Raw genomic sequence first — 72,089 nt, forward strand, 5'->3', positions numbered from 1 at the left:
CGAAATGTTACCATAAGCTAGTGCATGCGATCATGGAACTGCAGCTGCTGGCCAACGTTATGAGCCGGTGGCTTGCACCCTTAGGGAAAATAACTACTTGTAGCCATCCACGCCGGCGTGGACTGCTACAGGTAGTTTGCAAATCTATCAATATCACGCCGCCCTCAGTATCGAGGCCGGGCCGACTTCACCCACCCTGCAAGTCTAGTACCTAGATCCCATCCACCAAGAGGCCTACCCTTCAGCACTCATACAGCCATTCTATTTAGTATTGAAGCAGCCGTCTCTTGCTCGCCACCAGATCAAGTTCAAAACATGCATAAAATGTGTGCCAGGTGGGCGAATGAAGTGAAGGACTAGATGAAATCTTTGACAAGCTGACATCGCCATCGCTATCTCTACTGGGATCGCCACCAAGATATCTTAGCTCATAAACTCGTGGCCCCGCGAGAGCCTACAACGACTTTTGAATGACCTACAACTACTACAACACATTTCAATCAAACCCACCTTATTGAATAGTTGAAGCTGCAATAGGAAAATAGCCGTGCATAGTAACCTTAAAGCTATGTAAAACTGTTAGGAAATAAGACGTAGCTAAATAGATAATTGAGTAGATTACTTAATGGAGAGAGACAGATTTATATACACGAGATTATAGAGTAGAGAGAGAGAGAGAGAGTACACACGATATACGTGGTTCACCCAATGTGGGCTACGTCCACGGGAAAGCAGCCACTCAATGGCTTTAGTACTTCAAAACAAGAAGTAGTTTACAAAGGGATTATACCCTTAATGGAGCTCCCGCCTTGCTTCACTCTCACCACCTCACACTCACCTTGTTGCATCAACTTCACACTATGAAATGTGTGTAGAAATGGCCTCCTTTTATAGGCCAAAAGGGCTGCCCTCTCTTATGAGAGACAGCCATGTGTAGCCGCCCTTGTGCGAATAAGTCCAAATCGGACCTTCCAATCCGCCCATGTGTGGCCGCCCTTGAGAAGACAAGTCCGCTTTTGAATTCGGCCACCGGCCACCAGCCATTGACTTCCGACCACCGGCCACCGGCCATTGACTTCCGACCACCGGCCATCGGCCATTGACTACCGGCCACCGGCCAACCGACCGGTTGTTTTCCGACCACTTTCCGGCCGCCATCCGGCCATAATATTCCGACGAAAAAGAATATTCCGGCGAAAAAAAAAGTCTCGGGGGCGGGCCTTTAAAGTTGCCCCTGATTCTTGTCCGTGAAAATTTTGGTTTCCGGTGAGTGATTTTCCTTCACGCACGATGGCTTCTCCTCATAATGGGGGCCTTACAAATGTGCGCTTTTACCACAGAAAATTACAAGGGTAGATCAGGCTCCATACTTAACAAAAACAAACTGCTTGTAGCCATCCACGTTGGCGTGGATGACTACAGGTAGTTTTCAAAGGTACGTGGGAGGAGGTTTCCCCGCAGATGATGACTTATGCCTTCACATGAAGAAGCTTAAACGATGCCATTAGAGACAGTCGAGCTCTTGGTGGACTGCAAACCGCAGGAGCCTGTGAGTTTGAGACAAGGCAAGCATAAAAGGGTTGCACCAATACAATCGTCAAAGAACAAACACAGGGCTGAGAAGCAAGATGTTCCACGAATTGGGTAAATTGAAAGTTTCTTTTAGAGATTTGCACATCATGTCTTTGCTCCATACCACTCATATCTGAAGAATCACTAGCTAGTGGCAATTCGAACGCAATGTAGCCATCATATTTAGCTGGGAGTTCATCAGTCTAGGCCGGAGTAGGTGCTACTGGAATAGGTTGTACATACCTCTCCCCATCATATTCCATGCTATTGCAACACTCTTCCCTCGTGGTTTGTCCATTTCCTCTCAATTTTACACCATTTAAGCTCCCACGGATCAGACCTTACAAGAGGAGTTAATCTCTTGACCATTTTGTTGATAAAATTTTCTTGATCGATAGGTGTCGCTGGTTACTCAATGGACTCACTCATCTGTGAATCACTATGCTAAGAGGATATGTCGTCCTCTTGACTCTTATAATCCTTTTGTTTATATTCTTCACAATTATCCACCAAATAAAGAGCTTCTTTGATCACTTCATTTAGTGTCAAGCTCCTTATCATGTGCACATCCTTCTGAAGACTCGCATGTCTCATTCCTTGGATAAAGATCAACAAAACTTGATGTATCTCTTGAGCCGTAATGTCACTTTACGTAGTGATTCACCTTCTTTCTGCTTGAATCTGTGAATTTGCGAGACCGTATTGTGAGCTATGCCTTTCTACAAGAATTCTTCAATGAATTCCTCAAACAGCTTGTCTAGAGTCTCAAAATCACATCTTTCCATTGAGTCGAACCATATAGCCACATCATCTTCTCCAAATCTCATAAACTGTATTTCAAAATTTGAAACTTCTTCTGCTTTGATTATTCTTCTAAAAGCTGCTACATGATCTCTCAGATCTTTATCCTCAGAGTATTTCCTATTATGTTCTAGGACACTAGGGTATACTCAGATGTCTGATTCGACCCACATCTGGCCCCTAAAACATCATACGTGTATGATGTCTTTTGGCTTAGATTTCACTTATATTTCTACCCAAGGTACTCCTTGGTGCATACAACAAGAATATGTGATCACAACAAATTTTGGATGTCAAAATTGCTCAACATCACTACTTTTTTACCTTTACCTTCTTGCATCTGTGTACTTTAAATTCAAATATATGAGTCCAAATGAGATGAAATTTTTGAAACAAGCTTAACACATCATTCACAACCCCCTATGTGATCAAAATTGCAATTGGACTGTCAGATCTTGGCCTCAGACATCATACGCATATGTGCTCAGGATTGGATGAAATTTGGTCTATAAGCTTGTTTTGTGGTGCTAAACACCCTGGTATGCTCAGATTTCAACTTTGGTCCCTAAAATTTCTCTTTAGACATCATACCCATATGATGTCTAACTGGTCAGTTGTTTGAGGTGAAACTAACTCTAGAGGTCCCTCACACCACTGTCAATTCACATCAACTTTCAAAATTCAAATCCAACACTTTTTGTGCTAGATATGATCAATTCAATCATTCACTCTTCCTAGATGCGTCTTATGGCCTTTGCTTGCCCAAAATTGCTTCAAATTCAATGAAATTTGGCCTATATGATTCCTAAATGCTCTAGATCACAAGGGTGCACTCAATTGTAACTTTTAACTTCAAATTTAGCCTCTAGGACATTATATGTGTATGATGTCTAGGTGGTCAGAATGGACTTCTATATCTACCACAAGTGTCCCTTGATATGTATAACTTGAATATATGCTCACAGCAAATTTTGGGCCTCAAAATTGCACAAAATCATCACTTTTGACAAGGAAACCCCCTGAAAGAGTGAAATGCCCTCAAAACTTATTCTATATGCCCAAATGAAATAAAATTTGTTGCATGTGCTCAACACAACATGCAGAAGATGGGTATAATGTCAAAAGTTTATTTTTCATGCCAGAATTAGCCTTGAGACATCATACGAATATGATGTCTATTGATGAAATAATGGTCAAAATTTACCACAGGCATCTCCAAGTCTCTAGCACTAGTTTTCAAGCACTCCTACCCATTTTCATGTAGAAATGTACTCAGAATCACAAGTTTGTTTTCCCCCCCATTTCCGACGCTCCGTCTTTTGCCTTTTGGGTGTCAAGAGTTGGTCAAAACTCTAGTCTCAAGGTATACTCAGGGTAAAACCCCCTTCTAAACACTCTAGTGTAGTCAGATTTGTCAAATTTGGTCTCCAGATGCCAGTTGAGACACTTTACGTGTATGATGTCCAAGTTTTGAGAATTTTAGTTTTTCTTCACATGCTCTCTTATATGCACAACACCAACCAATCATGCAAAAATGTCAATAGAAACTTGTTTATTGCATTTTTTCCTCAAAAGGAGACTTTTAGTGATTTTAAATGCAGAGAAGCACTTCAACAAATAAATCAATGAGGAATAGCTCTAGATCAAAATCATATCACTTACCCAAAGCTACTCCTACACATCATATGGGGTTTTGCATTTATGAGTAGAAAATTGCTTCAATGCCACACACAGACCAACAAATGCTTTTATCCCTCCCAATCACTCGACAACCACCAACTACTCTAATCTAAAACTAATACTATAAATCCTAACTAAATCTACCTAGTCGCAGACCCTCAACAAGACACACGGTTCTTGGCTATCCACTTGATCTTGCAATAACCTCTTCCGGATCCACTTAAGAAAAATACTTTCTTTAGTCAAAATTAAAGCAAGCAACCATCACAAAGCGCTAGTAGGACTACCTACTCAAGTCCTTGTGTCCCCTGAAAGCGGCATCAATGTTACGGGAGCAAATCACACCACCTATAAAGTGCATGCAACACTACCTAGATCAACATAATGTCAATAGAGGACACAAATGATACCAGAGGTGTACGGAGGTAGTCTCTTTAGCTTGTGAGGCTGAGATCATCCCATGCGCCCATACAACACTTTGGAAGCCTAACTGAACCACAATCAAGAATGTCACTGCTCTCAACTACACCATACAACCCACATGCACACAAACGGAAGGAAATTTACCAAACCATGCTAGAATTGTATGAAACTTAAGAAACACCATCCCGTCACTAGGATACACTTGTTCCAAAGCCTCTACACTCAAAACTTTCAATCTAGACCCATCTACAAAAAACGGGTATGAAGACAGACCAAAATTTTGGAAGTGTCCAAAATTGAAGTCTATGAGTACCTATGCATAGCTTATGTCACTACGATTCTAATGACTACTTGTAGGGAAAAACTGACATTGTTTGATACACTTACGATTACAACAAGCTCGTAGATGCATGAGTGCATGTGCTCCATTCTGCAAGGAATGCTTGGTGTTGATGCATAGCTCTTGCCGAGCCTATCACGATGGTGCAGTCAGATCTCCAATGTGATGAACGAGTGGGGAGAAGGATGGTTCATGCTCTCTCTCTATCTCTCTCACAGACAGTTGCCGACAACTTAAAACTTAGATTATGATAAAGTCTTTTTACAAAATGACCTAGGTACCTTATATACTAAGGCTACCATAAATTAAACCTAAAATAGAGTTGAAGGGGTAAAATGGCTTTCTATGTACAATCTAGAAGTGCCATTGCACCTCGGATTCTGCAACTAGACTAACTACTCATTACAAATGATGTTTTTAACCATAATCCACAGCATTTCATAACTCTCAAGAAATAAGGCTTTGTTGAGTTATGTTGTATTGTTGACCCACGAGTGAACATAGGGCGTGCACTTGGAGAACACGTTAGGCAAAGGATAAAGTAGAAATGGTTGTGAGTGGAAAGAGCTTGGCACAGTAGCATAGATCAGTCCAAGACGAGGGAGTCATGTTTGAGGTGGGTTGTATGGGTAGTTCTTAGCATTGTTGAGGCAACTGGCAGGGTTGAGCAAATCTATCCATTCACAAGCACACATCTGATGAGGGATCCGAGGTTCTGCACACTTTGATGTAGATCCAAGTGCAGGCAACAAGAGGGAGAAAGGGAGGAGAGAGGAGAATATGAATATATATATATATATATATATATATATAGAGAGAGAGAGAGAGAGAGAGAGAGAGAGGTAGAGTGAGTGGGTGGCTTAGCCACCTCTTTGTATTTATTTCTTAAAACAAGCAAATGTTTGAGACTCCCAAAATAAAAAACAACCAACTATTTGAGGCTTCCCAAAATTTAACCTTGACTGCTTGTAAAAGCGACTGCCTCTTTTCCCACTTTGAGGCTACACTACCAACTGAAGGGACGTGGGAAAATTGGAGAAGGGAAGAGATCTCTTTGTTTCTTATGACCTATAAAGATGCAAGGGAGGCAGTGGGAATCTATAGGCAAGGGTGCCCCTCTCTAGTATGAAGCAAAAATTGGGGAATTCAATGTCCCCCTCACTGCTTTCTAGATCAAGTAGGTGTAGTCAAAAGGCAGATGGATGTATGTCTATTTTTGAGCCTATATATGCGCAGAAGGTGAAAAATTTCCAAAGAGAGAAGAAGAGCTAGAGACTTAAAGAGGGGCACAAGAGAGAGAGAGAGAGAGAGAGAGAGGAAGAAATGGATACAAAAAATACTATAAGCTTAGCTTGCATTAACAGGTCCCTCCTACCCTCAATACAAGGACCTCACCTCCAAATATTACCTGCACTCACCCTCAAAGCCTCGCAAATTACAGGCTTTCCACTACAATGAAATGTGAGAACACGTGCAACAAAAGGTGGATGGTACAAGTTGCATAGAAAAAGGAAAGGAAGGGGTAGGTGAAGAGAGAGAGAGAGAGAGAGAGAGAGAGAGAGAGAGAGAGAGAGAGAGAGAGAGAGAGAGAGATTCAGGGAAACCATCACTTTCCATCATAGAATCCTTTTTTTTTGCCAAACTCACAATAGTGAGTGAGTGTATTAAGATCTCAAAGAAATTATAGAACGACCTCAATCTCAGGCCGAGCCTTGAGGGAGTGAAGACTACAAATTGGGTGACCTCTCCCCAAGGCTAACAAGACCATAGAAAGTGTACTATACTAACAAGCTTCTACATATCATAGCTTGCCACCACGGCATGGGTAACCCTAGGCCAATCATCTGAGTCTTGTTTGTTTCCAAGCAACCAGATCGTCACTTTACTTTCTTGAATGATCTCCGAGATGCTCTCCATAGCAAGCTCTCTTTCAAACAATCGATGGTTCCTCGATTACCATACATGGTGGAAAAAGAAGTATCTGACAGTTTGGTAGAAAATAATAAGAGCAAGACTTCTCATATCTTTAGCCACCAAGTAACATATCAGTCTTGAAGAAACTAGTAGGCCATGTCTTTTGAACCCACTTGTAGATGTTCCTTGCTAGGCCCATAATCACCTGGCATTCCATGAATAGGTGGGGGGCTAGGGAATAGGATGTAGCTAAGTAGATAATAGAGTAGTTTACTTAATGGAGAGAGATAATTTTCACACACTAGAGATTATAGAGTAGAGAGAGAGAGAGAGAGCACAATATACATGGTTCACCCAATGTGGTCTACGTCCACGAGAAAGCAGCCACTCAATGGATTTAGTACTTCAAACTAGAAGTAGGTTACAAAGGGATTATACCCTTAATGGAGCTCCCACCTTGCTTCACTCTCACCACCTCACATGCACCTTGTTTCATCAACTTCACAATGCATTTTTTGTGTACAAGAGGCCTCCTTTTATAGGCCAAAAGTGTTGCCCTCTCTCATGAGAGGCAGCTGTGTGTAGTTTCCCTTGTGTAAACAAGTAGGAGTTGAATTCTCCCATGAGTCCATGTGTGGACGTACTTAAAAATACAAGTCCATCTAGAAATCGATCACCAGAAATTGAATTCGGCCACCTGCCAAGAACTTCTGCCCATCAGCCACCAGCCATTGACTACAGGCCAACCGACCAACCAAACAACCATTTTTTGATCACTTGTGATCATCGTACGACCATAATATTTTGTCAAAAAGAGAATGGGTGAGAATTTTTGGTTTTTCGATGAGTGATTTTTCCTATGCACAATGGCTTGTCCTCATAATGGGGGCCTTACAAATGCACGTTTGTGAGACTAAAAGTTACAAGCGGTAAATCAGGCTCCATCCTTAACATGGGCCCGGTCTTCTCTAGGCATCTTGCAACCTAAGCACCGATTGGACTCAGTACCTCTTTCTTGAATCTTTACACCTATTGGCAGAGCACCCTTCCACACGAATATCTTCATATTATGAGGCCACTTTGTCTTCTAGAAATTCTTCGTGACTTCTTCACTCTGTTTTTTTGGCCATTGTCTCTTCCATATTTTGTTAAGAGGCCTAAACCAATTATCCTCGTGCATTAATGCATGATAGATGCCTTTTGAATTAGGTTTTCCTAAAAGGATACTTTTAGGCCATCTCTAGGTGTTCCACTCAAAATTGGATTCCCAAACTGGCATTACAACCTGGTCAAGTTCTTTCAACACTCTATTGGGCAACAATATCTCAAAGGCATTTAGTTGATATTGGTTTGCCAGAACGTAATGGATTTCCATCTCTTACGATTACCATCCTAGGAATGATCCAGCCTCTTAAAACCCTTATTATTCACTTTCTTGGAAATTTCTATCCAATAGGGACTTTGAAGTGGCCTTACACTTTAGAAAGACAAGGGACCGGGCCAAGATGGAGTTCCTGAAGTACCTAGTTTCTTCCTCCCACTCCAATACCTCAGCTTCTCTTTTGCATTTCCTAGACACTTACCTTAGAGTACCACCAACGTAATCTGGACCAATTCGGGGCAAGAAGTTTTTTCTATCACTGAACCCCTTTCCATTGTCCACCTTTAGATCCAAATATTGCTCTATCTAACATTTTTTGGGCTATGATTGACCAGACTTGGTCCTGTTTAGCCATTGAGACCATAAATTTGGTTAACATGACCTTAGCATAGATAGCTGGGTTGAGAATTCCGAGACCTGCTTCATCAACTGGACGAGCGACTATCTCCCATTTGGGCCACTTCCATGGTCAGGAGGTTTTTGTGTTGTTTTTCCATAAGAAACCTTTTACTGGTTTTAGGAACTCTTTCCAATTACACTTAGCCATCTTGAGAAGGGGCTTGTGAACATAAAGTATGGAAGAATAAATGAATTCATCACTTATTCGGCTCAGGAAGGGGAGAAGAGCATACTCCCACCTTCTCATTTTTACTCTCTCAAGGATCTATTAAAATTTTTGTCTATGGGTAACATCAACACCCAAGGGGGCGGGGCTCCAAATGCCTGACAATATCCCCTTTTGAGACAATCTCACTTGTCCAAACAAAAGAGTCAAAGGAGTCATTTTTTGATAGGGAGATTAGCCTGGACTTCTCTATATTACACTCGGGGGGTGGGGGTGCATTATGTAGTCGTGTTAATGTATAACGTGAGTTCAAAAGGAGGGGTTTTAAAATGCAAAAATTTTAGGAAATTTAACAAAGATGCATTAAAATAAGGGGGTTTTTATATTCAATTTTTGAAAAAAATCCTAAAATAAGGGCTCATTCATTCAAACATGTTAAAGAAGGGTTTTTTTTATACCCCGCAAACGCACGTTATATAGGGGGTACAAAATGCTGAACCCCTTGAGATATTACACTTGAAAACTGAGGCCACGACAACATTTTCACAATCTCCAAAGCTTTTCTGACAACCTAGGGGCATGCCTTCAAGAAGAGAAGTGAGTCATCTGCAAACATTTTTTCCAAGAGCTGGTCGTTGCCAAGTAAAGAGAAGCCTTGTAACTCCCCTAGTGCAACACTGGCTTCAAGAATCGTGAGAAAAGGATACTACCCAATGGCAAAACGTAAGGGTCTAGGGGGCATCCTTGTTTAATAAACTTTTTGACCTCGAATGAACCCACAATTCTGTCATTGAACAGGAGTTTTGATTGGCTATCAGCACCCAGTACATGAATGAGGCGACGTAGGCGAGGCCCAAGCCTAGAGCTTCCATGATGACTTCTATATAGGACCATGTTATCCTATCATAGCCCTTGTCAAAGGTCAAGTTGCAGCAAAATGCACTCTTGTCTGGTGAAGGTTGCATGTTTGATGCCCACCATTGCAGCCAAGATATTTTCATATGTCATAATAACTAATATCTAATTCTCCTAAATGATTTTCTCATGTTTTACTGATCATTTAATATGGGGAATTACCAGGGGAGAAAAAGCTAGATTATTAGTAAAGCTAGCAGACTGGTCACAGTAGGGGGCCCACAGTAGGGATCCAAAGGGGTACCATCTGCACAAGAGCAATGTGCAATGTGCAATGTGCAATGAATGGGCTCCAAAGACCTTAGGGTTCAACCCATTAAGACTTCCAAAAGGTTAAGTTCCAAAATTTCAAAGTGTAAAGTCCAATGGTCAATTGTAAATGGAATTGGATGCTTTGTGTGTGTGCAAAAGGCCAATACGCTAGAGGACAAAAGCAAAAACGTTTTGGGAAGATGACAAAGCTTAATAAGTGACTAGACACACACACACACTATACACCTAAGCTTACCCTTTCCACAAAGTAAAGAGGACACATGTCAAGCATGCAAAGAAACCCCCAATTCTTGCCTAAATCCTATTGGATGGGCACAGAGGTGGACCAATGAGAAGTTAGCTAGTGTAAACTAAAATTTTATTTTTATAAATGCTCAAAAAAATAACCAATAAGAAATAGTCTCTCTAAAAGACTATTGGACAGTCAAAAGGTCCAATGATAATTAAGCAGTTCCTAAAATTGCTTAATTCCTATTGGCCAAAGGACTAAAAGGTCCAATAGCAAAGAAGATAATTAAATTAATTATTTGGAATTTACAAAATGGAAAAAAGGATGGACACTTGTCACAAGGCTCTTGACTGGACCTCTCAAAGGCTATTGGCCAAATTATTTACGGGCCAATAGGAAGCCAGCAAGAGTAAACCTCATACTCAAATACTATTGGCTAGGATTTTCAAGGGCCAATAGGAATGCATCATGAGTAATTGGCAAGAGGGGTCAACCAAGAGGAGAGAGGGGGCTGTTTTGAAGGGCATAATTCCATACACACTCACACAACTCATGTGTAGAGCAAGAAAATCATCTCCTTCTCCAAGCTTTAATGGAAAGCTCATCTTCTTCTCCAAGTTTGAGAATGGAGGCCTACACCAACAACTCTTGGATATGGAATGCAAATCCAACCAAGAGCTAAGCTTCAATGCCATGCTTCTCTCCTCTATTATCTAATTACTAAGCTAAGCAAAGCTACAAGAGTAATTAAGTGAGTAAATACTTCTTTCTCATAAGAATACTCCTTCTTCCTCTAGATCTACTCTCATACCCCGCTAACTCTCACCATCTTCGAAGGTGTGTGAGGTCTTGGGTCTGAGACCAACGAGTAATTGATGTTATGTGTTATCACGTGTAAGTTTGGTGCATGAAGCTTCCATCTTCATAGCACCGACGAGTTTTTACCAAGGAACACAAAGAATTGTATTGTACAAAGTCTCTCTTAATGGGAGAAGTTATAATACAAATGCCTAATGGAGGGGGGACTGGTCCATGTAAATCCGGTCCTCAATAGTTATCAATTGTTCTATTTCTCTCCCTCTTTCAAGTATTGTTATTCCAAACTAACTAGGTGCTATGCTAATTTTGTTATCTCCAACCAAGCACTCTTGTATGCTCATTAGGAATTTGCTCTTAATGAAATGCTCACTATGTTAAGTTATTTTCCGCTATTTACAAGCTTTATAGACCAATAATTGTTACATTGGTATCAGAGCTATCGGTTTCTCTTTTCTTGCTCAAGAAGAGAGGTCCTCAAGCTTGCTACAAACGGTTGGAATTATTAATTGCATGAGGGTAAGGAGAACAGGGATTTATTATCCTTGAGGTGCGCCTGCTTCGTGTAGTTAACGGGGTATCACCATCGAGAGCTATGGTCTTTATAATGGAGTCCCAAGGGGCTTGCCTACGGCTTAACCATTATTGAGCTATTAGAAGCTTGACAGGAACCGGTGCCAACTGGGCTATGATAAACCCTCTCTTCTATTCCTTGCAATTAATGATATTCCGAGCCACGGGTATAGATGCTTGAGTGCTTATCTTTGAAAGTAAACAGGAGTAGCAACTAGGGCTTGAAGTGCCAAAGTACAAGTAAAAATTTACACCTAAAACTTAGTTATAATGGCTGACAATAGTAGAGAAAGTGAAATTAATGTTGATGGCTTTGATTTTGCTAATGGTCAAGCTACTAATGATGCCCCTATGCTTGTGAACTATCTTGTTAATAGGCTTCAACAAGCCATGGGCAACCCATCCCTCCAAGGTGAAGTACAACAGCAATTACGCATCCATGGGATTCTCCAATCTCCTCACCTAGAAGAGGGAGTGCCTATGAAAGCTCCTAGTGAGATTTCTAAAAGAGGGCTCTCTACGGTGAGAGAAGAGGAGGACCCATACGAAGGACCCAAAAGCTTACAAGTTGATGGGGCAACTCCCTCACCAAGAAGAGCCCAAATCTCAATGGTAGAGCCCCCACCAAAAGAACGAGAAAGAAGTGAATCTCCCGCCACCTCGGCGGAGATGGCACCACGAAGAATGCGGGAAAAACACTCTCCAACACCCCCTAAATGGAGAAGACCATCGGATAGTCCTTCTCACCGTAATTCAACGAAGGAAGAAAGGAAGTATGAGAAGAAAAAGGCGAGAAAGAGGTCACCCTCTTCTCCATCTTCATCATCCTCCTCCTCTTCTAAAGGAAGTGATGGTGCGGCTCCCAAAGAATTCAAAAGGAGAGGCCATAGGAAATCCTATGCCGCTTGGAAGAGGTCGTCCAAGCTCAAACAGTTCAAGGAGGGAGGAAAGAGTATCTCTTTTCTTACCTACGATGGCACCTTTGGTGCTACGGACAAAGTCTTGGCCTTTATTCAACAATTTGATGCCGCATTTGGAGATGAGGCCCCTTGACGGAGTCCTCTAAGATACGTCATGTAGCCATGCATCTCCAAAAGTCTGCCAGGCAATGGTGGTCTAGCCTACGAGCAAATGGTGAAGCTCCACGAACATGGAAAGTTTTAAGAGCTTCCATTATGAAGCAGTTTTTGGCTAGCGATGCCAAAGACAAAGTGCTCACCGAATGGCGAAGCTTGAAGCTCTCTCCCTACGAATCTATTCACAAATACGTAGACAAGTTTTGGGATTTACATCTCAAAGCCACTGTCTACAAAAAGATAGATTTTGGAGAGCAAAAACAATAATTTTTTGCGGGTTTATCTGAAGATATGGCGGAGTATGTCAACTCCCAAAGGCCTCGCACTATTTCAGCGGTCATACACCATACTATGGTGGCTTCATGAATCCACTTCCAACAAGGGGCTAAGAAAAATCTTAAACCCATGGAAAGCAAAGACCGTAATGAGCCTAAGGGGAAGGACCATTTCCAAAAGTTTCCCAAGGGCAACTTCAACAACAACAAAGCTAAGGAGAAGGGAGTCTACAAAGGCAAAAATAAACTCTCTCCTGAAGAGCTAGAGCGTTATCGCAAGGATAACCGTTGTTTCAAATGTGGGGAGCAAGGGCATGCTTATCGTGCTTGCCCACAGAAGAACACACGCAATGAACCTCCTAGAGCTTCCATAATTGAAGTTAAAGAAGAAGATGCTCATCACAAAGGATCTCCTCTATGCCATGATTGGGGGAAGGTGAGAGAACATGATGCTTTCATTCTCTTCGACAATGGCTCTACTCACAATTTCATATCCACGGAGTTGGCCACTAAGCTAGGCATCCAAGCCTTTGAGATGGGAAATCCCCTACCAGCTGATAATGCTTTCAAGGGAGAAGAAGTCCCAGTTACTCCCTTGATTGGGAAATTGAGGCTTCATGTCCAAAGTTATGTGGACAAAGAGTATTTCTTCATCACTCCCCTTAAGCATGAGAATGTAATCCTAGGGGCACCATGGTTTGATCGCATGGCGGCCAACATCAAGTTTCCTGAAAGAAAAATTTACTTTAAATACAGGGACAAAGACATGTACATATATGCTAATGAGTCAGGTAACACTATACCTCTTGTACATAAGCAAGCTTTTGATAAGTCAATAAAGAGCTCTATTTCCGTGTACATGATATTTGTAAAAGACTCTCAAAATGAACCTAATGTTTTGTCAAATAAAAATAAAGTGAATCAAAAAGAATTAGGGTTATCTAATTTCCTTAATGAATTCCAAGATGTTTTTATTGACGACATTCCTAATGAATTGCCTCCAAAACGAGGGGATGATGACCATGCAAGCGAGCTTCTTCCAGGAAGCTCACCACCTAATAAACCTCCTAATCGAGTTTGTCAAGCTCAACAAGAGAAAATTATGCGGCAAGTGCATGAGTTGGTTGATAAAGGAATGGTTAGGCCTATTTCATCTCCATTTTGTTCACCAGTTTTATTAGTGCAAAAGAAAGATGGCACTTATCGTATGTGTGTCGACTACAGAGCACTAAATAGGATCACTATCAAAATAGGTTTCCCGTTTTGCGGGTAGAAGACCTATTTGATAAGCTACAAGGATCGACCTACTTCAGTAGGATTGACCTAAAAAGTGGCTATCACCAAATAAGGATTGTTGATAAAGACATTGTAAAGACCGCATTTCGCACTACGTTTGGTCTCTACGAATTCATTGTCATGCCTTTTGGCTTGACCAATGCACCAGCTACATTCAACCGCATGATGGAGAAGCTCTTTAGGCCTCACCGCAGTTACACTGGAGTGTTCTTTGATGATATAATCATCTACTCCAATTCCTTGGACGAACACAAACAGCACCTCCAGGTAATTTTTCAAGTTTTGCGAGAGAATAAGCTTTATATAAATCAAAAGAAAAGTGAATTTTTCTTACAAGAGATTTAGTATTTAGGTCATATTATCTCTAAAGATGGCATCCAAATGGATCCATCAAAGTTAGAAGTAGTAAAGCATGGCCTAACCCAAAGAATCTGCATGAATTAAGAAGCTTTATAGGTATGTGTGCATACTATAGACGCTTCATAGAAAAATTCTCTCTCATAGCAGGACCACTGCATGACCTAACAAAAAACAACATTAAGTATGCATGGACTACCAAGGAGAACACTGCTTTTGAAAAGCTTAAAAAGAAGCTTATCTCTCACCTGTGCTTACACTACCGGATCTCTCAAAGCCATTTGAGGTCCAATGCGATTCTTGTGGTGATTGTCTTAGAGCCGTGCTGCTCCAAGAAGGGCACGCCATAGCATATGAAAGTCGAAGGCTTGACCCAGTTGAGCAAGCTCTAGGCATATATGAAAAGGAACTCCTCGCAGTTCTACATGCCTTAGACACGTGGAAGCACTACTTATTGGGGACTCCTTTCATTCTGCGGACGGATCACCAAAGCCTCAAGTACTTCATGATGCAGAACAAGCTCTCCGACAAACAAATGAGGTGGGCAAATTTCCTTTCGCAATTTCATTTTCATATTGCTCACATTGCTGGCAAGCATAATCAAGTAGCTGATGCACTCTCAAGACGACCGAGAGTGAATGCGGTTTCCATAGCAACTCACAATGATCTATCTTCTATGATAGATGAGTACGCTATCGATTCCGATTTTCAAGATGTGATGTCAGCCCTTGCACTAGGGAAGAAAGAGGAACCATTTACCTTACAAGATGGTTATCTTCTCTATGGTAATAGGCTGTGTTACTAACTCACTACATGAGAAAGTAATGTATGAATCTCATGCTCCTCCATATGCGAGGCATAGAGGGATTCAAGCTACCCTAAGAGGGATAGAAATGTACTTCTATTGGCCTACCATGAAAGCGAACATACAAGAGTATGTTTCAAAATGTGTGGTTTGCCAAAAGACAAAGTTTGATAGAGGGAAGCAACCTGGTTTTCTTCAACCTTTGCCAATCCCTAATTCACCCTGGGAGAGCATATCCATGGATTTTATCTTTGGATTGCCTAAGTCTATCCATGGGAATACGGGAATATGGACAATAGTAGACAGGTTCAGCAAACAAGCCCATTTCATACCTGTCAAAAAGACTATTAAGGCCCATCAAATGGCAACTCTCTTTATATCACAAATCTTTAAGTACCACGGCTTGCCAATGTCAATAGTGTCGGATAGAGATCCTAGAATGACCAGCAATTTCTGGAAGGGTCTCTTTGAGAATTTAGGTACAAGGCTAAATTTCTCTTCGGCCTATCACCCGCAAACGGATGGTCAAAGTGAGATAGCTAACCTAACAATTCTTGATCTACTCAAAGCTTATGTCACTGAAGTAGATCAAAGATCCCAATGGGAGAAGTACTTACCTTTAGTGGAGTATGCTTACAATAACACAGTACATACATCCACGAGAAAAGCACCTTTTGAGGTAATTGAGGGAAGATCAAAAAGTCCCCTGCTACTTAAGGTACATGGGAAGATCTTCGCTGCAGATGAATATAGCCGCGACCTACAAGAATCTTTCCAAAAGATTAAAGATGCTATATCCATCTCACAGCAAAGGCAAAAGGCTGCTGCTAACAAGCACAGAAGAGCCCTGAACTTTAAAGAAAATGATTGGGTCTTGCTTAAATTTCCCAAGGCTCGATTAAGGCACACGACGGGCAAGAATCCTACGGGACACCAAAAATACTATGCTAAACTAGCAAAAAGGTACTATGGCCCCTTTCAGATTCTTAAGCCAATCAATGAGATGGCTTATCAGCTCAAGTTGCCCAACCACTGGCTCATACACAATGCTTTTCATGTGAGCCTGTTAAAGCCTTACCAAGGAGATCCACCCCAAGAAGCAACCATAGAAGACCCACCGGAGATTGAAGACAAGAAGAGGTACTACAGCCAGAGTCCATTCTCCGACACGAAGGCAAGGTATTGAGAGGTGGTAAGATTATCCGATGGTATCTTATTAAGTTTAAGAATTATCCTTTTGAAGATGCTAGATGGATGCAAGGCATACAATTAAAGGATAACCTAAACCTTGTCAATGCTTACAATGATTCCCTAGAGTAAGCAAATGTAAATATGTTTTAAATGATCAACGTTTTTGTCTTATAAGACTCTTTTTTTCATTATTGTGCACAAATGTTAAGAAGTATGCATGCTTAGGATCAAGTTTGCGGAGACGACCTCTCCCAAACACCAAGTAGAGCGACGTTTGGGAGACGACATCTCCCAAACTCCCAAACGTCTACTATGAAAGATTGATAGGACTAATGTGTAGACACGCTTGCAGCAGCTTCGGCTCTCAAGCGCCAAATAAATTAGTCATCCATTGTGGAACGGTGTCGTAGGGTAAAATAGGGATCCTATACCCGCTAAGAAAAGGACTAATGACTATGCTTTATCATCTCTACCTCATAGTCGAGGACGACTATGATTTCAAGAGAGAGGTAATGTCATAATAACTAATATTTAATTCTCCTAAATGATTTTCTTATGTTAAACTGATCATTTAATATGGGGAAGTATCAGGGGAGAAAAAGCTAGATTATTAGTAAAGCTAGCAGACTGGTCACAGTAGGGGGCCCACAGTAGGGATCCAAAGGGGTACCATCTACACAAGAGCAATGTGCAATGTGCAATGAATGGGCTCCAAAGACCTTAGGGTTCAACCCATTAAGACTTCCAAAAGGTTAAGTTCCAAAATTTCAAAGTGTAAAGTCCAATGGTCAATTGTAAATGGAATTGGATGCTTTGTGTGTGTGCAAAAGGCCAATAAGCTAGAGGACAAAAGCAAAAACATTTTGGGAAAATGACAAAGCTTAATAAGTGACTAGACACACACACACACTATACACCTAAGATTACCCTTTCCACAAAGTAAAGAGGACACATGCCAAGCATGCAAATAAACCCCCAATTCTTGCCTGAATCCTATTGGATGGGCACAGAGGTGGACCAATGAGAAGTTAGCTAGTGTAAACTAAAATTTTATTTTTATAAATGCTCAAAAAAATAACCAATAAGAAATAGTCTCCCTAAAAGACTATTGGACGGTCAAAAGGTCCAATGATAATTAAGCAGTTCCTAAAATTGCTTAATTCCTATTGGCCAAAGGACTAAAAGGTCCAATAGCAAAGAAGATAATTAAATATAATATTTGGCATTTATAAAATGGAAAAAAGGATGGACACTTGTCACAAGGCTCTTGACTGGGCCTCTCAAAGGCTATTGGCCAAATTATTTACGGGCCAAGGAAGCCAGCAAGAGTAAAACTCATACTCAAATACTATTGGCTAGGCTTTTCAAGGGCCAATAGGAATGCATCATGAGTAATTGGCAAGGGGGGTCAACCAAGAGGAGAGAGGGGGCTGTTTTGAAGGGCATTATTCCACACACACTCACACAACTCATGTGTAGAGCAAGAAAATCATCTCCTTCTCCAAGCTTTAATGGAAAGCTCATCTTCTTCTCCAAGTTTGAGAATGGAGGCCTACACCAACAACTCTTGGATATGGAATGCAAATCCAACCAAGAGCTAAGCTTCAATGCCATGCTTCTCTCCTCTATTATCTAATTACTAAGCTAAGAAAAGCTACAAGAGTAATTAAGTGAGTAAATACTTCTTTCTCGTAAGAATACTCCTTCTTCCTCTAGATCTACTCTCATACCCTGCTAGCTCTCACCATCTTCGAAGGTGTGTGAGGTCTTGGATCTAAGACCAACGAGTAATTGATGTTATGTGTTATCACGTGTAAGTTTGGTGCATGAAGCTTCCATCTTCATAGCACCGACGAGTTTTTACCAAGGAACACAAAGAATTGTATTGTACAAAGTCTCTCTTAATGGGAGAAGTTATAATACAAATGCCCAATGGAGGGGGTACCGGTCCATGTAATCTGGTCCTCAATAGTTGTCAATTGTTCTATTTCTCTCCCTCTTTCAAGTATTGTTATGCCAAAGTAATTAGGTGTTATGCTAATGTTGTTATCTCCAACCAAGCACTCTTGTATGCTCATTAGGAATTTGCTCTTAATGAAATGCTCACTATGTTAAGTTATTTTCTGCTATTTACAAGCTTTATAGACCAATAATTGTTACATCATAAATGGATATTCCTTTAATGAGTCCATGTTGATGGAGAAATGATTCTTTTTAGAATGGGGGAAATTCTGAGGGAGACCGCCATGGCAATAATCTTTTATCATACTGACATCATAGTAATGTGGCATTTATGCGTTAGTTGAGAACAACATACCTATTTGGGAATGGGTTTGATAAGCCCTCTCTTTACACTTGCATCAACCGACCCTTTGATAATGGACTTGTTAGCCAATCGTGTGACTGGGACCTTCAGATCATCCCCAAAATCTCTAAAAAATTCAAATGTCAGCGCATCCCAGCAGGGGGACTTTTCCTTGTCTAGATCTTCTAATGCTATTGAGCATTCATCTTTGGAAAAATCCACTTCCATGTGGTTGGCTTCTTATTGGGGAATCGTTTTCTCAACACTCTCAAGTAAAGTCACTATGGCTACATCCACTTCCTATGCCATTGGGTCTGTGGTTTGCCAATAACCTGGCTTAGATAGTTCAGCATTAGCCCAACCATCTAATCTTGTTTTTTATGGCATTCCCACTATCATCATAAAGCGAGTGGATGTGGCCCTGGTTCTCCTTGTCTTTTAGCACCCTAAACAAATGTGCTTGATTAGAGGTCTCTGGTTGGAGGAAAGTCTCCCTTGAGACAAATATTACCTTCTTGATTTCCTCAAGCTATTCATTGGCTAGGTTAGATTTAACTTAAGCCATCACTTATGCTCATCCTCGGCATCAATCCCGACAACCTTTCTCGAGGTTAACCAAGCCACCTCCTCTGTGAGATGCTTGAGGTGCACCTCATTGGATTTTCTTTTTTGAGGGCCCAAGATTTTTGATTGCTTTTTGTATGCTCCTAGAAAAAAGGTCCCATGCATCATGTTTATTGGCATCCCCATCTTTCTTGAGCTTACTCAGCGCTTCCTTGGTAAGGTTTCTGAAAAGAGGGTCTTTGAACAGGCATGCCCCTTTTAAAAATAAGTTCCCCCCCCCCCCCCCCCCTGCCCCCCCTGTTGGGGTATAGGCGTATGTGCCTTGCCCAACCGCCCAGAGTTTGGGCGCCCACTGACTTGTATACCTTATACATAGCATAAGTGTATAGGGGGCTGCTCACTCTTTGAGTCTCCCCACCCACATCGTGTCTGTCTCCTTCTCTCTGTCTCACTCTCCGTCTGTGGTGCTCCCCGATCCCCTTCAATTGGTATCAGAGCGACAGGTGTGAGAGCGTAGATGGACGGCTTCGCGATGAACTCGTCAGCTATGGCAGAGAGGTCACAGATCTGAGCAAAGAAATAGAGGAGGTTTGTGGACAGCCATACAGAGGCTTGCAGGAGAGCTCTCAGGAGCTTCCTAGTGCTCACAGATCAGAGTTCCTCTATAGATCAGCCCACTGTATACAGCATCTTCCCTCTTCTCGGCAAGCTTTGCAACGGCTACATCGACGACAGGTTGGAGCTTGGAGCTTCCATAGACATGGAAGCATTGTGAGATTGATGCATTCAGCTCACGCATCGAGGTGGGAAGTGAGTTTGAGCCTTTCTATGAGCTCAAAGAAGCACATAAGAAAGTCGTTCAGTTTTTGACAGTTTGACAACAGTCCACTGTTTTGCTCATAGCTTGAGCTACATAGCTCCGATTCCAAAACTTTTTGGTTCAAAACGGAGCTGACTTTAAGCTCTACGACTTTGTAGAAGGAATCATTTTCTGAGTCAGAGTGCAGGTGGGTCTAAAATTAAAAACACAGAGACTGTTTTTCAGGACAGTTTTGGGCTCGATTGTTTTCTTTGTTGTAGACAGTTTACCCGTGCACACTGCAAGTAACAGGCACAAATCAGGTGTTACAAGATCGGGTTTGACTCCCACGTACAGGTTGAGTCTAGTACTCCTACAGGTGTTGCCAGTTGCAGTTGAGTGGTTCTTCTGCAGTGTTGTGGCTTGCATACATGGTCTTTGAGCGGGTAATGCTCTATGTATGCTTATGTGGTGAGCAGTAGATCTTGTGAGCAAGTGCAGAGGCTGGTTGTAGATGACATGTATGGTCACCTGTGGTACTCTTTGTGAGCATTTGTTGGACACAGGTTTGCAGAGCTTATGCATGTATGTTGAGTGTAGTTTGATGCGCATTGATTGCTCATTGTATTGAGCTTGTAGGACACTGGTTATTTTGTGTTAATAGCCATTGTGCGTCGAAACTCTGGTGAAATTTTCCCATGAGTTTTATGCGTATCATTTATGCGATCTAGGTAGAGATTGTGGGTTGCACTCAGCATTTGCGTGCGGTGTTCTTTGCAGGTGGGAGATTTGTGCATGTGTATGCATCGATACCGCACAGTGTGGGCTTGGTGATTAGCTCACGGGTTTGACAGGCGTACAATTATCTTGGCACACTCACAGGAGTGAGTATTGTGATGTATGCTTGTGTGGCTACAAGCTAGGTAGCCAGATTCGAGCACTAATGGCTTGAGGTTTTTCAGCAGGTTTCAGCTACAGGTTTATAAGTTTACAGGCAGGTTTGAGGGCTTATTTGGGCGCTGAATTTTCAGCCATTGTTTCCTCTTTGCAGGTGTCCATGCATGACTCAGTTGTAGGCTGATCTGGGACACGTTTGTGACTTGTTTATGCAGCTGTTTAAGAGCTGAATTTTGGGGCTGTTTTGGGGCTGATTTGCAGCCATATTTGCAGACTTTTGTTGATGCGATTCGAGCCAGTTTAGGGCTGATTTGGTTGACATTTGCTACTCATTGTTGGTTGCTCTTTTGCGAGCATTATGGCTGATTTTTCATTTGACTTCCAGTGTTATGGTCTTACACAGTTTGATGGTGCAAATTTTGTTGCTTGGAAGGAGCATATGCTTGTTGCATTGGCGGATTTGGGGCAGGATAAACCCTTGCGTGGTTTATCGGCGAAGCCCAATTCTATGCGTGATGATGATTGGCAGGATCTTGATGAGTTAGCCATGTCTACGATTCGTTTGCATCTGGTTGAGTCTGTTGACTGGCAGGTCTCGAGGGAGACTACAACTCATGCTTTATGGCAGAGTTTACATGCTATGTACGCGACATCCATGTCTACAGGGGAGTCTAGTCCCACTTCTATGTCCATGGGAGAGATTGGTCCCACACGCAAGTCTCGACGGCATAGAGACTTGACATGTTGGTATTGTGGACATAGAGGGCACATTAGGCGTCGATGTTTCAGGCGTTTGAGACAACGGAGGCGACAGATGCGTGATACAGATTTGGGCATGACAGATGCTAGTGAGATCAGTACGGTGGTTACTAAGTATGCTTGTGAAGGCGATGTCTCATTTACATCTAGCTTGTCTTCAAACAATCTTATGTCTACGGATTGCATATCGGATTGCACATTGTCTTCACATTGGTTACTAGATTCAGATGCTACATTCCATGTCATGTCGCATCGTGAGTAGTTTAGCACGTTTTCTAGTGGGAGACTTGGTTGTGTGCACATGGCTGATGGTGTTGTGTATGACATTGAGGGTGCAGGAGACGTATGTTTGTTCTTGCCCATTGGTATGAGATTTACCCTACGTCATGTGCATTATGTGCCAGATCTGAGACGGGATTTGATCTCAGTCAGACAGTTACGGGATAGTGGATGTCGGGTATCGCTGCTTGAGCGATCTTTTGCGTTGCATTTGGGTTCGCTAGTGATTGCGAGAGGTGCCAGGAGTGGTACAGGTTACCCATTGCATGTGGATCACGCGAGAGACGGTGTTGTCTCTGTGATCACGCAGCCAGGTAGAGAGCGAAAGAGCAGGCGAGTCTCTTTTGCTTGTGGGTTGCAGAATGCTTTGCATGGAGTGCAGAGTAGTGAGCTCGTTGTGCACACTGTTGGGGCACGACTTGAGCAGTCACACAGAGAGGTGACAGAGTCAGACATGCATGCTTTGCTAGTGACTGAGCAAAGCAGAGAGTCAGTTGTGCGAGATACTTCTATGCAGGATAGACAGGTAGAGCGGTCTTGCTCTAGTGAGTCACAACAGGAGGACGTTGTGCAAGAGTCTATGCATATGTAGTTAGAGCATGAGAGCTTTAGTGAGTCACAACAAATTGAGTGTTCATGTTTGCAGTGGATGATTGCAGAGGAGGTTGAGATGTCAGTGATTATGCAGTCATTCCTTTCTATGCTCGATAGTGAGCATGGGGATATAGTTGTGCAGGATATGTCTTCTAGCAGACATTTAGAGCAGCTGGTTTTCTCTGAGGTTGCACGACAGGTTGATGCGTCTTTTGCGGACAGTTAGGAGATGCATGTGGCTGACACGCCTTGTCAGTCAGAGATGCCTATTGCCAGGGATATATATGTTGATGCATGCTCTGTAGAGCTATCAGGGCCCGCTAGCATTGCATCGACATTTGGTGGTCTCATGTATGAGATGCTGATCTTGAGACCGGATATCGCAGCTGCAGTGGGAGCATTTGCAGTTGGGGTTGTCAGTCGTTTGTTGACTGATGATGGCATAGTGCACGAGGGAGATATTCAGGTATTGCGTACATACTTGCAGTACGTGTGCAGTACGTCTGGTGGTGTATGGACTTACATGGGAGCAGGACAGCCGGATGCACACGATCACAGCCAGCCAGTGGGCATCGGTTGAGAGCAGTTTTCTCTCACCTTTTGTAGTCTTTAGACTAGGTTCTCTTACTTAAAGGCACAGTCGCCTTTAAGTGGGAGGTTGTTGGGGTATAGGCGTATGTGCCTTGCCCGGCCGCCCAGAGTCTGGGCGCCCACTGACTTGTATACCTTATACATAGCATAAGTGTATAGGGGGCTGCTCACTCTTTGAGTCTCCCCACCCACATCGTGTCTGTCTCCTTCTCTCTCTCTCACTCTCCGTCTGTGGTGCTCCCCGATCCCCTTCACCCCCCCCCCCCCCCCCCCCCCCCCCCCCCTCTAGGGGTCTGCTCCTCACCTTTATCTTTCTTGGACTATATGTGCAAGGGCATGTGATCAGATAAACTTTTTGTTGAGATCACCCTCATCTCTAACATCAATAGGATCCAATCAGCTTGGTGAGAACAATAACATCTATCAAGCATGGAGGTGGTGCAGGCATATTGGGACTCGTGTAGGTGAAAACAGGCATGCTATTCTATGGGTCTACTTCCCATAAGTCAATCATAGCCTCATCATAGCCCACACTTCTCACACAAGCTTTCCCATTTAGCCTTTTTTGTGCCGACTAGCATACTTGCGGAACCAATTTTGTCCTTGCTCTTCTCTATTATATTGAAGTCACCAACCATCAACCTCTCCCCTTCAATAGGAGTTTCTCTAAGATGCATCCACAATTTAGCTCTATCTTTTGCGATGTTGAGGTTGTGTACATTCACTAAGGTGAGGGACTGGTCTTTCCACTTGATTCTAACCCAAGGACTCTGTCAGAGGGGTGGTTCAGAACCTCCTTTGACTACAGTTCTCTGTCAACAATTATGAGAACACCACTAAATCCATCACTTCCTTCTCCGTAGAAAACAAGCTTTTTTCCAAAAGCCTACTTTCTCTTGCTACGAGCATTCAAGTGGTGCTCCTAGATGTCCCATCAATTTATTGCCTTCTCCTTTTTAACTTCCTCCTAGAAAAGGGGTCACTCTTCTTTGAGGTCTTCAATCCTTTCACATTCCAAGATTGAATAGTGAGAGTATCCATCATTGGGATATGATTCATTGGGAAAGAGGGACAAAGTTTTCAACATTCGAACCCTGTCCAGTTTCCATAACCCTGTCCCCAAGAGAATTGGGGGGTTCCAAGTCGGGGGAATTCTTTTCCTGCAACATTGCAAATGGGTTGTGTAGCGGGACAACACCCACCCCTCCTTTTAGTTGGTGGGGGGTTGGAACAGAGCCTACCCCCTACAAGACTCTAGTAGCCTCAAGTGACCTGGAATCTCTTGCCACTGCCTTCACCATTTTGGCCCTCTTTAGACCTCGGACTTGAACAACCAACACAATTGTCACTGTCATAAATTTGAGGGTAGAAGCAGGAGACCAAACGTATTATCATTGCATCGGTCTTCGGGGATTCACTGTGTGGGGTTTGGTTTCTCTAAAATCTTCTCCTGTGGCTCTGTGCCTACCTTGTTGCAAATCATATCCTCTTTTTCCTCCCCTACCGTCTTGATTCTTCGTTACTCTTTACCTATTTTTCAATCTCTTCCACGGTAGTTTCCCTTTTACTGGAGACATGTGTTGTAGGATCGCTAGTCACTTTAGCCTTTATAGGACAATCTTTTGCAAAGTGTTCAAATTTGTTGCATTCAAAGTATGACCCAAAGTAAGTCTTAAAATTGAGTGTAATAGTAACCAGCCCAGCTCCAACATTGATCACCATGCTCTTAGGTGGTGTCTTAGCCACATTCCATCCTATACAAACCCAGTTGGAGGCCCTGCCTAGGCCTCTCTTGCTAGGCACAAATAAGGGGGTCCCCAGTTGACTGGCAAGAAACCAAAGATTATCCTAGCCAGGTAAACCTACAAACTCTACCCATATTGGGTAAATTCCTTAAAGGGATTCTGCCGATTCAAACATTGACTCCCCTCAGAACAATACAGATTGTTGTCCTGCTAAAAAGTAGGGGACATTTATCTAGGATCTTCGATACATTGGAGTCTTCTTTGAATCTAGCTAAACAGAAACCCTTGGCAAGGTAGAGGTACTTTCAACTGCTCCTCCATGCCCAAGAATTTGTGGTCCCTGAATCCATTGAATTAGCTCGTATCTATTCGGGATCCTCCCACTGAATCCAAAAACAACTGTAAGTTTAGCTTGCATGGCTAACTACTTTTTAATAAGAGCAAGGAGGATTGCCACAGTAATAGCCTCACAGTTTGTGACCTCAACCTGCTGTGACAAAGACTTGTTTAAAGCACTATAGGCGCGATCCACCAGTCCGTTTTCAAAAAGCTAGCTAAAATTAACCTGAGAACTAGTTCTTTTGTTATCGTTTGGACCAGACTCCTTTTGTCTATTGGCTTCTTTGAGCTCGTGTTCAAGACGAGCCTTTACATTACCTAGTTTTTCAATGTCTCCATCCCTTGAGGGCTCATCCGTTGTGACCTTGTTCGCAGTCCTTAGAGTGAAGACCCTTTAGAATGTTTGCAAATGATATGTCTGGTTTGAGAGATGCATGACCATTTGCCACCTTATTTTCATCCACACAGATCAAACCCTCAGGCTCACCGGCCTTAACACTAGGTTGGTAATGGGACACTTTTATGTCCTGGGAGACTTTTATGTCCTATTAAGTGACCATTTTCCTTGAATTATGTCAAGAGTTTCAAAATGGATTTTGAGGTGCTATCTATCTAGAAAGTTGTCTCATGAGCTGAAAAAAACTCGACATTTTTTTGGAATATCAATTCCATCTTTAACCTTGTCCTTGCACAACATTTCACAACCTAAACTATGTGAAAAAATGGGTCCTGTTTTTGGCTTTTTTCAACTTTTTGCAACTATACCACTCTAGAATTCATGTTTGTGAGGTCTATAATGCTAGAGAACTATCTTTAGTAGTCCTCAACATGTTTTGATGCTTCTAGGGAGAAATAAATGTTAAAGTTGTAAGTTATGACCAAATTACAAAAATTGTCAAATCCTGTTTTTTAGCCAATTTTAGCTCTTCTATGATTTTTTTGGTGGCTTTCATGATATCCAAATGCAGGTTTGATTTTCTAGGTCGCATATTGTAACATAAAGCTAATATTCCTTGAGTTTTGGGGCACCTAATACCCTATTTTGCATAGTAGACAACGATGGTTGATTTTTTCAATTATAGAAGAAAACGAAACATTTTAGTATATCAAGTATAGCTTTTTCAATATTGTTAGTTTCTTGTGACAACTACATGCATTTTGTAGGTAATAACCATATCTAGTAATAAGGATCAAATTTGGCTAGATATTGAATAGTTTCTATGGGATTCTACAACTCATAATGTTGAACCGAGTTTTTTCATGTTTGCTGTATTTATCACTTCATCTTTGTCCCCAAGATTCCCCTTGGTAAGAGATGTAATATTATTTTGACATGCTCCATGGCTCCTTATGAACCTAAAGGACAATAGGGAACTAAGAAAACATGCATATATTATTTGTATTGAGCGTGGCTATAGAAACTTTGATGATAGGTTTGCAGAATGGTAGAAATTCAACTTTTTTGTACCTATTTCTTTTGGCAAAACAAAAAATAGTGAATGAGAAGCAATCATATGTTCTGATCACCAACCCATTGAAGTTAACAAGGGAATTTATCTCAAGTCCTACAAAAATCCCTAATCTTATTTTTATGCAACAAAACATAAGAAATGATTGTTTTGATGAAAATGTACTGGTCCATCAACTTTGGAGGCTTGGTGTGACCAAAAGATGAGAAATTTTACAAGTTTATTATTTTTTACATGTGTAGTAGGCCTTGAACTATAACCTCATGAAAGGATTTTACAAAATGAGTGGATCTACTATGGTTTTGGAGGTTTTTTTCAAAATCTTGAAAGGACACTTTTATGTTCTGTTAGGTTACCAACCTAATGTTAATGGTCTTTACCTCGAACTTAGCACCTTGAGCAGTTTGGTCAATATTTTCTTTTCTTTAGCACATGGAGCCTTTTCAGTCACCAAAACTTTGTTACTTTTGTGGTTGGATTCCCTTACCTAGTACCATTTGATGCAGCCTTATCAGTCAAGGGTCGCAAGATCGACCCCTCCTCTTCATCCATCAGCACCACTGCTATGATCAGTGGTAACTTTCTATCTGTGATCATGTTCGAGAACTTGATGATATCTTCCTCCATGGATAGAATCTGAGTCTCCATTGCTTTCCCGACGACGGAGCGACCTTTCGAGGAAGGGGAAAAAGGATAATATTCGCCTAAAAGTTGTCTAGGGTTGCGAGGGTGCCTTGCGAGGTGCACGCGAGCAGGGAGATTCATGGTGGTCTGCGACAGGGAGGGTCTGGTGGCTTGCGGATGCAGAGTGGTGGATGCGGCGGGAAAATGGCTTCACGAGATGAGCTGGGCGTGCTCCGGGAGGGGGGGCCCTACAGTTCTGCCCTGCATATGGGCCGCTGTCTCTTTTCCTCCCCCATCTTTTTGGCTTACCTGGAGTGAACACCCTTCGGGCCCTCTGTGGGCACTGGGGGGGCATTTGATGCCTAGTTCTTGGTTCCCCTAGTCTGCAAGGCTGGTGGCAATGCACAAGCTTGTTGGTGGCATCGCTAGTCGGGGTGGAAGGGGCTGGGCTCCCGTTAAAGCCCGTGTTGGTTGCGATCAGATCTGGTGGCTTGGGCGAATAGAGGTCTCTATGGTCCTTCTCCGCAGGGAGTTGGTTTGGCTTGTGCTTTGATCTTCTTGTCTTCTCTACAAGTTACAAGGCAATGGGCCATCCGGTGGTAGCGGTCGCTTGTTGGTGGCAGCTCGAGATCTCATGATGGTGATGGGGACATTGGGCCTTGCCCTGTGGGCTTTATTCGATACACTTGGTATTGTCTATATGTTTTTGGGGATGGCCTCCCATGTTTGGCCGATGTATATGTTGCTAATTGTGTTTTGATGATGCCCTGGCTCAGTTTGTGAGCAGGGCTTGCTATGTATATTTTTTGATTTATTCAATCTTACTTTGTGGTCAGTTTTGCACCAAAAGAAGGGTTAAAATTTGGGTGGTTGGTGGGGAGGGGGGGGGCAAAAGCCCAATATCTAAAGAGCTGGTGCGGGTTAAAGTAGCCCAAAATAACCGTGATGAATAAGCACCAGAAGAAATGGCGCTAATGCGCAAATGACCTTATTGAAGGAGGTCGATACAAAAGCGATTATTATCAAAGTTAATAATCGTGCCTATCACCTGCAACAACTAGGAGGGGACAATGGGAATACGCAGTCTGGCATGGGCTCTAGCACAACTGGTTACGGATAGAGAAACTTGACAATAAGCACGATAATTATTGGAGAAGAAGATGCTACTGAGACAAGAACAAAAAGCCACCCTGAGGACTATATAACACATAGCATTTGTGGGGGGGGGGGTTAAGGGTATCAAGGGTAGGGAACTGGATGGAGGCTTATCGAGGGGATCTGGGCCATGCATACCTTAAAAACTAAACCTGGATAGCGGGGGGTCTGGGCATGCTGGCTAAATTCAAAACTTGGACCAGGGGACGCTTGGTGACTATTGGTTGGTTGCATGGCGAGCTCGCGAGTGGAGGGGATACGGGGGTTTGGCGGGGAGAAGGGCCTTACAAAATCTTGCGCGAGTTACATGCAATAAATTACTGGTATCCTATCATCGCTCAAGCTCGGCATTGTTTGAGGCCCAAGCGGACAAGTAGGCATCGAAGTTGAGCGCAATCCCTTTTTTTGCTGAAGGTTTGGATACATGCAAGCTTCTTTGTATGGTTCCATGCATGTTTTCTGCCAGCATGGATAAGCTCGACCATGGGGTTCTACACGAGCTTGGCCATGCCATTCTTGAAAACCCATAATGGGGAAAAGGTTTGCCTTGCAATTGAGTTGAGTGAATCCTTAGTTAGGGAAAGGGAGTCCGGTGTGTGTGTGTGTGTGTGTGTGTGTGTGTGTGAGGACAATAGAGGGAAAAGCAATGAGCGTCAAACCCACACATCTAAGATGAGTGTGCCCCTACATTCTTTTAGCAATCTTTGTCACAATGTGTTGAGGTTATTCCCTACATTTTCCAAAAGCTAAAGTATTCAAGGGGGATGAATTGGTTGATCAGAAGTTCATGGGTTGCAACTTTGAATTTCTTATTATTGTCATGCTTATGGTTTCCCACATTTGATGAGCTAATTTGGCTTGAGGTTATGTCATTTTTTAACATATAGTACCCAGGGGATGGCTCGCTCACCTGCAAAGAGAACATGGCAACGGGGCGGTTGCTCTCGCATCACAAGAGCAAGCACACATGAATGGGAAGTAGGAAAGGCCAATGTATCACCAAAGGCAAAGAGTGGGGAGGAGGTCCAGCATGCGGAGAAGTTCGAGAAGGTGGACATAGCCCAAGAGCAAGAAGAGGGACCCTTGTGTCATGAGGAGAGCTTCACTACTCCTGCTACATCTCCTCATGTAGAAGGGGCTACTTCTCAACCAAGGAGAAGTCCACGGAAGCACACCTTGCCTGAGATGGGCACACCCTCGAGCCTAAACATCCATCTGTGAAAGAAGTGGTGGGCTCAAGGGAATGTGGAGTTGAGGCCAAGCAAGTGGCTGAGGATGCAGCAAAGGCAGAAGCACAAGAGGTATTTGAGGATCTTGCAAAGCAAGAAGAGGCAGTCAGCATCCAACATCCGAAAGTCTATCTAGAGATTGAGCTCTCTGATGGACGGCTGGCACGCAAATGCCACGCAAGTGCGTATTGCCCAAAGCAATCGACCTTCATCTTCAAAAGATTGCGGATGATGTCTCACCTCAAGCCTTTCCATGGAATCACTGTAGAGATTGAAAAGCACCCTAGAGGTCGCCCCCTCCACAAAGAAGCTGAGAGAAGATCAAACCTCATGCCCAATCCGGAAGTGAAAGCTTGGCATAAAGCAGCTTTAAAAAGATTTGGTGGCAAGGATAAGAAGTTTAGGCAAAATTGTAAAAGGTATCAACGCATCATGCGCATACAAGCTCACCAACTATGGAAGGACCTCGGAAATCAGTATAAGCACATGTCAGAGACTGCTTTTATTAAGGAATTTGTGGCTGGGAAGATGCAAGACTACATGGCAGCCAAGGCTCTCCGGCTGGCAGAAATTCAAAAGCGCATTGATGAAGGTTACAACGCACATGTAAGTTTTTGATTTTTCTAATTTGATTTTCTTTTGTCATCAATTTTTATGTTATGTTTACACACCATGTTTGATTAATTTATTTCTACTAATTCTCTAACTACTATGCTATGGACATTCATAGAAGAGGATGCATGATATTCCTCCTTGGCTTGAGGTAGCCTTGGAGAACACTGACAAGGAGGACCCTTTCTAGTATGCTCCCAAAGGAGAGGACAACAATGAGAATTATGAAGACAAGAGAGAAGAGGGCCTAGGACTTGCAGAGACATTAAGAAATCTTAAGCTCAATGAGGATGTATGTGTCTAGGATTTGTAACTTTTGCTTTTTTGTGCATAAGTAATTTTATAAAGGTGTTGAGATCTCTGAAATAAACTCCAGCATGCTGATGTGTTCTAATAAATGTGCATTCCTTTCTAGCCTACATTGCTTGCAACTCCAACAAAGAAAAAGCTTCCAGTTCAAAGAGGGAAGACACGAGAGAAAGCTATTGAAATATGCTCCCCCAATGATAACTCTTTGTCGGCTCTCCTATTTTATGTCGGTAATAACCAGCTGACACTTGAAAAAATAGGCCATGAAATCAGCCCTGCCACTACGACACGTAGTAATCGGGCCTTATACAGGTGGCTTTTGTCAACCATCCCTATGTTCATAGTTTTCTAATTGTTTGATACTCACTATGTTCATGATTGTGGCATGTTGGATGTAGATTCTCTTCACATGTGCCTATGTTGCTTAACTCTCTTTGCTTTAGCGTACGAGTGGACATTGATGAGCATACTTCATGCTTCATCTTATCGAATAAAGCATCACACGCACGATGAATCTATTTGCAATGTAATCACCGCCATGTTTTTGTTATTGAGTTGGTATGCATTGTGGTGAGCAGCAATGTGCTTAACATACACACTTTTACAGGTGGATGAAGTACACACTAGGCTCAGATGTCCTCGTGCAAGTGATGCTTGTGGACTCTATGTGGTATTCTGTTGTGGATGCTACTATGGGCAAGCGAGATTCCATGCGGGTCTTACATAACTTCTTTGGGGAGAGGGACTTTGGTGAATGCGTGCTTACATTTTTTCCAATCATTTATAGGTGGTTTGTAAGGAGAGGACAAAGGACTGCTAGGTATGCTACATTGTGGCCTCTCATTGACATGCTGATGTTGTCTCTCTTTGCAACAGGGAGCACTATACATGTTGTGCTATGTATCTTGCCACACATGCAAAGATTGTAGGGCTACGTTGGAGAAAGAACCACATTCTCTACTATGATCCACTTGGGTGCACAACCATGATGGATATTGTACCTTTTTTGCATAGGTACATGGGTTGACTTTGTTCATCATAGCTTGGGGAGGTCAGTATATGAAACAAGTTGATATGGCTATCAATGGATTTTTATCTTGCTTGTTATGAATGCAATGCAATGGAGGCGATGGCCCAAGGAGTAAAAGCTCATGATGTCCAATATGCATTGCTTAAACCTGCCCACATAATTTGAGTTAAAAGTGTTGAAAGTATGTCTCCTTGTGCTCTCTCATGCTTGGAAAATTTAGGGCATATTAGTCATGTTAATGGTTTGATGCTGCAGGGCCCAATTAAGCCAAATGCAATTGACTGTGGGTTTTATGTCATGGCTACCATTCGTTACATAATTCAGTCTTGCTTGCAGGAGAAGAGCAAAAGCTGGGTATGCTAGTGTGTGTGTTGAGTGCTGACTTTCTACATATGCATCTGGATATTCATCGCCTTTCTAATTTCCTTCAATCCTCTTCTGTTTGTCGATGTTGTGCAGGTGAAGAAGACATGGTTCAGACAAAATGATGTGCTAGCATTGAGGCAAAGCCTCCATAGTTGGTGCTTAGACGTAGTGGGGGTGGGGGGGGGGGGGGGGGGGGGGGGGGGGGGGGAATGAGATTATGGATGGTTTTATGCGTTGCATTTTGCGCTGAAGGGAGCCAGGTCTATGGCCCGTTTTGTAACAACCTTTAATGCATGACACTTTATGTATGACCGGGTTTAGGGCGAGGTTTTGTGTCAGCCTACGCACAATGGTTTTGTATCCACCTACATGCAATGTCCGGGGTTTGTGTCGACTAAAGTATGTATGGCAAGTTTTATGGTGCAATGTTATGTTCCATGTTTATGGTCCATGTCCTCAGGTCGATGTTGACGTTTTTGGTGCAATGTTCAAAAGAAAGTAAATCATTGGCTAGTGATTATGTTTATGTGGGCTTGTTTATGGCTACATCCGAGATCCATGTTTTGTCTATGTTTATGGATATGTGCAGGTCTAGGACTATGTTTGGGTTTAGTTAGATGTATGGGGGAAGTGGCCATGTTTATGTATACACGCAGGTTTATGGCTATGTCCGGGTTTATTTATGTTTACAAGTTTATGGCTACATCCAGGTTTAGTTAGATCCGGGGCTAGTGACCATGTTTGTTTATGTTTGCAGGTTTATCTCCACATTTGGGTTCAGTTAGGTGTATGTGGAGAGTGGCTAGTGCTTATGTTGTAATCAGGCCGTATATTTGGTCCATCACGGGATTGTCTGTGTAGGATTGTTTTTAGCAGGAGGGTTTTTTCCATCAGAGTTTTATGCTTGAGCTCAAACCCCAAATTCCTCATCCATTTCTAGACATGCATCTAGTCGAGTTAAATTCCTCGACAACAACCCAGCTTTAGTGGTTTTGTTTGCATCATCGATCTAGCAACCTTTTTGCAAGCTTGTATGTATGTATGTATGGCTTATGGTTGCAATACATTTTGAGTCTCCTATAGCTGATCATGTAACACAAATGGCTTAATCAATTTTTATGGTCATGCTTTTTGTGACGTTTATGGTGAGGTTTGATTATTATTTCTTGTTGAGTTTATGGCAAGGTCCAGTTGTGTTTATGGAGACTCCCCGATTACTGGTGTTATGGCGAGGTTCGATTACTATTTTTTGTTGAGTAGTCTTGTATAGTCTACTTGTGTCTATGGCGACTCGTTATTGGTGTTATGGGGTTGGAATGAGATGATGGTTGGTTTTATGTGTTGCATTTTGCCGTAAAGGGAACCAAGTCTATGGCCATGGCTCAATTTTGTAACAATATTTTATGGCATGAAGCTTTTATGTCTGACCAGGTTTATGGCGAGGTTTTGTATTGGCCTATGTACATTGGGGTGGTTTTGTATCGGATGCCTACATGCAATGTTCGCAATTTTTGGTGCAATGTCCTCATTTTGTGTCGACTAAAGTATTTGTGGTGATTTTTTGGTGCAATGTTCCACATTTATAGTGTATGTGCTCAGTTTTGGGCTGGTTTATGGCTATGTCCAAGAGCCATGTATAAACGTCTACGTGCTCAATTTTGGGCTTGTTTATTATGGCTATGTCCAAGATACGGCCATGTGTTGTCCAGGTTTACTGGCTAAGTGCATGTTCAAGGCTATGTCCGGGTTTAGTTTTGGATGTATGGTCAGCGGCCATGTTTATTTTTGTTTGTAGGTTTATGGCTACGTTCGGGTTTAGTGATCGGCTATCATTTTCACTTATGTTTGCAGGTTTATGGCAAGGTCCGGGTTTAGTTATTATATTTATGTGGTACTCTTTGATAAGCCAATGTTTATGTGGATATTAGTGATCCAGCAACCTTTGTTTATACTGATGCATTCCGACCAAAATTTATCATTTTTTATCTGGTACTCATGTATATATGACTTATGGCGATTTTGGGCAGTGAAGGTTTAATCTTTTGGTTTCGAGTTTGGCTCCAAGTTTAATAAGGTTGCAGTCCATTTTGAGTCTCCTATAACTAATCATGTAACACAAATGGCTCGCTCAATTTAATGTTTAGGACGAGGTTCGATATTACTTTCTCCTGAGTTTATGACAAGTCTTGTATATGGTGTTATGGTGAGGTCCGGTTGGTGTTTTTATGGCATGATGTCGAGCTTATGGGCGAGGCCAAGTTGTTACCATGCTTTTGTCGAGTTTATGGACGCGGCCCAAGGTTTATGACAAGGATCAATTGGTGTTTGTGGCGACTCTATGTTTATGGTATTATGGCGAGGTTTGTTTTTAGTGTCATGCTGAATGTGTGTGTGTTTATGGTGAAGTCATGTTGGATGTGTGTGAGCATTTGGCAATCATTTTATGGTCATGTCTAAGATTATGGCAAGGTCCCATTGTGTATGGAAACTATAAGGACCATTCCGAGGCTGATCTGAAAGATGCAAGACCTGGCAAAATTGAGAGCAAAATCAGAATCCCAAAATTGGTAAAATCATATGTACATGGCTGATGTGCACACATCCAAAACCTAGCAAAATCCCCATCAAGATCAGTTGAAGCATGACCCTTTTGGGCTCAACCTGCAACCCTATATAGAGATGCAAGACCTGGGAAAAGCCAAAGAAAACTCAGTCCATGAGCTTGTTGTCAACCACCTGGCAAAAGCCTTGTGTTGATGCGTTATGGTTTCATTTTGGTGATATCAAAGAGACAACACTTCATTGTTGCGACCACTTAAGAGCGATAAAGAACAAAAAACCAGATTAAGACAACCCAAATGAACTTTAGGATATCTACAAACTAGTCTAGCTTCTTGGGGACTACACATCATATCAATCTAATTGTTACAAAAACACATATATTGCAATTGTCCAAGTCATGTTCACAAAACATACATAGCTTGCAAAGTTTCAATGAGGCATGACATATGAGGATGACCCTAAACCGCACGCAAGTCATATAAAAGTAATTCCTGTCTGCGAGGCATAGACCTTCTCGTATATTCGTCCATCATCAAGATTCACGGTGAGATGCCGTTCACAAACAATCAATATGCGATACCTCGTGGTCACATGCTATAATAGAACCATTGGCCGGGTTCTCTCCATCCCATAATTGTATAAGGTGGTTCATGATCTGGGAAGTTGAATTTGCAGACAAGTGCTTTTGAGATAGAGAGAGCAAAGCATGGCATGTATGGCAACATACTATATTTGAGTCATCAACAAGAAGAGTTTTTCTACAACACTGCCGAAAATTAACACGTCGCCATTTCTCAAAGCGCACCCGATTTCTCCCTTGCTGGTGCTTACGTTCAAGGAACCTATGTTTCTTGTTTTTTTTTGTTGTTGGGGACAGCCTTCAACTACCTCACCTATGCCATCAATGATACACGATAGCGTGCCATGCCCAAGTCATGTTTGTGTGACATTTGCCTGGATTTGTTTGATGCTACCCTTTCTTGGCAAGTTGATCTCCTCCGGCTCATGGAGATTCTCCAAGTTCTCCATAGAGATCTTTAATTTCTTAAGAGCAACCTCCTTTTGCTGCAATGTCCACTACGGTAATACATCAGCTAATTGTCGCAACAACTCCCTATATTTGTCAATACAATTGACTATCTCCATGTCAATTTGTTGCAAGTCTGGTCCAATGCCAGTCATATCAGTATCCAGTGCTTTGTCATCACATCCACTCCCTATTTCCAAGACTTGGGCTGGTTGCAAGGTTAGCCATTGCATACACGCTATCCACAATAGGTAAAATTGCATGAAGCATTGGAAATAGGTTTGAAGTACTAACCAAAGCCCACATGATGCTTGCATTGGGAGGACCGATCTGGAAAATCACAGTACAAGGATTGCATGCTCACATGGTACCAAGAGTCCGATGTCATGCTTTGAATCTTGAAGAGTAATGTAGATTCGTTCACCACTTGAAAAGTTTTAGGATTAGTCTTGTATCGTTGACATAGCTTCTCCCCAGCAGCTAGTGCCTTTGTTGCACTCTTGCTTGAACCATACACAGCAAATCATCCAGAATCTGTTTTCAATGAACATGCCATGAACTTTACTAAGAGGTAGATCAAAGAGAAAGTCCAAGGAGTGGGACAATAGCTCACCTAGCTCTTGCTTTTTCTTGAAGAACTCCAAGAGATTTCCTCCCATCTAGCTTCCACTCCATATTGCCATAGTCCTTCCACCAGATTTGTTGTGTCCACATTGCCATGGGGGAAAAGACGTCCAAACTTCGGCCAGTGTTCATGCCATACACATGACTTTGAGCACCATCCATTGGAGACATAACACTGAATATTTTCATGATTGGAGCAATCCAGCAAGAGGAGCTAAAAGCGAGCTTCAAATTCATCCTCGGAGCTGGAGTGCATCAAGTTACACATTGAAGCTTAAACATGGTCTTGCATGTGTCTTGGCACTTGCGGCAAAAGGTTCTCCACCCAAGCCTTTTTGACATGAAACCAACAAACCAGGACATGACATGCTACTTGGACTCGTTGTCCTTCACTATGTTCAGACCAACAAGCACGATCATCTTTGATGGCGCTCAAGATGGCATTCAATTCTCCATGACATTTGTCTATCACAATTGCATTTGGTCGTATGCTGCCTATTCTTGAGAATATCATTTGGATGGTCAATTCAAGGGCAACGCTCTCCTGACATGTCCCAGGGTCACTTGTGCACATTATCAACCACAATGGAATCCCTGTACCATTTTGATTTGGCAAAACGACTGCATACAATGCCAACCCATAAACGTTTGTCTTGAATGTGATGTCCACGGGCCATGCATTATGTTGTGAGAACCGAATACACATCTGAAGCATCCAATCATCTTGAATGGTGATGATAAACGGCTTGTTGACGTCTTGCAAATCATTTGGATTGTATGGTTGCACATATGCGACCTTTCAAAAGCAACAAGAAACTAAATAAGGACATAACAAAAAGGAAAACATAAAAATGAAGGTAAGGCACTCCAAAGTACCTTCCCTGCGGCTTGTAACTTCAGAGCCTCCATGTACATTGCAGACCAATCATTCCTAGATGCATGTCCTAGAGGAAAACAAAATGGTTAAGTAATTAAAGGGGTGATAGGAAAAGAAACTTATCTTACTACCTTCATGCCGTAGGCTATTTGCCAATTGTTGGACCTCCTTTGAGATCATGAAGAATCAAAAAGTTGTGCGATCTAACAAGGATGCTCTTTGCATGTGGAATTTTTATTTTGAAACTGGCATTTTGGCAACATGGCGACATGTTCCAACATCAAAATAATCCTCCATGAAACATTGAAGCACACTTGGATGAATAGGTAGATGATATAAGTCAGCCGAGAGCCAGGAACATGGCCCTCATGCGTAGCATGAAGCAAAATGGTGACCTCATGAACTCCCTCACTGAATTGCACCTATGCCTTGAAAGGACATACACACTTCTTCATTTTCCTCTCTCTGTGCTTGTTTTTTCCATGATGCCTTCTTGAACCACCACGATGGCAGACATAGTAGTCCTCTACCTTACCTTTGCCTACCTTGGCTAATCTTATCTTAACAAGCCTAACTTTATGGTTTATCATAATACTCTCCAACACATCACACACATGAAATGTATCTGTAATAAATTTTTCACTCGGAGTTTTCTCACCGGCATTGCCCTTCCCTCCAACCTTTTGAAACATAAGCGGTTCATATTGGAGGATAGGATCCTTCTTACATAATTGACAATTTCTAATCGCATCTCTAATGAATGAAGTAGGTATGCCATGCCTTTTGATATCTGTGCACCATGAAGTTTTCACATGATTCATAGTTTCCAACATGCTCAAGTGAGCCCCTTGCTGGTCAATGTGACATTGTTTTGTAATGGTTGTCCACTCCTCTTTTGGTGCAATGGATTTTGGAGGGACACCCTTCAAGAAGATCCTAATTGATCCATGCCGAGGGGATCCTCGGATCACAAGATTGTCCTTGATCTTGTTCCACCATTTTACATCATGCATGCCGACATTGTGCAGCATACCCAATGTTGGCTTACAAATCCTTTGAAGATGTAATAGCATAAGGTCATAGCTCTCCCACGAAAAGCTAAAGAAATGGTAAGAAGCATGCAACTCCGGGTCAAAATATTGGGTCACGGGTTTCTCCTATAATGGAAATTGCCTATGAACTTTGGAAGAGCGGAATTAGGAAATTAGGTGAAGCACTTTTAAGAGATTACTTTGTGAGCATAGCGGGTGAACTTAGTTGATCGTAGCAACATAAACATGGTACTTAGTTAACTTGGCATGAACAATACTTTTGCAAGAGAGAGAGAGTTTAGAGAACATGACATATTTGAGGACCGGATTCATATGGAGCTGGTCCCCCCTCCAATAGGCATCTTTATTATAGTTTCTCCCATCAAGAGAGACTTGGTACAATACAATCTTTGTGTTCCTTGTGACCTAGGTGATGCAATGAAGATGGAAAGCTTCATGCATCACAAATATAACATAAACTTGAAGAAAGCATTAACTATCCCAAGGCCTCAAACACCTTCAAAGGTGGAGAGAGCTAGCAGGGAATGAGGATAGGGAAGAGGAAGAAGAAACATTCCATAGGAGGAAGAAATAGTTCCTCATTTATCATTACTCTTCTTGCTAGCATACATAATAGCATAGTAATGGAGATGGAGAAGATGGAAAGCTTAACCATTGAATCATGGCTCTTGGTTGGATTTGCATTCCATAGCCAAGAGTTTTGGTGTAGGCTTTCACTCTCACAAGCTTGGAGAAGTAGGTGGTGTTCCTCAACTTTCACCAAGAGAGAATGGTGTCCCAAATGAGTGTGTGTGATGGTGTATATCCCTCTAGCACCCCCCCTCCTTGCTTTGGGCGGTGGAGACTTTTCCACATGCTGCAGGCTCATTGGATCCCTCTCCCCCTGGCCAATCACATGTAGCATGCAGTCAAGTACATGGGTAGACTTTTGAAAAATGTCCTCCTTACCCTTTAGAGAGAGAGAGAGCTTGAAAATATCTAGATATTTGTTTGATGGAAGTAGAAGCTCATTGGACCCCTCTTTAGCCCAACCAATAGCATTCAAGCACACCATGTGGTTAAGCTTAGTGAAAGTCAGACATGTGTCCCATGTGCTCTTTTAGAATTCTCCTAACCTTGAGATTTTTATGCATAGGAGGTTTCTCAAGCAACTTCCTCATTAAGTGAGTAGGTTCTCTTTTTGACTCAAGCATCTTACCCCCCATGCATAGGAAGCTTCTCAAGCAACTTCCTCATTGAATGTGACAAGTACCTCAAGTACCTTAGTCATCAAGCATGACAAGCACCTTAGGTGGAGTTCCCACCTCAAGCACAGCCCTAGCTTGCTTAAGGTTACCACCTCAAGCACAACCCTAGCTTGCCTAAGTTTATGTCGGGTTCCCACCTCAAGCACAGCCCTAGCTTGCTTAAGGTTCCCACCTCAATCACAGCCCTAGCTTGCTTAAGGTCAAAATGACTTTTAACATAACCATTGGAGGTCTTTAATGAAGCTAACCCTAAGGTCTTTTAAGCTTCATTAGTTAACCTTGCTCTTTGACAGACCATCTCTCATTTGGGTCCCTTTACCATTGGCCCCGTGTTAAGATAGATCCTTAAGCACATGTCTATATTCTAACCCTTGTTCCGGTTTATTATCCCATATTAAATGGTCAGTTTAATATGAGAAAATCATTTGGGTTGGTTAGATATTAGATTTTTAATGACATTACCTCTCTCTTGAAGTCATAGTCGTCCTCGACTATGAGGTAAAAGAGATAAAGGCAGAGTCATTAGTCAATTTGTCTTGGCGGGAAGAGGATCCCTTTTTACCCTACGACATCATTCCAAGATGGATGACTAATCCATTTGGTGCTTGGGAGACATAGCTGCCGCAAGCATGTCTGCTCTTTAGTCCATTTCATCCTCCCAAGTAGAGTGAAAAATTCTAATGGTGTTTGAGAGATGTCGCCATCCCAAACATGATTCTTAGTATGCATACTACTTAAATTTGTGCACAATAAAGAGAGAATTAGTCTTTAAGACAAAAACATTAATCCTTTAAAAGAAATATGTACATTTGGTTACTCTAATGTAGCATTGTAAGCGTTGACAAGGTTCATACTATCCTAAAGCTGGATTCCTTGCATCCATCTAGCATCTTCAAAAGGTTAAGTTTTGAACTTAATAAGATACCGTCAGATAATCTTACCATGTCGTAGTACCTTGTCTTCATGCCGAAAGATAGCTTCGGGTTGTAGTACCTCTTCTTGATCTTTGATTTCGGGAGGGTCTTCAATAATTGGTTCATTTGGAGGCTCTCCTTTGTAGGGCTTGAGTAGACTCACATAAAAAGCAATGTGTATGAGCCAATGGTTAGGTAGCTTGAGTTGATAAGACACTTCATTGATTGGCTTCAAAATTTGAAAAGAACCATAGTATCTTTTTGCTAGTTTAGCATAATACTTTTGATGGCCCGTAGGAAATTTTTGCCCGTCGTTTGCCTCAATCGAGCCTTAGGAAACTTAAGTAAGACCCAATCATTTTCTTTGAACGTTAAAACCCTTCTATGATTGTCAGTAGCAGCTTTTTTCCTTAGTTGGGAGATGGATATAGCCTCCTTAATCTTTTGAAAAGATGTTTGTAGGTCACGGCTATACTCATCGGCAGCGAAGACCTTCCCATGTACTTTAAGTAGCAAGGGACTTTTAGGTCTTCCTTCTATGATTTCAAAAGGTGCTTTTCCCGTAGAGGTATGGATAGTATTATTATACGCATACTCTACAAGAGGTAAGTACTTTTCCCATTGTGAGCGTTGATCTACTTTTGTAACATAGATCTTTAGTAGATCAAGAATCGTAAGATTGGCTATCTCACTTTGGCCATCCGTTTGTGGGTGACTCAAGCCGAAGAGAAACCCAATCTTGTACCTAGATGTTGGAAGAGGCCTTTCCAAAAATTACTGGTCATTCTAGGATCTCTATCTAACACGATGGATGTTGGCTATCCATGGTGTTTGAAAATCTGTGATATGAAGAGAGTTGCCATTTGGTATGCCTTAATAGTATTCTTGACAGGGATAAAGTGTGCTTGCTTGCTAAACCTGTCAACTATTGTCCATATTCCCATATTCCCATGGATCCATGGATATAATCTCCCATGGTGAATTAGGAATTGGCAATGGCTGGAGTAATCCAAGTTGCTTCCCTCTATCATACTTGGTCTTTTGGCATACTACACATTTTGAAACATACTCTTGTATGTCCACTTTCATGGTAGGCCAATAAAAGTACGTCTCTACTCCTCAAAGAGTAGGTTGAATGCCTCTATGCCCCGCATAGGCAGGGGCATGGGATTAATACATGAATTTCTCACGAAGGGAGTGGGTAACAGATAGTCTATTGCCATGGAGAAGATAACCATCCTGCAAGGTGAACGGTTCCTCTTTCTTCCCCAAAGCAAGGGCTAACATTATATCCTTAAAGTTAGGGTCAGTAGCCTACTCATCTATCATTGAAGATAGATCATTGTGAGTTGCTATTGACACAGCATTAACTTTTGGTCGTCGCAAAAGTGCATCATCCACTTGATTGTGCTTACTAGCAATGTGAGCAATGTGGAAATTAAATTGTGAAAGAAAATTTTCCCACCTCATTTGTTTGTCGGAAAGCTTTGTTTGCGTCATGAAGTACTTGAGACTTTGATGGTCTGTTTGTAAGATGAATGGAGTCCCCAATAGATAGTGCTTCCATGTGTCTATGGCATGTAGAACAGCTAACAACTCTTTCTCATAAATGCCTAATACCCATTCATCCGTGTTGAGCCTTCGACTCTCATATGCTATGGCATGCCCTTCTTGAAGCAAGACTGCTCCAAGGCAATCACCACAAGCATCACATTGGACCTCAAATGGCTTTGAGAGATCCGGAAGCATAAGGATTGGTTGGGAGATAAGCTTCTGTTTGAGCTTGTCAAAAGCACTTTTCTCCTTAGCAGTCCATGAATACTTAACGTTTTTCTTTGTTAAGTCATGTAATGGTCCTACTATTTGAGAGAATTTTGCTATGAAGCGTCTATAGTATGCACACATACCAATAAAGCTTCTTAGCTCATGTAGATTCCTTGGATTAGGCCATGCTTTTATTACCTCCAACTTTGATGGATCCATACGGATACCATCTCGAGAGATAATGTGACCTAAGTATTGAATCTCTTGAAGGAAAAATTCACTTTTCTTTTGATTGAGAAAAAGATTATTCTCCCTTAATGCTTGAAAAATCACTTGGAGATATTGCTTGTGTTCCTTTAAGGAATTAGAGTAGATTACAAGTGGTATAGTACGACCAGACTCATTAGCATCTATATACATATTCTTTCCCCTGTAGGTGAAGTAGATTCTCCTTTCAGGGAACTTTATGTTGGCAGCCATGCGGTTGAACCATGGTATCCCTAGGATAACATCCTCATGTTGGAGAGGAGAGATGAAGGAGTCTTCTTTGTCGACATAGCTTTGGACATGAAGCCTCAAATTCCCAATCAAGGGAGTAACGGAGGCTTGCTATCCCTTGAAAGCGGCACCGGCCATTACAGCATCTCCCATCTCAAAAGCTGGAATGCCCAACTTGGTGGCCAACTCCATTGATATGAAGTTGAGAGCAAAACCAGGGTCAAATAAGATGAAAGCATCATGCTCCCTTACCTTTCCTCAAGCATAGGAGAGAGGCGATCCTTTGCAATGAGCATCCTCTTTTGGATCTTCGATAGTGGAAGCTCTAGAAGTCTCATTGCGAGCATTTCTTTTGGGGCAAGAACGATAGCCATGTCCTTACTCCCCACACTTAAAACATTTGTGATCCTTGCGAAAAATTTCAAGGCACTCTTGAATTCCATTGGCTGTCACGGTGGAAATGTGTCTATCGTTGTTGTAAAGAACACAAGGAAGGCCCATGAAATTTCTTAACAAGTGTCAATGAGTGGACAAAAAGCCAGACACTTTTTGAAGAAAGTTTCCCAAGGAAAGCCAGATCGATATGCTGCTTAAAATAGCTCCAACCAGCAGGCAGGTAACCTTTGGGAGCTTTGTGCAGCTTGCACGTCAATTGCAATGGGACTTCGAGCATTAGTCGAAATTACCCCTCTTTTTGTATTGTACACCTTATCTTTGTAATGAGATGACTTTGCAATGACAAAATGATTAACAGTTGTGTCTATTGTGTCTATTATCCATGTGTATTAAGTTTATTGCTTCTAAACATGAAGAGTTAAATATAAATCAAATATTAAATTTTTGGGTATCTTATGGGGCAGACAAGCCTAGAAAGTGCAAAAAAAATGGTGGCCACAAGGGCGCCCAAATGGCCCATCCATCAGTTTTGGATGACCTGTTTGCACGCCCTTGTGGCTACCATTTTTTTTGCACTTTCTAGCTTTGTTTACCCCACAGGATACCAAAAAAGTTAACATATAGTGAAACCAAGTATTTATGCAACATTAAACTAGATTTTTCAAATGTCCAATGTAATTGGGCCTTTTGGTGCAAGGAACTATTAAGGAAGAGCTAAAGGAGGTGATAGTGTGCTTTAAAACTTAAATTTTGAGTTGATTACACCTTTTCTAGTGTCCTTGAGTGCAAACATAGGTTCCATATGCAAAAAAAAGGGTGGCCACAAGGGCGCGCAAATTGGCCATCCAAAAGTGATGGATGGGCCATTTGCGCACCCTTGTGGCCACCCTTTTTTTTGCACTTGGTAAGCTTCTTTGCCCCCCAGGATACTTAAAAATATATAGATTAAGTGAAAAAAATTGTTTTTGCAGCATTACTGTAGAGATACCACTTCTTTTCACTCAGATGCGTTTTATACTTTCCCCAGAATTAAGGTAAGTGGAAAGGAGTATCATGTGCATCCAACTTTCGTTGTGTTGTTACTTCAAGCAAAAAAGACACAGCTTATTGAAACATATCACCAATTACAACAATTTTCAAGATTTACACATCACATTTAGAAGAATGTACAAGATAGAGAGACAATTGAAAATATTTTTTATTACTTCCAAAAAGTTGATTTTACATCATTCATCTGAGGAGTTCATAATTTTCTTGACCATTTCTTGGCGCCTCTCTTGCGCGTAACGAAACTCCCCATTCAAGAGGGACTGTGCTATGGCCTTTGGGTCAGTTGAGACAATGGAAGCATGTATCCCTATCTGGTCAAGCACTTTACCACGGAAGCCAGTGCCAAATGTTGTGCATACAAGGGATCTACGCACTAGGAACATAAGATGTGCAGTTTGAGCAATGGTTCTCAAACACAAAACCTTGCTCAAAGCTTTCAATGACCACGTCATAAAATGGGCTTGGGGAGTAAATTCATTATGGACAATGGCAACATCACCAGGGGGGAGTTGTCCTACGTAATGTGCAAGGAAAAGTGAGGTCCAAAGCCCGTCCTGTCCTTGCTGCAAAATCATCAACCTTCACGATGTCCTGTCATAAACCAATCAAGGTTGAGAAAAAAGACAATGAAGGATTAAAAAATACCATGAAAATTAAGATAGAGTTTACCTCTTTCTCCTTGTCGTCCTACTCCTTGTTGCTCTTTCCATCCAAGTCAATGCTCCCATGCATCACAACTACGAGCTTTGGATCATCAGATGGGGGGTTGCGAAGTGGGATAGGCATCCTAGCGACCTCAACCTTGGCTTGCGTGGCTTGGAATTCTTCCTCAACCACGTCCCCAACTGCTCTACTGCCAGGACCTCTGCACACACAACTACAATAGTGTCAACAACAGAGCCCCCAAGTGGCAAGAGCTTGCTTTCAAAGGCATCTAGCATATTTTCTAAGGGAAATTTGGTGTTGTTGCATACCACGCTTAAGCATTCATCCATGCTCAAGCCAAATGCTTTCTCTAAATCATGCATAAACACATACTCCTCCCCATCCACTACCACTGAAGAGAATGGCTTATTTCCACCTCTGGGATAGCCTCATCCGTCGATGGTAGTGGAACTATAATGTCACTAGGGCCAACCACGATGATGGATTTCTCTACCACCTCCTCGAGCAGCTTGGGGTACCCAAGCTGAAGTGTTTGTCCTTCTGCTGCAAGGTTCATGGGTCAACCACCTGCTCCTTGGTGTCCTTGATGAAGGACTCAACCTGAAGGTGTGGTAGGCGGATCTCCTCCATGTCAGGTTCCTCGCTCACCAAAAAGATGAATGTTGCTAGCCGAAAAAGGTACTCCACCCCCAACTTGCGCTTCTTGAGCGCTGACACCCCTGGGGCTTGCTCATCCAAGAAATGGCCTGCGTCGGCGGCAAGTTCTTGGAACCATCACAACCACTTGGAGAATGGGTGATCACCTTTGTGTATGTAGCACAAAAGATTGCAAGGCACCTAGATCCCTGCATGTGGGGAGATAGATACGGAATATTTTATGATGTGCTCCTCCATGAACGTAGAAATCTCGGCAAATGCATCCATGTGAAGGGCAATTGTAGCGTCAATGTCAGAGAGACGAGTAAAGAAGGTGTGGAGGTCCAACTTCCCTTTGTATTTGGTGTCCTCAAGGAAGAGGATGAAGCGTGACAAAGGGGTGGATGTGGGTGCAAGTGCAGAGGTTGTGGAGGCGTCCATGTCTAGCCTATGGTGAAGATAGAGAGTGGAGGAGTTCAAGAGTTGCGAAAGTGAAAAGTGTGAATGAGTTATGCGGCCCCCCTTTTATAATGGTCCCTTTTCTAAAGACATTTTTAACCAAAAAAAAGGCACTTTCACCAAAAAATGATCTCTCATCTCAATGCGAAAAATTATATTCAAAAACATGATTTGCCGAAGAAAATCATGTTATTGTTTTCAAAATTGCAAGAGTTACAAAGTTATTAGGAGCAATAGCATAGGTCCTCCTCGACCTTCAATTTATCTTCCATTCTCTTCCCAATCTACGAACATTCATTACAATAAGTATCCAATGATCGACAAACTATGATGTCTTGAAAATGTGGTGGAAGGATTCTCATGTTGTGACCTTGTAAACGAAATTGCGCTTGTTGAAGGGCCTCAAAACCCATAATAACAAAATGTTCTCGCACATTACTGAGAGTACAATGCTTGTTCACTTGGACTGCCTCCAAAGAATCGTTGGGCATCCTCACTGCACTGTCAAAGCTTGCAATAGCGTTCTTCACTCAGTAAGGGAGTCCACACTCCAAGATTTCACATCCATTTATCATAGTGGAATCGTATGTAGAAGGAGGTGCAAGATTTCAAATAGCGTATTCCAATACCTGAAGCTCCAACCTTACAATGGTACCAGTCCCCATTGTGCATGCCCTCCACAAAACCTAGTCCTCTTCTAAAAGCCTTCCTAATTTCTCATAATGCACATCTTTACATACAAGCATTGTGGTAGTCTCCACAAATCCAAACTCTTTAAAAATGTGCACAAAACAATGAATAGGAAAACACCAACTCAAGCCCACAGACCTAGAAGCTTTAGAGTATTTCAAACAGCTTTGCACATCTATTATCATCTTTTGCTTGAAAGATGCTACTGACCACAAATTTGGCACCAGCCACCCTATACTTAATAAGGAAGTTACTTTGATGGGTTCAAGTGTTTCAAACTCTTGTGTAGAAGTAGGCACAATATAAGAGTGAGAATAGAAGAAAATCCTTCTTTGAACCAGTTTGGTTGGGCAAAGATGTGCGAACATTGTTACTCCAATATCCACATGTATAGCATTGAATGTGCCAGAGAGACTATGTAGTGGCTGCTCTTCTACCAATGTGGATGGAAATATCACTATAAGTGCATGGCAAATATTAAGTATGAATCCATAATAACATTACACGGTGATTTCACACCTAGCTTTGTATTCTCAAAACATGTACTTACAATTTGTTGGAAACATGTTGCACAATGGCTACGGTCCCCTTGTCTTTGCGGTTCTTGAAGCCAAGGAGCTTTCCTTTCCAATGATGATCCAAGTTTGCACGATTTCGCACACGATGATGGACAATAGCAGATGGTTGCATGTATATCCAAGCACCTTTGGTGAACTCTTGTGGCACCCACTCATCATCTATACCTCTTGTGTTGTTGCATGCAAGTGATGTAACATCATCCTTTGGCCGCCTTTGCGAACTTAGAGGCGGCCATGGTTGAACAAAGAAAATTAGGAGGACGAGTAGGACCTTGCTTGTTGCTACAATGTAGGTGAGATAAAGTGATAGGAGAAGGTGGTTAACCCTTCCTTGCTGTGGCAATGGGAGGAGAAGGTGGATAACCCTTGCTTGGTGTGGCAATGGAAGGTGGTAGGGGAGGAGAGAGGAGCTTCCTTACTGCATCAATGGAGATGGTGTAGAGAGAGACTGTTGGAGTAGAGGGTGAGTGTGATGGTTGCAACCAAGGAGGAGTTGGAAAAGGGGTTCTAGAGAGAGAAAATCACTTTTTGCCTAAGGGCTACTATTGAAGGGACTCTGGATAGTTTTCAAAAAAAAAAAGAAATTTAGGGTTTTTGGGTGCACATTTTGACTTTTTGAGGTCAAAAAATGCTTTTTTGATCATAAAATAGATTAGGGGGGTTTTAAGAAGATAAGATTTGAGTTTTGAAAATTTTGAAAAATTCAAAATTTTGGGATTTTTTCATAATCGGATAAAAAAGGAGAGAAGTTGGAGGTTCCATATGGCCCACCCCCCCCACCCCAGCCCTCCAACCCCACCTTCTCACTAGGTAAGAGCCCATTAAGAAGTGTAAGACTACTTTGTCCCCCTACATTTTTGAGGGCATAGAGTGTGTCCACCACCCTTTTCTCATTGGCTGGCCTCTAATTAACCTTAATCCCAAAGGGCCCCTAGAGGGTTCATATTTTTCCTAATGCCCAGCTAGGGCATGGAAGCGCAAGCATCATTGGATGTATCGAATGAGAGGATTCAAGACAATGCTCTTCCAATGTAATAGAGATTAGCCATAAATCACTAGCTCTAATCACATCACCAATCAAGCATCACCTACACACATTAAGCCCACTAAAGTTTAACTTGCAATAGACTAGAATCTCAAAGCACACTCATGACAAGCACACACTAATTGCATTGGTATTGGCCTCTTCAATCACCACATGCCAATCAAGGTACTTCATCAAAAGCTACACACACAAGTGTTGAGATGTCGAGCTCTACACCTTGAGCTGGCATCCACTACGGGTCTTGGCCGCTTACGGCATTTACTCACTGGCGCATTAGGTGACCGACACGGAGGATCTCTGCCAGTGATTCTACAGCTGGACTACACTTATAGTGCCAGCCTAGTACGCTTCTAGCGAGTTCACACTTAGTGACCGCATGTACATATGTGCTACTTTTCAGCTTTAGCACTTAGTCATTTTGTACTCTCTTTTCTGTGAAGAAGAAGAAGAAGCTTTCCATCTTTGTGTGCTTTGTGCTTGTCTTGTGTAGCTCTCTTGCATCCTCATTCTTTACATGGTGCCATTGCCAAGTGGCAAGAAAGCTATTGGCTGTAAATGGGTGTATAAAACCAAGCATAAGGCTGATGGTAACATTGAGCGTCACAAGGCAAGGCTGGTCGCAAAGGATTATGCACAGACGTATGGCATAGACTATGAGGAGACCTTTGCTCCAGTGGCAAAGATGACGACAGTGAGAGCTTTCATAGCAGTGGCTGCATCTAGAGGATGGATTATGCATCAAATGGATGTAAAGAATGCCTTCTTGAATGGTGAGTTGCAAGAGGAAGTGTATATGGATCAGCCACCTAGTTATGTCGATCCAGGTTACCCAGATTATGTATGCAGACTTCTCAAAGCTTTGTATGGTTTGAAGCAGGGCTCTAGAGCATGGTATGACAGGATTGCCAAGTATCTTGTCAGTATTGGTTTTGGGAGAGCTCATGCTGATCATTCACTCTATGTACGTGAGAGTGATGTGGGGATTGTGGTCATTACCATATATGTAGATGACCTTATTATTGTTGGTGACAATGCTATGGAGATTGACCATGTGAAGGGTCTTCTCAAACAGGAGTTTGAAATGAAAGATTTAGGCGAGTTGCGCTACTTTCTTGGCATTGAGGTGATCAGGAGTCTAGAGGGTGTATGGCTATCACAGAGACAGTATGCTTTGGACATGTTGTCAAAGTATGGTATGGCTGATTGTAAGCCAATTTCTATTCCCTTGGATGTGAATGCAAAGCTGAGTGCAGAGAAGGGTGATGTTGTTGAGGATGTCAACATGTACAGGAAGATTGTGGGTAGTCTAATCTACTTGACTATCACGAGGCCAGACTTGAGCTACACAGTAGGCTTGGAGAGTCAGTTCATGCAACTTCCGAGGAAGCCACATTTGGATGGAGTACGACGCACACTTAGGTATGTGCAAGGTACTCTTGACTACGCATTGTTCTATGCAGCAGATGCACCATTAGCATTGTATGGGTATACAGATGCAAATTGGGCAGGTAGCATTGTTGATAGGAGATCTACGAGTGGCTTCATGTTCTCTTTTGGGAGTGCTACTGTTACTTGGAGCAGCAAAAAGCAGCCTACGGTTGCTTTATCGAGCACAGAGGCCGAGTACAGAGGTGCAGCAGTTGCGGCGTGCAAGGTAGCTTGGCTACGCACATTACTTGAGGACTTGGGAGTGCAGGTGGACCAGTAGATTTTCATCCATTGTGACAACCTCAGCAGCATGTAGTTGGCTAGGAACCCAGTGTTCCATGCCAGGACCAAACACATAGAGGTCCATTACCACTACGTTCGAGAGCGAGTGTTGGCGGGGGACATCGACTTGGTCTACGTCAGCACAGAGGAGCAGATAGCGGATATCTTTACCAAGGCCCTCGGAGCTGAGAAGCTTCGACGTTTTCGGACTATGCTTGGACTCTGCGACATGCAGAGCTCGAGGGGGAGTGTTGAGATGTCGAGCTCTACACCTTGAGCTGGCATCCACTACGGGTCTTGGCCGCTTACGGCATTTACTCACTGGCGCGTTAGGTGACCGACACGGAGGATCTCTGCCAGTGATTCTACAGCTGGACTACACTTATAGTGCCAGCCTAGTACGCTTCTAGAGAGTTCACACTTAGTGACCGCATGTACATATGTGCTACTTTTCAGCTTTAGCACTTAGTCATTTTGTACTCTCTTTTCTGTGAAGAAGAAGAAGAAGCTTTCCATCTCTGTGTGCTTTGTGCTTGTCTTGTGTAGCTCTCTTGCATCCTCATTCTTTACAACAAGGTGAATGGTGCTAGAGTTTCATTGAACCCATCCACACACAAGCAAACAATAGGGCACATACACTAATCACAAGATTAAGAGACAACTTAATCAACCTAATTAGAGATGTTAAATATCATAAATTGAGTGCTTATAGAAGGATAGAAGTGTTCAATAAGCAAGAAGTCATCACACACACTCAAATCTAGAATGATGAGAAGGTGAAACTACTTCATGACATAATGAAATATACAAGAATTAAGACTAATGAAGAAAATAGATATTAAATCAAGAAATGCTTCTCTAATTTCAATGGAGTAGCACTAGCCTTCTAATCATGGGCATTAAGCTCAAGGCTATAGGCCATTTATAAAGTGAACACTCAAGAGAGAGCTCTCAAGAATGGATACTCAAGAATGAATCCTCAAGAATGAAGCCTCTTTGCATAAAGGCTTTCTTATAAAGTCTTGCACCACAATCCTTCCTGCTATGGGATTAAGTTTGAGCCCTCTAGCTAGCATATACAATTTGGAACTCCTAATGAGCCCAAGACCTTATACAATGTGGATAGGAAATATTGTGCACATCCATAGCAAATCTCCCGCTTGATACAGAATTGGTGTAGCATATGTTAGCCTCTGCTAACACTCACACTTTTGAGTTTTTGGGTGTCCGGGCTTTGTCTATAGAAGCAATAGAAATTAGACTTCAAGGCAAAGAAGATCATCTTCCTGGGCTATTCACAAGAGTTTGATGGATAGCAGCTTTATGATCCTGATGCCAAGACCCCCACAATTATCCGTGATGTGACTTTCATGGAGCTTTTCAGCACACCTACATAGGGGACAACATCCAAGCCTATACCTTCCCTACCTCCTCCTCGTCCACCTCCTACACCTTACACTACCCCTATCCCTGTTCATGTACCCTCTACACCACAACCACTTACTTCACCCGATCATGCCATGTCAGGTTCCAATTCTGATGTGGATGATGTTTCTCCTTTTGTGGAGGTGGTTCCACCTTGTAAGGAGAAGTTTGTACCTTGTTGGCTCTACTCTATGGTTTATTCCTTTGGGGTCACAAAGCTACCAGACTCACCAAACCCTGAACATCCTTACATTATGCACGCCTCAAGAAGAGGCAAGTTTATGATGGTGTAGAGTTCGTGAACTTTGCACTCATGTCCCAGATTCATGCTTCACTAGTTGAGCCTTCCTCAGTGGAGGAAGCACTCCAACATGATTCCCAGAAGAATGTCATGCAGATAAAGATGGACGCTATCGAGCGGAATAAAACCTGGGCTTTGGTTTTGAGGCGCAACAAGCAAAAGGTGGTTTCTATGAAATGGATTTTCAAGATGAAGTACAAGGCCAATGGTTCCCTTGACAAACACAAGGCAATACTTGTTGCTCAAGGTTTCACACAACAACTAGGCATGGACTTTGACGAGATCTTTGCTCCCACCGTTCGCGTGACTACCATACGCACAATGTTTGCTCTTACAGCCAACTTTGGTTGGCCTATCTTCCAAATGGATGTCAAAAGTGCTTTTTTGAATGGATACCTGGATAAAGAAGAGCAACCTCCTGGGTTTTGTATACCAGGCAAGTAGGATTGGGTCTATCAATTGTGGAAAGCATTGTATGGATTGAAGCAACCTGGAAAACAGTGGTACCCCACACTTGATCAATTTCTCGTGAAGTTGGGGTTATAGAGTACCTCATCAGATTCCAAGTGTTATGTTGATTCTGATGACTCTTGGTTGCGATAGTAATTGTCTATGTGGACGATCTCATTTTCATAGGATCATGGACCAGCAGGATCAAGTCAATCACAAAATCTATGGAGACATGTTTTGAGATGACTGCTCTTGGCCTTCTTCACTATTTTCTTGGATTCGCTATTTTTCAAACACCAGAAGGAATCTTTTTTTCTCAACAAAATTATGCAAAGTCTATCCTAGAGAGATTCTAGTTGATAGGCTACAAACTAATTGGCACTCCTCTTGAGCATGGACAGAACATATCGCTTCACGATCCTTCCCCAACAGATTGACTTGGAGCAGTATAGGAATGTTGTTGGATGCCTTGTATGGCTGACTTATTCCCCACCAGACATCTATTACACAGTTTTTGTCTCCAGTTCCTTACTTGGTTGGTGCGATCCAAGTTGGCAGGAAATCCAAATACTTGGTGCTCTACTACAGGAGTAGTTTTGACACTCATCTCATGACCCATTTCATGGAGCAATAAGTAACAACGCATCGTTGTGTTATCTTCTATGGAGATGGAGTACATAGAAGCTTGCTATGCTGCTTGTGAGGCCATATGGCTATGGAGACTATTGAGAGAGTTGTGTTTTCCTCAGACTACGACTTTTGTGCAACAATTAGAGTTGCATTGCTATTGCCAAGAACCCTATCTTTCACGCTCGGACAAAGCACATTGAGGTGTAGTACCACTATGTTCAAGAGCATGTTTTGGTTGGAGATGTTCATTTGGAGTATGTCCTTATAGAGGACAATGCAACATAAATCTTCATGAAGATTGTACCTCGGCAGAATTTGGCTTATCACCTTTGAATCATCTGTGTTTTCTCAACATCTAGTGCTATTGAGGGGGTGTTAGAGTTACAGCACCCTTGCTTCACCATTTTGTATGGCTAGTGATTGTCCCGGGTTGGCCATCCATTGCACATCATGTAGATTGCATGGGAGGACACTTTTAGCATGTGTCCAATCAGTCATTTTTTGAGCCTGGTTGGGTGCACACATTTTTAGCCATTTTTGGGATTTTGTGTTTTTTTGCACCAATTACACATTTTGCCATACCTCAACCTCAACATTCTATAAATAGAATGGTTAGGGTCTTGTAGTCATACCGTTGTGTATTGAGAGAATCATTTGCAGAGCAATTGTGCTCTCTCTCTCTCTCTCTCTCTCTCTCTCTCTCTCTCTCTCTCTCTCTCCAGCATTTTTGGCGTGCGTTGCTCACACCCTCTCCGTTGCTCACTCTCACAAAGGCCATGGCACATGCACAAAGCAAAGGAATTATACATTGTGACTTGCACCCATGGAACTTCATGACTAATTTCACCAAGGAGGGTGTGCCGCATATGGGAGTTATTGATTGGGGATTGGCATTGCGAGTGGGCATTGAAAATAGAGCAACTAACATCAAGGACTCCATAGAGCATGCCATGCGTCCTTGGAGGGCCCCCAAGCTTTGCAACCTAAAATCGGCTTGCCCCTATCCTAAAGCCATTGAAACCTATGTGGTTTCTTTCTACATACAGTAACTATGTGATTGATGCAGAGATTTTTCAGAGCATTACAATGTGCCATGGCAAAAGCAAAAGCAAACTTATTGCGGTATGATTATCAGCATAATGCATAATAAAGCAGCCACTCAGGCAGAGAAAGACATTGCAAAATATAGCGAGCATTTGAATATGTTAGAGCTCAACTTGGAGGTGTGTTTGCGTTCGCTTGGTGAGATGATGCCTAGATTCTAGTTTATTCTAATCACTTTTGTAGACTGCGGTCTTATTCAGCTTATCTATCCAATTTTGTAAAGGGGTATATGCAAGATCAGGCGTACCCAGTTTTGGTAGTTTATGCAGCTTTAGATTGCAAAAAATCAATCTTTTTATGCAAATGTTATTGCATGACACCCTAGCTATACTCATTTCTAAGAGCCAAGAATTGGTGGCCACATAAAAGGCATATGTACTAACATACCAAAAAGGCCTGATTTCTAAACAAATTAAAGAAAATAGAACTTTCTATGTGTAAGGAATCTCTTGGTTTGACCTATCACGCCTTGTCACAGCATTGTGATGTTAGCATAGATTCTTATATAAGTCTCTTATCACTTACTTAATTTTGAAATAAACTTGCACATAAATCTTGCATATGCTTAAAGAGAATGTTTGGAGTTATTGGATTTTTTTGCTTATGTTTTTAAATTATTAGTAATTATCTTTGTGAAAAAAATCAACAATTCTTACATCACTCCCTCTACACAAGATATCTATAGATGCAAGGCTAATTTCTCAAGATGTTACATTCATTTGATAGATATTTAATTATGTGGAATGTGGTGAGATGGAAAAAATCATACTCTAATTGAATTTTGATCGATCTTCCTTGGGAATTTTACATAGAATAATAATAAATGAAATTCAACTCTTTTAAAAATTATAATAAATAAAATAAATCTTATTTTCTCATGGATTTGATATATAGTATAGTTTGTGGTACAAGGAGCCCATAGAAAAAGTATTGTGTGTAATTAGGCTTCATAAGGTTATCTTTTATCCAATTTGCTCATGTGCAACCTTTGGATTATCCTTAGTGTACATCTTAGGGTCAAAACTTTATCAAAGATTAAAAAATTGGCATTTTTTAACTCTCCAAGGGTATATTATAGCATCTTAGTCCTAGTTGGCCATGATAGCATACGAGGTGTAGACAAATGTGTTGAACACCTTGAGTGTCACACTTTTCACCTAGCTCCCAAAACTGGATACACCTAATCTTGCACACACGCAAAGATCGCACATGTAGATGGAATTTTTTTAATATTCACGAATCATGGAGTTAAATTGTATATCTCCCACTTCTATGCTCACTCTCATTACTTATGGACCGTGGGGCAAAGTATTTTATTTCAGTATGTGGTGTGTTGCAAAATTTATGATGATTTATAGACTAAAGTAGCAAATGGAATTTTTTGTATAGTCATGGACCATGGTGTTCAATTGCATCTCTCCCACTTCTATGCTCGCTCTCATTACTTATGGATTGTGGTGCAAAGTATTTCAATTCAATATGTGATGTGTTGAAAAATTTATGATGATTTCTAGACCAAAGTAGAAAATGAAAGTTTTTATATAGTCATGGACCATGGTGCTCAGTTAATCAATACACTACGGTTTTTTTAAATTATTTATATCGCTTTCTAGCCACTAGATCTTCTGGTGAAGTTTTTTTTTATAATGATGGACTCATGGTGTAAAGCGATTCAATATCGTTTGTGGTGTGTTGTGATAGTTTCTATTGAATTCTGGACAATGATTCACAAGTAAAGTCTTTTTATAATGATGGACTCATGGTGCAAAGTAATCAATGCTAAATGTTATGTGTTGTGATGTCATAATAACTAATATCTAATTCTCCTAAATGATTTCCTCATGTTAAACTGATTATTTAATATGAGGAAGTGCCAGGGGAGAAAAAGCTAGAATATTGGTTAAGCTGGAAGACCGGCCACAGTAGGGATCCAAAGGAGGGAAATTAGGGATCCAAAGGAGGGGCCATCTGCAAAAGATCAAGGTGCAACAACAATGGGCTTAAAAACCCCTAAGGTTCAGCCCATTAGTAACTTCGTCTTGCCAAGTGGGGTTGCCCATAGCTTGTTGCAACCTAGTGACAAGATACTTAACAAACATGGGGGCATCATCATTGGCACCTTCATGTGCAAAATCAAAGTTATCAATGTTCATTCTCCTCTCTTGGTTATTGTCAGCCATGCTAATTAAACTTATGTGTTTACTTAGTGTATGCTTTGGTTTGAAAATAGGCACTTAAGTATCTACACCCACGGCTCGAATTGGTTAATTATAGAGAGTAGTGGAGTGAGTCTAACATAGTAAAGTTGTCGAGGAATAGCTCCTTTCGGACTTATTATGGCTCAATAATGGTAAAGCCGTAGGCAAGTCTAAAAAGATTCCATTATTAAGACCAAAGCTCCCGAGGTGTGCACCATATCCCACATAGTGGGATCGACAAAACTGATAATAGATCCCAGACCCACTTACCCTAATATAATTAACAAAAGCAACCAATTATAGGCTACTTAAGGACCTTTTTTATTAAGCAAGAAAAGAGAAACCAAATGCCCTGATACCAACGTAATGGTAATTGCCTATGAACAATGAGAGTGGCGGAATTAGTAAATTAGGTGAAGCACTTTTGAAAGGTTCTTTGTGAGCATAGCCGTTGAACTTAATTGATGGTAGCAACATAAACATGGTACTTAGTTAACTTGGCATGAACAATACTTTTGCAAGAGAGAGAGTTTAGAGAACATGACAATAGTTGAGGATTGGATTCATATGGAACCGGTCCCCCCTCCAATAGGCATTTGTATTATAGTTTCTCCCATCAAGAGAGACTTGGTACAATACAATCTTTGTGTTCCTTGTAACTTAGGTGATGCAATGAAGATGGAAAGCTTCATGCATCACAAGCATAACATAAACTTGAAGAAAGCATTAACTATCCCAAGGTCTCAAACACCTTCGAAGGTGGAGAGAGCTAGCGGGGAATGAGGATAGGGAAGAGGAAGAAGAAACATTCCATAGGAGAAAGAAATAGTTCCTCACTTATCATTACTCTTCTTGCTAACATACATAATAGCATAGTAATGAAGATGGAGAAGATGGAAAGATTAAGCATTGAAGCATGACGCTTGGTTGGATTTTGTATTCCATAGCCAAGAGTATTGGTGTAGGCTTTCACTCTCACAAGCTTGGAGAAGGAGGTGGTGTTCCTCAACTTTCACCAAGTGAGAATGGTTTTCAAATTAGTGTGTATGTAGAGTATATCCCCCTAGCACCCCCCCTCCTTGCTTTGGGCGAGTGGTGACCTTTCTGCATGTTGCAAGCTCAATGGATCGCTCTCTCCCTAGCCAATCACATGCAGCATGCAGTCAAGTACATGGGTAGTCTTTTGACAAGTGTCCTCCTTACCCCTTAGAGAGAGAGAGAGAGCTTGAAAATATCTAGATATTTGTTAGATGGAAGTAGAAGCTCATTGGATCCCTCTTTAGCCCAACCAATAGCATTCAAGCACACCATGTGGTTAAGCTTATTGAGAGTATGACATGTGTCCCATGTGCTCTTTTAGAATTCCCCTAACTTTGAGATTTTTATGCATAGTAAGTTTCTCAAGCAACTTCCTCATTAAGTGTGTAGGTTCTCTTTTTGACTCAAGCATCTTACCCCCCATGCATAGGAAGCTTCTCAAGCAACTTCCTCATTAAATGCGACAAGTACCTCAAGTACCTTAGTCATCAAGCATGACAAACACCTTAGGTGGAGTTCCCACCTCAAGCACACCCTTAGCTTGCTTTAGTTTAGGTCGGGTTCCCACCTCAAGCACATCCCTAGCTTGCCTAAGTTTAGGTCGGGCTCCAACCTCAAGTACAACCCTAGCTTGCTTAAGGTTCCCACCTCAAGCACAGCCTTAGCTTGCTTAAGTTTAGGTCGGGTTCCCACCTCAAGCTCCGCGCTAGTTTGCCTAAGGTCAAAGAACTTTTAACACTAACCATTGGAGGTCTTTAATGAAGCTAACCCTAAGGTCTTTTAAGCTTCATTAGTTAACCTTGCTCTTTGACATACCATCTGTCATTTGGGCCCCTTTACCATTGGCCCCGTGTAGAGATAGATCCGTAAGCACATGTCTATATTCTAACCCTTGTTCCCGTTTATTATCCCATATTAAATGATCAGTTTAATATGAGAAAATCATTTGGGTTGCTTAGATATTAGATTTTTAATGACAGAATAGATGTAACATCATGGCTGGAGAAGGCTTCTTTAAATGTCTTATAGACAGTAACTTATATAAATTTGCCAAAATGGCCACATGTGCAAATTGTCTTCCATAATAGAATTGATCTCAATGCGTGACCAAGAATGTTAAAGCAAGTTATCAATTGAATTAGATTCCTCCCCAATAAGGCCTATAATTAAGGGTGGTGCAATTGACATGCGCTTCATCACTTGGAGGACCCAACCGAAGAGGGGGTGGGTCACAACTACCTCATACAGTTGCTCTTTAATTGGCCTTGTGAAGGCTTTACTGAGTGCGAAGCTACAACATGCTCTTAAAAAAATACAGTTATCAATTGAATTAGAGTTCTCCCTAATAAGGCCTATAAAGGGTGTTGCAATTGACATGCTCCATAGTATATAGGACTCGCTCCATACTGCTGGAGGCAGTAATGGAGGAGCCGTCTTACTCATAACTATGCCTCACGTAACCACGCCCTTAGTTGGAATAGGTGGAAATTTTGTATTGTGGTTTTTCCCGGGTGCCCACTGCGCCAACAGGGAGAAACTGGAAGCCAGGTCTCGAGTCGAGTCGGCTCAGGAGATTTTTGACATGCCTTGGATTGGTTGGTGCGCTTACAATAATTAGTTGGGTCATGGTTGTCGTCAACGTCAAACATGTTTTAGCTGTCCACTGTCGACTTCAATCAATGCCAACGCGTTGGAAGATAATGCCATGTGGATTGCATTTCTTACGAGAGCGGATCACGACTTCAAGTCTTCAAGTGTAGCCTTCTTTTGCTTGCAAGCCTTGCACCTCCATGCAGCAAGCAAGTTGCAAGCACAAGAGAGTCTGCTGTTGTTGAGCCACACACACACACACACACGTATACCCTTCTTGAGCTGTTGTTGGGCCTCTCTCTCTCTCTCTCTCTCTCTCTCTCTCTCTCTCTCACACTCACACACACACACACACACACACACACACAGACACACACACCTTCCCACGCCTGCACCCACCCATGGCCTGCAAGCAGGTGCTTCTGTTGCTTCTGCTTGTATCCTGTTTGATCATCGCCTGCAGAGTGGACGCTTCCCACAGAAAAGCCAAGAAATCGCATGTCAAACCGCAGAAGATTGGCGTAAAATTCCCCACCTGTCAATTCGGCAGGTGCAGGGGGGCTCCGCTTATATGCCCGGTATTCTGTCGAGGTAAACCAGTGGGAGGAGGGGGAGGTGGTGGAGGAGGCGGGGGAGGTGGGGGTGCAGGCGCAGGTGGGGGTGGAGGTGGTGGCGGGGGTGGAAGTAGTGCAGGAGGTGGAGGCGGTGGAGGTGGAAGCGCTGGTGGTGGGGGAGGTGGTGGCGGAGGCAGCACAGGTGGCGGTGGAGGCGGTGGAGGCGGAGCCGATACAGGTGCAGGGGGCGGTGGCGGAGGGGGAGGTGGTGGCAGTGCAGGTGGAGGAGGTGGCGGTGGTGGTGGTGGAAGCGGAGTCGTTCCCGGACCTGGGACAGGTGCTGGGGGCGGCGGCGGTGGAGGAGGAGGCGGTGTCGATTTAGGACCTGGAGCAGGAGCTGGGGGTGGTGGTGGCGGTGGTGACACAGGAGCCGGGGCCGGAGGTGGAGGCGGTGGAAGCTCAGGTGGAGGGGGTGGCGGTGGAGGTGGAGGTGGTACAGGAGCAGGTGGTGGAGGCGGTGGAGGGGGCAGCACTGGAGCTGGTGGCGGAGGAGGTGGTGGAAACACGGGTGGAGGAGGCGGAGGGGCTGGAGCTGGTGGTGGTGGAGGAGGTGGAGGTGGGGGTGGTGGAGGTGGAGGTGGAGGAGGTGCTAGCACTCCAGGAGGTGGAAGTGGTGGTGGAGGAGGAGGGGGAGGTAGCAGTGCGGGTGGAGGTGGAGGTGGAGGTGGTGGAGCAGGTGCAGGTGGTGGAGGTGCCACAGGAGGTGGAGGAGGCGGAGGTGGAGGTGGAGGTGGAGGTGGAGGTGGAGGTGGAGGAGGTGGCAATATTTGTATCGGATTTTGTCCAGGACAAGGAAGTGGGGGCGGGGGAGGAGGAGGTGGCGGGGGCGGAGGAAGAAGAAGAAACAGAAGAGGAGGGGGTGGAGGAGGAGGAGGAGGGGGAGGTGGCAGCGCAACGGCCAATCATAAGCACGAGCGCCAGTTGCTGGGTGGTCGGGGTCGATACGTGTGTCAAGCAGATTGCGACCTGCGCTGTGGAGCCTTTTGCTCAGCGTCATAATAGCTTGGCAGCCAACTTTGTCGGGAACAGCTTGGATTCATTGAATTGTAAAGATTGCATTCTGTTGCATGGATGATGGCTCTGAGAATGGGAATTTCCCCACGACAAAGTTTTTATTGTGTTGTTTCTTACTTCCTGGTTGCATGAGCTATTCTTTGCATTTTGAAAACCTGAAACTGTAACCCGTGATCTTCTAAAATTAATTTAAAACGCCACATAATTTTAGAATATTGTAGCTCTAGTTCAATGCTTGGGTGGAGGTTTGCGGCCAGTTGAGAGAGAGAGAAAGGAAAATACGGTGTCTAACCTTAACGCAGAGGATACCGTCAGTTACACAAGTTTTAGTGTAAGTACCGGTGAAAATTTGAAGTTTTAGGTCAAAATTTGAAGCTTTTGCCGGTAATTACACTAAAGCTTGTGAAATTTCCCGGTTTTCTTCAAGGCAAGCTCAAAATTTAATTGGGATTTTAGGATTTTAGCCCGTTAAAATACACTAGACCCCGGTTTTTTTCTAACATTGCTCGCAGCCCTGCCTTCTAGTTGACCACCTGCCTCTTCCCCCACTACCCTTACTAACACTAGGCGAGACTCAGCTCCTATTCCCAAGGATTATTAGGACTTGGTCGTTAGGAGTGTTATCCTGCTGTGTAGCAGGTAACCAGCCGGTAGCTTAGAGAGAGAAGGTTGCCATCATCGCGAGTAACGTCACCTAGAGAGGCGAAATTTTTTGGATGCATTCTCTCAAAAATCGTGGGATTCGGTTTTGGTTATCATGGGCGAGAATGCGTAGCCGCCCTGCCCACGGAGTTGTCCCGATTTCAGACCCTCTTGCACAACAGTTTCACCAACGATGTCACTGCAATGATGGTGTGATGGGGTGACTTGCAAACCGGGCAGGAGAGCTGCAATGCAGCTACAGGCGACCAGGCCCTTAGGTGCCGTTGACGTAATGTGAAGTATAATATCTAAAGTGAGAGATAACCTAGTTGACCATCTGTTGCTTCCCCCTCACTAGCCTTGCTAGACACTAGGCGAGACTAAACTCTTATTCCCAAGGATTATTAGCGGTAGTTCACTTAATGTGAAGTATAAGGTCTAAAGTGAGAGGTAGGGAAAGACATGAATTAGGTATTTAGGTACATGCACATTAGGTACCCTCCAACAGGCACGGGTGTGATTTGTGATGCTCACACACGATTAACAACGACTAGAAAAATACATTTTTCCTAACCGACCAAAATAAGGGAAACCTTGAAATTCTCCCGGTTTTCGGTCAAAATTTGTACAATAAAACTTGTGTAAATTTACCAGTTTTCTTAAAGGCAAGCTCAAATCTAATCGGGTTTTTATTTTTTCAGTTGGTTAGAATACACTAGACCCCGGTTCTTTTCTGACACTGGCTCAGAAGGTTATTGTTATTTGGAAAGGGGTGTAGAGCAAGTTGCAACTAAGGTGCAGTTGGCTCACACCACTGTAGTAGGAATTCATTTTTCCTCTTGGGAATCGGGATTCTCTTTTTGGCATGGGAAAATGTGAACTTTTGCTAGATTTTCCAACTCCATGATGTGGACACACTTTTCTATGTGGTGTCTTTATTTTCCTCTCCTCCAAAGCATTCAAAGCAAATGAATGATATTTTTCTTATTTTTTGGATTCGAACTTTTTCCATATCTTCCAACTTTTTATTCTTCACTTTTTTTTGAGAGAACAGTAAAGAATAAATATATAAATGCCCCCAAGGAAGGACAGGGGTTATCTCGACCATGAGAGGAATGGCGAAAAAGAAAAAAGAGGGACATCAAGGGAAGTTACAACAGTAAAGGTAATTGGTAATGGCTTGTAATGTCAGAGGTTCATAAAAAGCTAGGATTTTTGTCGTCCATCTTTGCCACCTAAGACATTTTGGCATCAACTTGACGTCAGTTGAAGATGCCTCTTGAACCATACTAGGAGTATCTGCCATGACATTCTTGTAATTGTGAGATAGGGGGACAACAGAAGCTGAAAAAGGCTCCAAAAACAGCCTTGTTTCTTTCAAGCTCTGTTTTATGGACACAAGGTATGCCCATATACACTTGAACCTACAAGACCATTGTTCACCATTCCAAGCTAGTTTCCACTTCCTGTTAATCTTAGATACCAAAGTGGGGTCCATCTGCTCCCCTTTGTGAAGAAAAATGTTGGAGCAAACTTTGAGAACGAAAGGAGGATGCCCCTCAGCAGCTTTGCAACTGGATCTGCATAGCCTACACTCTGAGCAACATTAGTTCTACACATCCTTGAGATATTGCAAATTGTTGAAGCAATTGCTCTTTAGATAGCCACACTCCATCTTTGTATATGTCTTTCCAACATCTTAGTCCTGCTCTAAAACATTTATGAGCCCTTCTGGACAACTGCTAGTTATTAGCTTTAGCCATCCACCCAAACCAGATGGAGTCAAGCACCCAAAAAGAGAGAGATTCTACCCAAGCTTTTGCAGGAGATTAGCTGGATTTCCTAATGTTCCATGCTTTCTAGAACCTACAAACAACTTCAAAGCCCTTTGGGGCAAAGTTAGCATTAGAGGTTAAAATTTCTATCAAACAGAGACATGTCCAAGCCTTGTAGTCCTTTACATAGAATTGTTGAATGTTTCTACTGATCAATATAGCCCAAAAATCTGTGGAAGAGGCAGCCCTCAGAATCCATTTGCTTGCCATTCTACAATAGTCTTGCCAAGAAACTTTAGGAGTTTTATTGATATGCTCAGTACCACCCCATAAAAAATATTTTGGCTAAGGTGAAAACCTTATTGAGTTGGAATTGTGAAGGCATCCAACAAGACAAAAAAAACTAGTGAGGATAAGAAATAATGATTTAAGACACCTTGAATCCCATGGGTACCGCCAATAATCCGAAGACTTGACCTTCCACAATAGGCTTAGATCCAGTTTGAGTGACAATATGTGGTTATCTCCCATTAGATGATATGAACCCAATTTTTTCACGGTTAATAACAAAACCATTGGCCATAAAAAATAGGCTTAGGCATTCCCAAAAGTCCTCGACAGACTGTTTATTATTTTTGACCATTACATTGGTGTCATCTGCAAAATGTTGAAGACAAAGTTCCTAATTTGGGTTGACGATGCACCTTGGTGGGTGTGTAGGTAGTTGTTTCTTCTTGATCGCTCGCTAGTGCGGCTCCGCTCACCCCTGTTGGGCCTTCCACAATAGGCCTAGATCCAGTTTGAGTGACAATATCTGGTTAGCTCCCATTAGATGATATGAACCCTATTTTTTCATGGTTAATAACAAAACCATTGGCCAAAAAAAAAAGGCTTAGGCGTTCCCAAAAGTCCTCAACAGACTGTTTATTATTTTTAACCATTACATTGGTGTCATCTGCAAAATGTTGAAGACAAAGTTCCTACTTTCGGTTGACGATGCACCTTGGTGGGTGTGTAGGTAGTTGTTTCTTCTTGATTGTCGCTGGCTAGTGCGGCTCCACTCACCCCTGTTGGGCATGTTTTGGGTGGCTTTGCCTCAGGACATATAACACATAGCATTTAAAGGGGGGGGGGGGGGTTGGGCATGCTGGACAAATTCAAGCGGGATAAACCTGAGGGGGGTGCCATGTCAGCAGGGTGAAAGGGGGGCTGGGTAATTTGAATTTGGGACGCTTTTGAGGGGGGTCGACAGGCGGAGAGGCCACGCTGTTGGGATTTGACAGAGAGACCACGCATTATCTCTGAGAGGCAGGAGGGTAGAGGGAAGAAGCCACAATAGGTATGGAGAGCATACAAATGCTAGACCTCATTTGCACCTTGGGAGGCAAAAAAAGTTATACAATCCATTGACCTAAATGTAACCTGGGAGGCAAAGGGAGATTGAGGGATGCAGGGCAGGATGGAAGCATGATTGGATGCTTTCGAGGATGGGGAGAAACAAAAGCAATATCGTATATTTGATTTGAATGAGGAGTTGGAGGAAGGCAACTCATCATCAACAGGCTCAAGTAGTGCTTCTATGGAATGAGGATCCCATTCTAGTGGTGGTGACCAAGTAAAGGAGTTTACCAAATCCCCTTCAACCTTCCTTGTAGATTCAATCCATAGGAGATGTCATTAAATATCTAATATCTAACCAACCCAAATGATTTTCTCATATTAAACTGATAATTTAATATGGGATAATAAATGGAAACAAGGGTTAGAATACAGACATGTGCTTACGATCTATCTCAACACGGGGCCAATGGTAAAGGGGCCCAAATGAGAGATGGTATGTCAAACAGCAAGGTTAACTAATGAAGCTTAAAAGACCTTAGGATTAGCTTCATTAAAGACCTCCAATGGTAAGTCCTTTTGACCTTAAGCAAGCTAGAGATGTGCTTGAGGTGGGAACCTTAAGCAAGCTAGGGTTGTGCTTGAGGTGGGAACCCGACCTAAACTTAGGCAAGCTAGGGTTGTGCTTGAGGTGGGAACCTTAAGCAAGCTAGGGCTGTGCTTGAGGTGGGACACGGACTTAAACTTAGGCAAGCTAGGGCTGTGCTTGAGGTGGGAACCCGACCTAAAATTAGGCAAGATAGGGCTGTGCTTGAGGTGGGAACTCCACCTAAGGTGCTTGTCATGCTTGATGACTAAGGTACTTGAGGTACTTGTCACATTTAATGAGGAAGTTGCTTGAGAAGCTTCCAATGCATGGGGGGTAAGATGCTTGAGTCAAAAAGAGAACCTACTCACTTAATGAGGAAGTTGCTTGAGAAACTCCCTATGCATAAAGATCTCAAAGTTAGGAGAATTCTAAAAGAGCACATGGGACACACGTTAGACTCTCACTAAGCTTAACCACATGGTGTGATTGAATGCTATTGGTTCGGATAAAGAGGGGTCCAATGAGCTTCTACTTCCATCTAACAAATATCTAGATATTTTCAAGCTCTCTTTATCTAAGGGGTAAGGAGGACAATTGTCAAAAGTCTACCCATGTACTTGACTACATGCTACAGGAGGACACTTGTCAAATGTCTACCCATGTACTTGATTGCATGCTACATGTGATTGGCCAGGGGGAGAGGAGTCCAATGAGCCTGCAACATGTGGAAAAGTCTCCACTCGCCCAAAGCAAGGAGGGGGGGTGGTAGGGGGATATACACCATCACACACACTCATTTGGGACACCATTATCCCTTGGTGAAAGTTGAGGAACACCACCTCCTTCTCCAAGCTTATGAGAGTGAAAGCCTACACTAACACTCTTGGCTATGGAATGCAAATCCAACCAAGAGCCATGCTTCAATGCTTAAGCTTGCCATCTTCTCCATCTCCATTACTATGCTATTATGTATGCTAGCAAAAAGAGTAATGATAAGTGAGGAACTACTTCTTTCTCCTATGGAGTGTTTCTTCTTCCTCTTCCCTATCCTCATTCCCTGCTAGCTCTCTCCACCTTTGAAGGTTTTTGAGGCCTTGGGACTGAGGATTGGGATAGTTAATGCTTTCTTTAAGTTTATGTTATGTTTGTGATGCATGAAGCTTTCCATCTTCATTACATCACCTAGGTCACAAGGAACACAAAGATTGTATTGTACCAAGTCTCTCTTCATGGGAGAAACTATAATACAAATGCCTATTGGAGGGGGGACCGGCTCCATATGAATCCGGTCCTCAACTATTGTCATGTTCTCTAAACTCTCTCTCTCTCTCTCTCTCTCTCTCTCTTTCTCTCGCAAAAGTATTGTTCATGCCAACTTAACTAAGTACCATGTTTATGTTGCTACCATTAACTAAGTTCACCCGTTATGCTCACAAAATAATCTCTTAAAAGTGCTTCACCTAATTTCCTAATTCCGCTACTTCCAAAGTTCATAGGCAATTTCCATTACATTGGTATCGAGCATTTGGTTTCTCTTTTCTTGCTTAAGAAGAGAGGTCCTTAAGTAGCCTATTAATGGTTGATTTTGTTAATTATATTAGGGTAAGTGGGACTGGGATCTATTATCGGTTTTGTTGAGCCCATTATGTGGGATATGGTGCACACCTCGGGAGCTTTGGACTTAATAATGGAGTCTTTTTAGACTTGCCTATGGTTTTACCATTATTGAGCAATAAGAAGTCCGAAAGGAGCTATCCCTCGACAACTTCGCTATGTTAGACTCACTCCACTACTCTCTATAATTAACCAATTCGAGCCGTGGGTGTAGATACTTAAGTGCCTATTTTCAAAGGCTAAGAGGAGCAACTAAGGTTTTGATTGTCAAAGCATACACTAAGTAAACACATAAGTTTAATTAGCATGGCTGACAATAATCAAGAGAGGAGAACGAACATTAATAACTTTGATTTTGCACATGAAGGTGCCAATGATGATACTCCCATGTTTGTTAATTATCTTGTCATTAGGTTGCAACAAGCTATGGGAAACCCCTTTTACAAGCCGAAGTTACCAACAACTTCGTGCTTATGGGATTTCCTTTCCTCTCCAAGAGGAGAGAGAGCTTACGAGGCCTCTTGAAGAGACCCCCAAAAGAAGACTCTCTCCCATATGAGAGGAGGAATCCAAAGATCAAGAAATCAATGAATCACCAAATTCCTCTGAAGATGTGGCTCCACGAAGGAGGAGGACTAAACGATCGTCAACTCCTCCCAAGAGGAAACGGTTAACCCATAGTCCTTCTTCTCGTCACTCCAAAAGGGAAGAGAGGAAACCAAGGAAGAAAAGTGCAAGAAATAGGCCACTCTCTTCTCCTTCTTCTTCACCTTCCTCCTCTACCGATGAAATATATGGCTATTCTCCTAGAGAATATAAGAGGGGAGGACATCGCAAATTTTGTTAGTAAATAAGACGTAGCTAAATAGATATTTGAGTAGATTACTTAATGGAGAGAGATAGATTTCACACACAAGATATTATAGAGTAGCGAGAGAGAGAGAGAGAGAGAGAGAGAGAGAGAGAGAGAGAGAGAGAGAGAGAGAGAGAGAGAGAGTACACATGATATACGTGGTTCATCCAATGTGGGCTACGTCCACGGGAAAGCAGCCACTCAATGGCTTTAGCACTTCAAAAGAAGAAGTAGTTTACAAAGGGATTAAACCCTTAATAGAGCTCCCGCCTTGCTTCACTCTCACCACCTCACACTCACCTTGTTGCATCAACTTCACACTCTGAAATGTGTGTAGAAATGGCCTCCTTTTATAGGCCAAAAGGGTTTCCCTCTCTTATGAGAGGCAGCCATGTGTAGTCGCCCTTGTGCGAATAAGTCCAAATCGGACCCTCCAATCCGCCCATGTGTGGCCGCCCTTGAGAAGACAAGTCTGCATTCGGCCACCGGCCACCGGCCATTGACTTTCGACCACCGGCCAACCGACGGTTGTTTTCCAACCACTTTCCGGCCGCTGTCCGGCCATAATATTCCGGCAAAAAGGAATATTCCTAAAGTTGCCCCTGATTCTTGGCCGCCGCCGTGAAAATTTTGGTTTCCGGTGAGTGATTTTCCTTCACGCACGATGGCTTCTCCTCATAATGGGGGCCTTACAAATGTGTGCTTTTACCACAGAAAATTACAAGGGTAAATCAGGCTCCATACTTACAATCTCCCACTTGAAGACTGATCTCCAAACCAAACCTGTGAGACTGCTTTCCATTCTGGCTTCTTATCCTTGAATGCCAATTGAAGATGAGCAAAAGCTCAACTTCTCCTTGTTGACCACCTTTGTAAACATGTCTCTGCAGGATTTTCACTTGTATGCACCTTTCCTAGCTTTAGTTGTCCCTCTTCCAAAAGAGTGCGTATGAAGTGATATCTCACCTCAATGTGCTTTGTCCTTGAATGAAAGGCCGAGTTCTTCGCAAGATGGATAGCGCTTTGGCTATCACTGTACAAGACACAATTGTCTTGTTTGAATCCAAGCTCTTCTAAGAATCTGTGAAGCCACATAATTTCTTTGCTTGCCTCCGTCATTGCTACATACTTTACTTCCGTGGTAGAAAGTGAAACCACTTTCTGCAGCTTTGAAGCCCAGCTTACTGTTGTGCCTCCAACTATGAACACATAACCAGTAGTGCTCCTTCGAGTATCTTTGTCAGCTGCCATATCTGCATCAGCATACCCTTCTAGAAAAATATCAGTTCCTCCAAAATACAAAGCATTTGTTGTTGTACCTTTTAGATACCTAAGTATCCACTTCACAGCTTGCCAATACTCTTTACCTGGGTTGTCCATGAACCTACTCACAACTCCCACTGCATGTGCAATGTCTGGCCTTGTCCAGACCATAGCATACATTAGAGAACCTACTGCTGCAGCATATGGAACTTTAGACATATAGGCTATCTCCTCTTGTGTCTTTGGACACATATCCTTCGTTAGTTTAAAATGACCAGTCAAAGGTGTAGAAACTGGTTTTGCATTTTGCTTTATTGTCTCCTTCGTCCTGTCCCTTGATATTTTCATACCAAATATCCTCTTTGCAGCACCTAAATCTTTCATTGAAAAAGATTTAGACATCTCCTCTTTTAGGTCTTTGATGTCCTACATGTTAGCACTTGCAATCAACATGTCATCAACATACAACATTAGGATGATGAACTTCCCATCTCCCAAATTCTTCGTGTACACGCAGTGATCCGAGTTGCATCTTGTGAATCCATGATCCAACATCCATCGATCAAACTTCAAGTACCATTGTCTTGATGCTTGCTTTAAACCATACAAGCTCTTCTTTAATCTGCAAACCATTTTCTCCTTACCTTTTACTTCATACCCCTTTGGTTGAAGCATGTAGATTTCCTCCTCTAAGTCACCGTGAGGGAATGCCGTATTTACATCCATTTGCTTGAGATTTAAATCATGAGCAACCACAAAGCTTAAGACAAGCCTAATTGAGTTCATTTTTACAACAGGAGAAAATATTTCATTGAAGTCAATACCTCTCTTTTGAGAAAAACCTTTTACCACAAGCCTAGACTTGTACCTTTTCTTCCCACCTTCTTCTTCCTTCACCTTATACACCCATTTGTTTTGAAGTTCCCGCTTACCTTTAGGCAACTCAACCAATTCCCATGTTTAGTTGCGATGTAGTGAGTCCATCTCCACTTGCATGCTCTTCGTCCATTCTTCTTTGGATTCATGTTGCATAGCTTCTTCGTATGATTCAGGCTCTCCAGAATCTGAGATCAAGAGATGGTTGAAGGAAGGAAAAAACCTTTCTGGAGGTCTACTTGCTCTTGTAGATCTTCGAGGAATAGGTTGAGGCTCCTCATTTGGTTGACGTTGTTGCACATTGTCACCGTTTGAAGTCCTTGAGTCTTCACCATCCTCAAACTCCATGTACTCATCACCTGTTTCTTTTGTTTGTTTTCTTTTCAAGTAATCTTTGTACATATTTTTTTCATTAAAAATTACATCCCTACTCCTTAAGATTTTACCATCTTCAGGATTCCATAGGCGATACCCAAAGTCACCTTCTCCATAGCCAATGAAGAAACACTTTTTGGACTTTGCATCTAGCTTTGATCTTAGGCTTCTATCTATGTGCATGAAAGCCTCACACCCAAACACTTTGAGAAATGCAGAATTCACCGGTTTACCTGTCCATGCCTCTTCTGGAACTCCCCCATCCAATGCCGTTGAGGGTGACCGATTGATTAAGTACACAGACGTACTTACAGCTTCCACCCAAAGCTCAAGCGGTAGGCCTGCATGTAGCCGCATGCTTCGTGCTCGCTCCATGATTGTCCTGTTCATCCTTTCCGAAATCCCATTTTGTTGAGGTGTCCTTGGGGTTGTCCTTTGCCTCCGAATGCCATTGCTAGCACAAAAGCTTGGCTGCAATATTCGCCTCCATTGTCGGATCTGAGGCATTTAACCTTGGTACCTGTTTCATTCTCCACAAAGGCTTTCCACCTTTGAAATATGGAAAATACATCGGATTTATTCTTCATGACATAAACCCATGTTTTTCTAGTCGCATCGTCTATGAATGTTACATAGTACAATGAGCCACCAAGTGATGGTGTACTTGCAGGACCCCAAACATTAGAATGAACCAACTCAAGTTTTTTATTTTTTCTTTCATTTCCTTATTTTTGAAATTTTACCCTCTTTTGTTTACCATAAACACAATCTTCACAGAACTCTAAGTCCACTTCTTTCAAACCTGGTAGAAGCTTCTTTGTTTGAAGGATTTGCATTCCTTTGGCACTCATATGCCCAAGTCGGTAGTGCCACACCGCACTGTCAACTTCTGTAGTTGCTGCACAAGCTGAAGGTTGCGTGCTAACAGTACACAAGTAAAGTGTATCGACTTTTTCTCCCTTGGCAACCACCAAAGATCCCTTTGAGATCTTCCACCGTTTGTTTCCGAATGCGATGTTGTGACCTTCATCGTCCAATTGTCCTGTAGAGATCAAATTTTTGTGAAGAGAAGGAACATGCCTAACATCTTTAAGCTTCCATTCATTTTCGTTAGCAGTTTTGACAGAAACTATACCTTTGCCGACAATCTCACAAGCTTCATCATCTTTCAAGTATACATACCCAAAATTACCTTTGGTGTAGTCTTGGAAATGTTTCTTGTGTGGTGTCGCATGGAATGAAGCCCTGGAATCTACTATCCAGGAATTAGACACATTGTCTAATGAGAGAATTAGAGCATCTTGCTCTACTTTCCCTGCCACATTGGACTCCGATGTTGGCTTGTTGTCTTGAGACTCTGTCTCCTTCTTCTTCTTGGACCAGCAATCCTTCTTGATGTGGCCCTTCTTGCCGCAGTTCCAACATTCAAGAACTGACTTTGTGCGTGACTTGCTCCGTCTTGAGCGATCACGACCCTTTTGGCTTTTGAACCTCTCCTTAGGCCTTTCTCTTGTTTCCATTGACAATGCAGCACTTGATGATTCTCCTGTGCTTCTCCTTCGTATTTCCTCGCTTAGGAGAACACCCACAACATCATTAAACTTAAGAGTATTTGTACTAGAGATAGAATTACTTACAGCCATCACAAGGCTGTCCCAACTATCCGGTAGAGATGATAGTATAAGGAGAGCTAACACTTCGTCTCATCGAAATTGATTTTCACCGATCGAAGTTGACTTATGTTTGTGTTAAAGTCATTTAGGTGTTCTGCAACTGAACCATTCTTTGCCATCTTTAGATTGAACAAGCGCTTCATAAGAAATACCTTATTGGATGCTGATGGTTTCTCGTAGAAGTCGTCAACTGACTTCATCAAGTCGTCCGTGGTCTTCATCTCCGAAACATTGAAGGCCACCGTTGACGCTAAGCTTAACCAGATTGTTCCCAGTGCCTTTCGATCAAGGACAATCCATGCTTCATTTGCCATTGTTGCGGGCTTCTTTGCAAGACCGCCTAGTGGCAAATAGAGGTCCTTCTGGTAGAGATATTCTTCAATATGCATCTTCCAATGTTGGTAGTTTTTGCCATTGAACTTCTCAATCTTGAGCTTCCCTTCCTCCGCCATAACTCCCACTCAATTCAAGGAATCCTTTCCTTGGGATAATTTAGCTACGAGCAAACCTTGAATTGATACCAGTTGTTAGGAAATAAGACGTAGCTAAATAGATATTTGAGTAGATTACTTAATGGAGAGAGATAGATTTCACACACAAGAGATTATAGAGTAGAGTAGAGTAGAGTAGAGAGAGAGAGAGAGAGAGAGAGAGAGAGAGAGAGAGAGAGAGAGAGAGAGAGAGAGAGAGAGTACACACGATATACGTGGTTCACCCAATGTGGGCTACGTCCACGGGAAAGCAGCCACTCAATAGCTTTAGCACTTCAAAAGAAGAAGTAGTT

At 42.4% G+C, this 72,089-nt stretch overlaps 1 protein-coding gene across 1 annotated transcript; it reads left to right on the forward strand.

Annotated features, from left to right (window-relative positions):
* The first annotated feature begins 28,788 nt into the window (after positions 1-28,788).
* On the forward strand, positions 28,789-32,270 carry LOC147447932 (uncharacterized). Its single transcript, XM_086524454.1, has 6 exons — positions 28,789-30,735; positions 30,859-31,064; positions 31,151-31,278; positions 31,360-31,468; positions 32,107-32,136; positions 32,242-32,270. Exons 2-6 carry the CDS (start codon positions 31,016-31,018, stop codon positions 32,268-32,270), a joined length of 345 nt encoding a protein of 114 aa, XP_086380580.1. The 5' UTR covers positions 28,789-30,735; positions 30,859-31,015.
* The last annotated feature ends 39,819 nt before the right edge of the window (positions 32,271-72,089 follow it).

This window comes from Adiantum capillus-veneris, chromosome 11, assembly GCF_014529385.1.
Source record: "Adiantum capillus-veneris isolate H3 chromosome 11, ASM1452938v2, whole genome shotgun sequence".
In the NCBI taxonomy this organism is placed as follows: Eukaryota; Viridiplantae; Streptophyta; class Polypodiopsida; order Polypodiales; family Pteridaceae; genus Adiantum; species Adiantum capillus-veneris.

Coding starts and splice junctions, on each gene's coding strand:
- LOC147447932 (XM_086524454.1), top strand. CDS start 31,016: ATGAAATCAGCCCTGCCACTACGACACGTAGTAATCGGGCCTTATACA. Junction 31,279..31,359: donor ACGATGAATCTATTTGCAAT/GTAATCACCGCC, acceptor ACACTTTTACAG/GTGGATGAAGTACACACTAG. Junction 31,469..32,106: donor GCAAGCGAGATTCCATGCGG/GTCTTACATAAC, acceptor TACATAATTCAG/TCTTGCTTGCAGGAGAAGAG.